General features: G+C 35.1%; 3 protein-coding genes across 5 annotated transcripts; all 3 read right to left on the bottom strand.

Moving 5' to 3' along the window:
* Nucleotides 1-23,708: 23,708 nt before the first annotated feature.
* On the bottom strand, nt 23,709-26,000 carry LOC128193902 (uncharacterized). Its single transcript, XM_052868093.1, has 2 exons — nt 25,507-26,000; nt 23,709-25,374 (listed from the first exon to the last, which is right to left on the bottom strand). Exons 1-2 carry the CDS (start codon nt 25,998-26,000, stop codon nt 23,709-23,711), a joined length of 2,160 nt encoding a protein of 719 aa, XP_052724053.1.
* Nucleotides 26,001-49,574: 23,574 nt separating this feature from the next.
* LOC128193901 (uncharacterized) lies at nt 49,575-51,837 on the bottom strand. The gene is made up of 4 exons (XM_052868092.1): nt 51,292-51,837; nt 50,776-51,201; nt 50,630-50,688; nt 49,575-50,043 (listed from the first exon to the last, which is right to left on the bottom strand). The coding sequence occupies exons 1-4, from the start codon at nt 51,835-51,837 to the stop codon at nt 49,575-49,577; spliced, it is 1,500 nt and encodes a 499-aa protein (XP_052724052.1).
* Nucleotides 51,838-56,066: 4,229 nt separating this feature from the next.
* Nucleotides 56,067-63,400, bottom strand: LOC108346332 (uncharacterized). Of its 3 annotated transcripts, none has more exons than XM_017585394.2 (5): nt 63,242-63,400; nt 62,831-63,019; nt 61,569-61,638; nt 61,398-61,485; nt 56,067-56,286 (listed from the first exon to the last, which is right to left on the bottom strand). In XM_017585394.2, the coding sequence occupies exons 2-4, from the start codon at nt 63,011-63,013 to the stop codon at nt 61,436-61,438; spliced, it is 303 nt and encodes a 100-aa protein (XP_017440883.2). In that variant the 5' UTR covers nt 63,014-63,019; nt 63,242-63,400; the 3' UTR covers nt 56,067-56,286; nt 61,398-61,435. The 3 variants fall into 3 exon arrangements, with proteins under 3 accessions (XP_017440883.2, XP_052724720.1, XP_017440882.2); XM_052868760.1 differs by having other exon boundaries at nt 62,831-63,111; nt 63,242-63,396; XM_017585393.2 differs by having other exon boundaries at nt 62,831-63,090; nt 63,242-63,393.
* Between the last annotated feature and the right edge of the window lie 4,267 nt (nt 63,401-67,667).

Here is a 67,667-nt window from a genome sequence, read left to right as displayed (position 1 = left end):
AACAAGTATACTCGTACCTTTGTATATGTATTTTTACTATTTTAATATTAATTAACTATTTTTTTTGTAAAACATAATGAAACAATAGTGGAATAAAACCGAAAGAATTGTATAAAACATTTGGTAATTAAATATAAACAAAATTTCATGACAAGATAAACTGATTTTGAACCTTTGAATCTTTGCACGAAATTTTGTTGTCCTTCTCAAGTTTTGCAATTAAAAGGAGTGTAGTGTGCATCTCCAACGTATTGATGCAACAAGTGAAATTGAACCAAAATTGTTATAAAAGGTGAGTATTCAACATTTGGATCATCATCCACCCTTCATCAACTCATCATCCATCCACCGCTTTTCACTTTACCTTTTCATTATGTTCTGTGTTGTTTTTCACATGGAAGGTTAATTTTCTTGGGTTATTTTGTTTTTAATTTCATAGATTATTATGATGTTATCTGCAAGTAATAATGAATTGTTCTTTTATTTTAGGTTTAATAGGTTCGGAAGTCCCTATATTTGCGGGTTCGTTTCAATTGGGTCCTTCAATTTTGGAAGTGATCAATTGAGTCCCCACCACCAGCCTAATTTAATATTTTTAATAATTTCTAATTATATTTTCATTTATTAATATATTTAACAATTAAAAATGTTAAAAATTCATCTATACAGCTCAAACGGTACCACCTGGATGCCATCTATATTTAACGAAAATGCTATTATTGAATCAAATTGACCAAAATTAGGGACCCAATTGATCACTTCCAAAATTATAGGACCCAATTGAAACGAACCCGCAAATATAGGGACCTCCGAACCTATTAAACCTTTATTTTATTCAAAAAGAGTCTATTTTTTTAATTTCTATCTTAAAATGCTTGTTTTAATTTCTATCTTTTGTTTAAGTAAAATAGTAAATCTTCACATGTAGACGCTTGGAGTATCACGAGTGAAGTCAGGAGAAATGATAACAGTTACTTTCGCCCATAGGCAGCAGTTCCTGAATCGACGCACGCATATTCACGTATATAAGCCGCAAAAATTGATCCTTCCACTCTGGCTTTATTTTTGAAGGAACATTTAGACTCTCCCATGAATCTTTCAAACAGATACATCCACCTATATTGCACTGGACCACCAAGCCATGTTTCATATGCAAGATGAATTGGAAGATGTTCCATGGAATCAAAGAATGTAAGAGGGAATATTCTTTCCAATTTGCAAAGAATAATTGGAATATTTTCCTCCAACTTTCTCAGGGAATCTGCCTTGAGCGTCGTGGCGCACAAATCCTTGAAGAAATGACTGATTTCTATAAGTCGATTTAACATGTGCATGGGTAAACAACTAAATGCAACAGGGATTAGAGTCTCCATAAAGACATGGCAATCATGACTCTTCAACCCTTGAATATTGCCTTTATCAATATTAGCACATCGGGCCATGTTTAAAGAATATCCATCTAGCATTCTAAGCTCCTTTATTCATCGACAAACTATTTTGGCTTCGTCTTTTGATAGGGTGTAATTTGCCTTTGGCTTCAGCAACCTGCCATTATCTTTGACCTTCAACTCTTAGTCTCTTCGTGCACAATACAAAGGTAAATCTTTCCTTGCCTTTTTATTATCTTTCGTCTTGGCACTGACATTCATGACTGTGTTGAAGATGTTGTCAAAGAAATTATTTTCTATATGCATGACCTCCAGGTTATGTCTCAACAAGTTATCCTTCCAATACGGAAGATCCCAAAAAATGCTTCTCTTGGTCTAGTTATGCCACTCTTTGTAGCCTTCAATCCTATTGATACCATATTCAATGAATTTTGGAAAATGTTTCACTCTTCTCCAGACTTGAGATGGATTAAGCCTAGGAAGTGGCATATCTATTTCAAGTTGTCCTTTGCGAAAAGCCTTTTTGTTCCTCCTAAACATGTGATCAATGGGAAAGAACCTTCTATGGTAGTGAAACCAACAACTTTTCCGACCATAAGTCAATAAGAATGACTTTGGGTGTTCCATGCAATGCGGACAGGCTAATAGACCATGCATGCTCGAACCAGATAACATGTCATACGCTAGAAAGTCATTAATAGTCCACATCAAAGCTACCCTCATAAGAAAATTTTTCTTCTTTGAAACATCATACGTCCAAATACCACTCCACAACTTCTTCAAGTCATCATTCAAAGACTCTAAATAAACATCAATTGCTGATTTAGGATTAGATGGTCCTGGTATTATACACGTTAAAAATATGTAAGGCTTTGACATACACATCTCAGGTGGAAGATTGTATGGGGTAGCAATCACCGGCCAACATGAATATGGTGATGCAGATGCTTGAATGTACGGAGTAAACCCATCCGAACATAGACCAAGTCGCACGTTACGAGCATTAGTGGCAAAGGATGGATGTTCACGGTTGAAGTGCTTCCAAGCTTCACCGTTAGAAGGATGACGCAACACTCCTTCAGTTTTTTTACCATCATATCATGTCATGTGTTCTACTGTTTGCATTAAAGCGAACATTCTTCGTAATCTTGAAATGATCGACAAGTAGAACATGGACTTGAATGGAATTGGTTTTTTTTTCCTCCGTCTTGGATGCAATGTTTGAAATCGAGGATAGCCACAAAACTTGCATTCCATTAACGATGCATCATTTTTGCCATTATCCTTGTCATAGAAAAGCATACATCCATTCACACAACAATCAATATTCTTCGCTTCCAATCCCAGCTTTGAAACACATTTTTTGGCTTCATAATAATTCTTCGGCAAAGAATTGTTTGGTGGTGTCAGATCTAACACCAATTTTGTAAAGAAGTCCAAAGCTTGATTGTGAATGTTCCAATTAGATTTACCAACCATTAGTCTAATGCACACTGACAATTTTGACATAGATGAACCTTCAAATACAGGTTGGTTTGTCTCAATCAAGAGATTGTAAAACCTCTGAGTGCATTTGATAACTCTCCAATTTTGCATATTTTTATGTGCTTAGGAGTCTAGGATAGTGTATTTTTGTCTTTAATTCTTTAGAATTAGGATAGTTTTAGGTTTTTAGATGTAATTTTTAGTTTTTGTTAATTAGTTGGAAAATATTTTTTTTTTAGAAAATCTTTAATAAAAATCTTTCTTTATAATTGTTAGATTTCTTTTTCTTTTCTTTAATTTGGTATTGATTTTTTTCCTTTGATGCAGATATGAAAAAGAGTGGGTTGTTGCCACTACATTGGGCCGTTGAAATTGGACAGATTTAATTGGGCCGATGTCAACATTGAACCTCTGATTGCAACTCTGTTGGGCCGCTATTACTACAAGTGAGAATTTGGGTCGCTGACTTGAGCGGACTGGAAGCAAATTGGTATGCTGCTACTGCAATGCACAAGCTGGGTCCTGGATTCTTATTTGAGCCGCTACAGAGGTTGATTTAATTTCACAAATTAAGCCCTGGAACACTGCTGCTGCTTGGTTAGACTTTGGGCAAGTGAAACTGGACCGAAGTCCACAATTGGGCTCAAGTGATGTGGTGCATTCTGGAGAAGCAGTTGCCTGATACCACATGATGGAAGAAGGATCCAGCTGATTCTGGTGCAAGATGGAATCAACGGAACTTCTCCTAGGAACTTCGAGAATCTGAACTGGAAAGGAGAATGAACATCATTTTGTTGTAGTGGAAGAAGATGAATTATGATGCTTATGACCGGAGGAAGCATAAACTCTGGAACCCACTCTTCAAAAAGTGTTCGATGACTGGATTGAAGGAGAGTGGATGAATCAAACAATGATGCGGTGAAGAAAACAGATGAATCAGTGATGGAGAAAATGGAATGAGGGAAGTGGTTTAGGTGCTGAAATATGATACGGATGGTGTATAGGAATGCTAGAAATGGAAACCTAGCTAGGGAGAGAGGCTAGAGGAAATTCTCAGGCTCTCTCTCGGTGACCTTCAATAAGAAGAAAGTTCTGGACAGAATCAACAAAAAACAATTCTTCATTCAAATCAAAGGTGAAGTTTACAAGCAATGGAGCAAGCTATTTAAAGGAGAAACAAAGCTCCTAGTTCATGCCTATTTAGCTAACGTTAACTATGATGCAATGAAGCAAGTGCTAGCTGTGCAAGGGTCAATAAATGTGAAGCTCCACGTGGACAATACATAATCAACTTGGTGAAGAAACGTGAATGGCTACGTGGGCAACAAGCTAGAACCACGTGGACAACAAGTTTGGTGCAATTTCAGCCACTGAGCACAAACTCCATTCCACTGGCACTAGGCTTCTTTCTTCTTCAACAAAGCTGCTAGAATATGGCTCACATTGGGCTTCCTAGAGTAGCTTGCTAGACAATTGTATAATGCATCCAAGTGAAGATTAATCTTGATTCTCCATTCTTGATGTTTCCTTGCTTCTTGATTTATCAAGCTTCTTGGCTAGTTGATCCATGATCTCTTAGTTTTATTAGACCCTACAAAACACATATAAACATATTAAAGAGAATCCTTCTAAGACTTAGAGAAAGAAAATCAAGAAAGAGCTTCTAAAAGTCCTTCTCCAACTTCCCTTTCTTAGCCTTAGCTTAAGTTGGTACTCCTTTGGAATGGAATGCCCTAAATGGGTTTCCATCACTAGGGCTCTTGGGCGAAGCAGAAAAAGAAGAGCGAAGCAAGTTGAAGCTAGAGTGTGTCTCGTCTTGCCCAGGCCTGACCGGAGCTGACCGGCGGGAAAGTGGAAGATGACCGGAGCTGCCACGTGGAGAGGATCAAACGGTTGGAAAGAAGATGAAGGTTGGCCATCGATTATAAAGCACGAAGCCTCTAGAGCATGGTTTTCCTCCCATTTTTTTCTTTCGTTTTCCAACCTTATAAAAAGGGGTTTTGTCATGTAAATACATTTTTACAACACACACACTTTTCAGATACTTTCAGACTCTAGAGTTTACATTCTTTAGTTTAGTTTTTTATGCTTTCTATAGAGTAGGTTTCCGTTCTTCTAGCGTTTAACCGAAAACTCACGGTGGTGACAACTCGTGGTGGCTTCGATTGCGTCTCGTTCGGCACCTTTTTCTTGTATTCTTAATTTCTCATTAATAAAATGTCTTTTTCATTGATGTGTTTCTTTTGTGTTTGTTTTGTGATTCTGAGTTTGATTTTGTTTAGTTTTTATGTAGTGTTTCTTGTTTTACATTGAGAAAAATGATTTGGATTCCTTATCTTTGCATTCTATAATTTCTGTTGGAATTAAATGACTCTGTATTGTGCATTCTTTTTCGAGATGTCTTCTCGAGTCAGAGATGAGTCCAATGCATAAAATTGATTCAAATTTGTGTTCCTTTTATTAGATTTAGATTTGCATTGATTGAGAATGAGTAGGAATTACCACTGTTAAGTTCTGAAAATGAACTTTAAGACCCTATGATGGGCTTGCTTTTGTCAGAATGTCTTTCTGAGTGTAATTGAAACTTTATCCTCAATCATTTGCACATTTAAATTTTGTTTGTGAATTTTAGATTGATGAATAGGCAAATGAACATTGGTTGAAAAAATTAGTGGAAAGAGTCAATTCAAAGTTCTGAAATATGAACTAGAATACCATGGATTGGGATTCAACTTCACAGGATGTCTTCCTGAGAACTCTGAGCACTCTTTTATTCACTCCAATGTACATTAACCTATGAAATCAATTATGCTTTTGAATTTGTTATTTTGTTTTTGGTTAGTTAGAATTTAGGTACTGATTTTGTTTTCTTTCAATTCTGAATTCTGCTCTTATTTTCTTTTTGATGATATATAGAATAGGATAAAGTGATTTGTGTTGCTGATTTGGTTTCATGGCAAGTTGATTTCTATTTTAGCCAATGTTTTTGTTTTGATTCCTTGTTTTTGGTATTACTGTGAATAATGATTAGATACATTAGCTTATATGGTGCAATTTTTCATTCTTTGGTCCTGTCATGTGTATATACCATTGCTTTTCATTTATTGTTCATGGTTTACATCTCTTGCATTGTGAACTGTTAGCATTCATAGGTTAGATTTAATTTTTGGTACTGCTTTATTCTGATTGATTTCATTTCTTATTTCTTGAGAGTTTAGCATAGTTCAATGTATTTCAGTTTCATATTGTAGTGTAGCATATGCATACTGTTCATTTGTAGGTTTAGTTGCATCTTTTAGATTTTGCATTTATAGTTTTTAGGTTCTGTTATTATGCAGTAGCAATGTTTAGTAGTTTAGATTCTTTCTTTTAAAGTAGTTCCTTAGTCTAGTTTAGGTTTCATATTAGAGTTTTATTTTCTTTAATTCTTTACTGATAATTTCTTTGTTTTCATTTCTTTTCCCCACATGTTAGTTAGTAGTTAGAAAATAAATATAAGAATTGACCAAACACTTTGAGCTTAATTGTACCGAGTCCGAGGATTGATACCTAGGTTGTCCCTTTACTACATTAGTGGGGAAACTTAGTTTGTTTTGATTTTGCGCGACCAAAAATCAGTTTAAAAACATTCATTTGGAGACTCTTCATCAGAACTATCGTCTGCTTCTTGTTCAGCATGTCGACGAAGAGTATTTTCGACCATCTCTTGCATATAGGTAAATTGATCTATCTCAAATATATGTATAATAGTATTCAAACCTGATGCAAACCGCTTTTCCTGAGCATTGGAGGTAGAAGGATTTTCTTCACCATGAAATGTCCAAACCGTGTAATTTGGCATGAACCCTTTTTGGTATAGGTGAACTTTGACGACATCATTTTTCAAAATCCTTTTACATTCACACTTGATGCATGGGCATCGAATCCCTCCATGAAGAGCATAATATTGATATCGTCAAGCCGTCGATGACAAAATCTTCCTTCAAACCTCTCCTTCCGCTATAATAATGGTCGTACATCCATGCACAGTGGTTGGCAAAATGGGCCATGTTCTATGACAAGCCAAACAAAGAAAAACTTAGCCAAAACAACAACATTCCATGTGACATAAGTAATAAACCTATTACTACTTAAGTCAAACATGGAAGGAAATTTGAACACTATGTCATAAACATACAATAAGGGCATGCAAAGACAAGTCCTCAATATTGAAATGCCTTAGACATCCTAAGGGATTGTGTATTAAATTTGGGGAAGACAACTTATCATTACTGAAGTTCTCTTTTATAGAGTACTTCCACATATTTTGTAGGTTCTAAGTGTTTATAGTACTTTTACCATTCTCATTCCATTGAGAATGTATGTAGTTGTTAAGACTCTGACAAGTGTACTGAATCGTATCAAGTAATAATAAAATGGTAAGACTAAGTATCGTTTCCCAAAGGACTCACGGCACTAAACATTTATGTGATTACTCAACTAATTAAGACTTAAGAAGAACAATTTTTGGGGTTTTGAATGCAAATGCAATAAAAATAAACATGAATGCAATTTGATCAATTGAGGCTAAACACTAGAATGGATGGATGAAGTAAATAATATGAGATGAATATGTTGTTGGAGTTTAAATTTCACCAAGTTTCCTCTCATGCATGTATGAATTCGTCTTCTTCATTAATGTCAATGTCACTTTCTAAATTACTTAAAACCTGATTCTTCGGCGAAGAAATTTTATCCTTAATTATAGATCATAATGTCTTTCATCATCCCTAATAATTAGTTCTTACGAACAGAAGCTTAAGACAACCTGATCCTTAATGCTTACTCATACCCCATTCTTGAGCAATACTGCTTCTGGGAATAATTCTCCAGAACCTGAATTGTAAGATACCTTTTGGTACTCATGCAAATCATACATCATGCTATTGAATGAGTTAAACAAAGCAAGCATTGAGTGAAGAAGAATTACCCTAACAATTAATGAAAGAAGCATAAATAATTAAGAATCAATTCAAAATACATGAGAATTCAAGAGGTTACATCTTTCCCCAACAACAAATAAGGTTTAGTTCCCCATCATCATGGAGAAACTAGATGAACAATGAAAGAATGAAAGAGATCGAAAAACCCTAGAAAGAGAAGAGGAGAGTTGTCACATCCCCAAATCTACCCCCAAGGGGTGAAAAGTGTGTTTCTGTGCTCAAGCCATCAAAAGTTCTTTCTAGTTTCTCACAACCCCAAACTTCAACCATTCTTCATTACCATATAAACATACTCTACTCAACTCAAGGTAAGAATTTCAAAAAGGGTTTTTCCACTTTCAACTTTAAGCTCAAGGTTCAAAGGGTAAAGAGAAACATTGTTCTTTGTTGGGTTCACCTATTGGCATTGGCTCTAAGGGAGAAGAAAAACATGGCCTTGATCATATGTAACAAGCAAGCAAGTGGTTCAATCATAGAAAATTAGGCAAAATCAATCATGCTTCCAAAGCAATAGCATTCAATCAATCAAAGACTCTTGAGTCCAACCTCTCATAGGTTAAATCAAGTTCCACAATTTGATAAACATCCTGCCCAGCATATTAATCACAATTGAAATCATGCATCTGTTTCAAACAATTATGAGCAACCACCATGTGCTTAAGAGCTAAAGAATCATTATCTCAACATGCATCATAGAACAATAGAACAAACACAAGAATATTACTCATCACAAAACAGTTTATCACCAAACCATTGCAGCAACTATTCATTCAACCAAGTACATAAGTAACTAAAATTAAAAACAAAATAAAATAACCAAAGTTCAAACAATCATCAAGTAAAACAAATCCTGATCTCATAGCATCTATAGTAGATGTTATCACTCATCGTCAGCCTCTGCTATAACAACGTCCATCAGTAGATACTGTCATCTGAATCTTCATCATCATAGCATCCATCAGTAGATGCTTTCAGTAACATCCATCAGTAGATGTCTAATCACATAGCATCCATCCGTAGATGATAATCTTTCTCATCCTCATTGGCATCCATCAATAGATACTGATCTTTCTCATCTTCATCGGCGTCCATTAGTAGATGCCTAATCACATAGCATCCATCAGTAGATGTTATCATTCATCGTCCTTTTCATAGCAGCATCCATCAGTAGATGTTATCATCTGAGTATAGTTTAAACCACGAGTCCTTGGCAACAGCGCCAAAAACTTGTTAAGACTCTGGCAAGTATACTGAATCGTATCAAGTAATAATAAAATGGTAACACCAAGTATCATTTCCCAAAGGATTCACGACACTAAACAGTTATGTGATTACTCAACTAATTAAGACTTAAGAAGAACAATTTTTGGGGTTTTGAATGCAAATGTAATAAAAATAAACATGAATGCAATTTCATCAATTGAGGCTAAACACTAGAATGGATGGATGAAGTTGATAATATGAGATGAATATGTTGTTGGAGTTTAGATTTCACCACGTTTCCTCTCAGGCAGGTATGAATTCGTCTTCTTCATTAATGTCAATGTCACTTTCTAAATTACTTAAAACCTGATTCCTCGGTGAAGAAAGTCTATCCTTAATTATAGATCATAATGTCTTTCATCATCCCTAATATTTAATTCTTACGAATAGAAGCTTAAGACAACCAGAATTGATACCCTCATTCCTGAGCAATACTGCTTCTAGGAATAATTCTTTAGAACCTGAATTGTAAGATACCTTCCGGTACTCGTGCAAATCATACATCATGCTAATGAACGAGTTAAACAAAGCAAGCATTGAGTGAAGAAGAATTACCCTAATATTAATGAAAGAAGCATAAATAATTAAGAATCAATTCAAAATACATGCGAGTTCAAGAGGTTACATCTTTCCCTAACAACAAATAAGGTTTAATTCCCCATCATCATGGAGAAATTAGATGAACAACGAAAGAATGAAAGAGATAGAAAAACCCTAGAAAGAGAAGAGGAGAGTTGTCACATCCCCAAATCTATCCTCAAGGAAAAGGAGACCTGTTACATCCCCAAATCTACCCCCAAGGGGTAAAGAGTGTGTTTCTATGCTCAAGCCAGCAAAAGATATCATCCTTAGGATGTCCAAGTCCTTAAATAGAACCAAATAATAACAGAAAACAGGTCCAAGCACACTTTGCTGGCGCTCAGCGCCCTAAGTGAGGCGCCTAGGCATGGTACAGGTCAAAATTGGTGCTCAGCGCCCCTGGAAGGGCGCCCAGGCGTGGTGCTGGAAGAAAAATGGCGCTCAAGGGCGCTCAGCCCAGGCGGTAGCATTCCAAAACACACTTTTTTTACTGTTTTTTTTGTTTTTCTGGCGGATTCAGGTCTATACAACTCTATATATTGTTGGAGATTCTTCCAAGCACATTATTAGCTACAAAATAAAGGGAATTTAGTGATAAAATCATAAAGTATAACCTCTACTCACTTATTCAGAAAACTAAAGCAGAAACATGAGTTCAAGCAAGCTTCTAAGTCAAAAAGGATGTGTTTAGTATCAAAATTATATCACAGATAACGGTATTTTCAACCGTTATCAGCAGGACCATAGTATTTTAAATGACTACTTAACTTAATCAAGTTTTAGCCTAATAAGTGAACATACAATATACATGAACATACAATATATTCATCAACATACAATAAATGAATATACAACATACAACATATTCTCACCTTTTAAGTAACATTTTAGAACCTAAATACTCAAACTTTGAGTTTTAGGTTATTCTTTGCATTTCACTACTTTCCTACCTTGATTTCACTACTTTAGACTTGTTAGGATGTTTACATTACTTAAAATTAGTCTACTTTAGGTCAATTGGCGATTTCTCACCTTTTAAGTACACTTTTTAGACCCTAAATACTCAAACTTTGAGTTTTAGGTTATTCTTTGCATTTCACTACTTTCCTACCTTGATTTCGCTACTTTAGACTTGTTAGGATGTTTACATTACTTAAAATTAGTCTACTTTAGGTCAAATGACGATTTCTCACCTTTTAAGTACACTTTTTAGAACCTAAATACTCAAACTTTGAGTTTTAGGTTAATTTTTTCATTTCACTACTTTCCTACCTTGATTTCACTATCTTAGACTTGTTAGGATGTTTACATTACTTAAAATTAGTTTACTTTAGGTCAATTGGCAATTTCTCAACTTTTAAGCACACTTTTTAGAACCTAAATACTTAAACTTTGAGTTTAAGGTTATTCTTTGCAATTCACTACTTTCCTATCTTGATTTCACTACTTTGGACTTGTTAGTATGTTTACATTACTTAAAATTAGTCTACTTTAGGTAAATTGGCAATTTCTCACCTTTTAAGTACACTTTTTAGAACCTAAATACTTAAACTTTGAGTTTTTGGTTATTCTTTGCATTTCATTACTTTCCTACCTTGATTTCACTGCTTTAGACTTGTTAGGATGTTTACATTACTTAAAATTAGTCTACTTTAGGTCAATTGACGATTTCTCACCTTTTAAGTACACTTTTTAGAACCTGAATACTCAAACTTTGAGTTTTAGGTTATTCTTTGCATTTCACTACTTTCCTACCTTGATTTCACTACTTTAGACTTGTTAGGATGTTTAAATTACTTAAAATTAGTCTACTTTAGGTCAATTGGCAATTTCTCACCTTTTAAGTACACTTTTTAGAACCTCAATACTCAAACTTTGGGTTTGAGGTAATTCTTTGTTTTTGACAAGTTTCCTACCTTCATTACACTAGTTTAGACTTGTTAGGATGTGTAGAATACACACTCTTAGGTTACTTTAGGTTAATTGCCAAATTCTCACCTATTTAGTACACTTTTTTAGGTTTTAAATAGTCCAATTTTAAGTTTTAGGTACTTGATCTAATTTGACATCTTTCTTACATTCATTTAGTTTAAACTTGTTACGATATGAAGATTAGACTTTCTTAGGCTAATTTAGGTGAATTTCGAATATTTGTTCCAACTAATAGTCTCAAGGTAAGAAAGAAACAGAGAGAGATAGATTAATCAAATCCATCAAGTATGAGCATTCTACATTACAGACCAATATTTGTACCAACTAATAGTCTCAAGGTAGGAAAAGAAATATTTAACCTTATAAATATATCAGACAATGAAGCACAAGCTGCTACCCTCACTAGATGTGAATCTGCTTGTGATTATTTCAAACAAAGATCAAGGAGCTTGTCACAATTGACCATACAAAAATACAAAATTCATTTGAGAGATTTGTACAAAGATGAATGCAAACAAGAACATCTTGTTTGTTAATTTAGAATTGTGCACTTCCTTTTAACACTTTTACCAAGCTTTTGCTACCAAATTGAAATTAAATTTGATGCAGTAATCACAGCAAACATTCAATATCAAAATTCTGCAACTATACTGAAAAAAATGTTGAAAAATTGGTGGTTTGAATGACAATTTTGCACAAACACGTTTGGACACTTAATGTTGAGAAGAATCAAACTTATTTGTAATCAACTAAAATTACTATAGGACAGCAGATTAAACTTGAACAACTAGGAATGAAATTAAAGATGTACAGCAGTGAGTTCTATACTAAACAGAATTAAAATTCAGAAAAACTCAAGTAAAATTAATGCAGATCGGTCCTACTGCTCAAGCAATGATTTCTGGGCATTTTGCAAGATAGTGCAACCAACTTTCTTGTTTTGGAAAAGTTATTGTGCATATGGTAGGCACACTTTAGAGTTGCAGCAATGCAAACACAGCCAAATGACAAACTCACACGGTGCAGTTTCAACATTCAACTTAAATCAGAATTATAAACAGTTTCAATTTCTGCATTAAATGGTACTGCACTATGATGGAATTCAAGGACTGTCATACTCTTCATTGTTACACGGCTGGACCTTTCTTAATTCATCAAGGAATCACATAACGAAATTTTGCACTAAGAGGAGAAGAATAAAAGAGGACAAAGTCACTCTAGGCTGCCAAGGATCGGAAATATCTTGTTGAAATTAACTGGATCAGGTTGGCTTTAATAACCATCAATTACACATCAGATTTGAATAGGATTCAGTGAATAAAACTGTCCATGGTGACAATCTAAGTTCAACGTAAATCCATCATGTATGCAGGTCTACGGTATTATAAGATAGAAGAGAAACAAGGCTTGGTACATATGATTAACTTTTTGGTCAATAATTCAGGAAGGTTCAGGAAACCTCCTCAATTGTACATTACTACATAAAGAGAAATCTGTTTCGTGAAAAATAATGATAAAGGTGGGTCTATAATGCTTGATCTTTGGTTAACCTACCATTTAAGAATATTACTTTTTTTCTGCATCCTTTTCATCACTTTTTATGGGGATTTGATGCTCATTATATTGTTAACCTGACATTAATTATAAGTGTTGCACAATGTCTGGCATGAATTATTAAGGTAAAGACGTACTCGGGTACTTTGCACAATGGGTTCAGAATCTAATATCTTCCTAGATTGTGCAAATGGGTTCGTTGCATACTTACAAAAGGAAAAAGTAAAACCCACATTCTTTGTTTCGTGAAAACTCTCAAAACTTATCCTCTCCTTACTGATTATTGACTGAGATTTATGAAGGCGACACTCAATCAGTTTAGGATTACCGAACAGGATTGACCTTATATATTAGCCATCTTCACATGACACGTGCCACATTCAAGGTTTCATTGGATGCAAGAACAATTTGAGGTTTTCTCTTCCCCAAAATCTCTTTAATATATAAAAACATTTGTCTAGGATTTAACAAGGTCAATAATTTTATGTTCCTTAAATGCATATCCCTATCTGTTACGTACCTGAAGTCGATACGTAACTAAATCACCCTCTCACACACTCACAACAAGCAATATATTAATGAAAGAATAGAATGGAACGAATAAATCTCTTTTACTGATGGTAATTTCTAGGTAAACACAAGTAAACAATAACTGAGAGCATAACCTTCTTCAGTCAAGCAATAATTGGGAGCATAACCTCCGTCAATTATCTTGGAGCATAACCTCCTTTACAAAACTCAATAATCAAAAGCATGCCTTCAACCCTAGGCTTCCCCTTTATTAATACTAATTAATTCCCTCCTGAAAAGGTAATGAATAATAGAAATTACTCCCATTTATTATAATTATCTGATACGAATAATCCTATTTATTATAATTATTTGATACGAATATCTTTATCCTTATTTACTATATTTAACTTATACATAATAATATCCTGAGATACGACCTTATACTCTAATTAATTTCCCGCCCATCCTAATTGTTGTGTCAGTTAGGATGCTTCCCCGCTGCTCCCAACCATTCGGCCCTCCTACTTTTTCCTTTCTATCGTTCGGTGCTGCTCCCAACCGTTCGGCCCTCTTGCTCCCTCCTTTCTACTGTTCGGTCAGCTTGCTCCCTTCCTTCTCCCGTTCGGCCTGGTCGCTCCCTGCTTCCCACTGTTCGGCCTGGTAGCTCCCCCTTATCCACCGTTCGGTCTGACCATTCCCCCTTGTCCACCGTCTAGCCTTACCTCTACATGTCTGCCATCGTTCGACCTTTAAGGTCAATACCGTACAGCCTCACTTCCCTCCTACCTTTCCTCTCCTTCTCATTACCTCCCACCTTATACCCTAACACTATCCTTGCGATCTCTCTCTCTCTATCTATCTATTTATCTATCTATCTATCTATCTATCTATCTATCTATTTATCTATATATATATATATATATATATATATATATATATATATATATATATATATATATATATATATATATATATATCACCTCGATTTCATGCAATTAATGGACATATTGGATCTCATTGGATTAAGGGAGATATATGAGGAAATAAAACTAATTAAGATGAGAAGAAAGGAAAAGAAAAGAAAATCCATTTGGAGTATCCCAATATTGTAATGTAAGGCTCTATCAATTATACTTTTATGTTCTAATTTTTGCTCCATGTGCACAAGGTGAATGAAAGAATATAATAATAGAAGTAGCAGCCTGCCTTTGTATATGAGTAGAAGAGAAAAATTATTACAAAGTTAGAATAACTGAGAGGAAGGAAGAAAGGTGAATGAATGCAAGAGTTTGCTTTTAAAAGGAATCAATATCAATGTAGAATAGGCTCATGCTTGCTCTTTCATTTTCCAACAACGCAACATATAAATATGTAACAAAATGAAAATAAAAAAATAAAAACAGAATCATCATAGAATTAGAAGTTAGTAATATTTTCACAACAAACTTGTGCATATTTTCAACAGTTTATAAAACAAACTCATTTCAGAAGCCATGGCAATGGATCAAAAAGCTCCAATACCTTATTCGTCCAAGCCAACTGTGGCACCAAACCTTCACCTTGCTGAACGGACCAGGGAGTCCTTCCTCAGCATTATTGCCTCCTCTTTGTACGTCGACGAACGACGAAGCCTTCAAACAGTCGTGGCACCACGATTGAACTCCAATGCATACCAACAACGTCATGATTCAAACAAAAGCGATTCCACAAGACAGTGATCGGATTAGGGGAAAACGCAGAAACGCAAAACGTAGAAACAAAAGGAACGAATCACATGAATTGTAAATGAATATACCCACCACGTCGCCACAGGGATCACTATAAAGCACTCCTCCAACGCTTTTGTGCCCACGATTGATGCAAATGGCAAGGGTTTTGTGCAAAGGGGAAGGGTTTGGTGTTTTCGTTGTCACTTGGGCAGAGGAGAGGAAGATTAGGTCTTAGGGTTTGGTGTTCTTGTTGGAGAGGATTGGAAGATTACGTTTTGAAGGAGAAGAGGGGAAGGGTTTTGGACGAGACGACAAAGAATAGGGCTGGTGGGATATGATTTGCAGAGGGAATAGCTTGATTTTGGACAAAATTCTTCGAAGACATTACCAAGGGCCCCTAAGCCGTCGGTATTTTATTTCACCACTGCATTACTGAGGGCTCCTAGGTCGTGGGTAATTATCCGCCTGAAAAACGCGTTATTTCTGTAGTGATGATCTGTTGATTGTTCTGATTAACAAATAAAAAAATAAAAACTTTTAAAACTAATCAGAAAAAATAATAATAATGAAGTCAATAAGCGGATTGAATTAGAGATTTTGGGTGTGATTTTACTGTATTTTCATTTGTTCCCCATTGCTCCTCTATTCTTTTTGGTTTGTAGCTTCTCATCCATATTTTATCCTCCCTTGTCCTTGGCCCCATTACAACTATGAAAAGACCTTTTGATTTGAACATGCATATGTTTTGAGTGTTGATATTAGATACTTGTCAAGTCTGTTTGTGTTTGCTTTCTTGAGTGCATTGAATTGACATTGTTTACCCTAGACACTTGAGAGAAACAGTAATAGAGCATCTGTGAGATTCTATTATTTTTTATTCACCTCTAGAGTTGATTGATTATTTTTCCATGTTTTGAATTGCTTGGATGATTTCCATGAGCATCTGCTTGGATGATTATTTGTATGTTGGATGTTGTCTACTCCTTTTCTTTTTTTCAAGATTCATTGAGGATTGTATAAATCTGTTTGGCGTCTTGTGTGTCTTTTTATTTTTGTTTCCTAAGGTTGTGTCACTCTCTTGATGTCTTTTGAATTGTTCCTTGTTATGCGTCATGATTTTGCCAAGGAGTGCAAAAGACTAAGTGTGGTCTATTTTGATGAATCACTATTTTATACAATTCACTTAATTTTCCGCTCCGAATTGTGTTAGTGAATTGTGTTTAATTCTCCATTATTGTCTCATTTTCACTATTTGGGCTTAATTAGATTCTTAATTCTTATTTTAATTAATTTGAATTATTTGGGCCTAATTATTCTAATTATTATTTGCAGAACAATTTTGGAATCATATTTTGAGACTAAAAGAGTGTTGCCACGTCAATTACCAATTTCCACATCAATATCAAATTTTAATTTCAATTTTTAGTTTAGCTTTGGGCTCATTTTTTGCCATATTTTGTGGAAGCTCATGTGAAGGGCCAAACGGTAAATGGGGTCTTTAAAGACCCAAAATCATATTTGAGAACTCTCTTTCCCCGCATTTCACGTTTTCTCTAGGTTTTCTTAGGAGCTTGGTTCTTTTGAACCTCCCCCCCCCCCCCTCTCCTTTTGAAGGCTTTTAGGTTTGCTTTCGATTTCTCTTCTCTTCACTAGTGGAAAAATGACTTTTTATAACGTACAAAAATGACATTTTATAACGTAGTTACTGGGGATATAGTTCTGGGCGATATAGTAAGTCTGCACATTTTATAACGTAGCAAAAATTTACGTTATAATATGTTCAACATATTATAACGTAGTTTCTGAAGTACGTTATAATATGTGCAGTTTATTATAACAAATTCTGCATTTGTCCGTTATAATAGGTGGAAGATATTATAACGTAGAAAATTTTGTACGTTATAATATGTTATATATTATTACGTATATATTATTGTACGTTATAATATGTGATCAACATACCATATCATGCATTGCTTAGTACGTTATAATAAATGTTTTTAAAAAAAAATTGATTATTAAATTTGACATCCAATGAAATTATAATAATATTCCTGTATTATCATCTCATCCAATCCATTTATAATAAATATAGCTTTAAATAAACAAATTTATTGAAACTAACAAAATAGAATTCATTTCAAATATTAAATAGTCTAATATTTAATACATCATTTATACATGAAACTATATATTAAATCCAAAATATTACATTAATGTACATACACTATTTAAGTGTAGCCAAGTTTCTACTAACACTTAAAATAAAAGAAGCCCAGTTCCTTCTAATTTCTTCCATGTCTGCAGCTTGCATAGGAGATGAATCATTAAAGATCTACAAATAAAATAATAGAGTTAAAACAATATTGTAATGAATAGTTGGATAAGTATTTAGTTAGTATTTTAATACCTTATTCCATGATTCAATAATGTTTGTACAAATAATGGTATGCATGTGTTTCATTACATCACACTCATAGCTGCCCAATTGACGTCGACACTGCAAATTAAATACAAATAATGAAGACTCATTCAAATCAAAGACACAAAATATCAGATTTTACTCTAGCTAGCCTTTGCACCATGTAGCTCTGTATATTTTGCTAAACCAAATTTCACAAAACCAACAACAGAACCAATTGCTCATAAAAATAACAATCACAAAACACAAAACAAAGAAGGTGAACTTCTCTTACATTAGGTGTGATTATTTGCATCTTCTTCCTAGAAATAGATGGAACACCCCGCAACCTTGAATGAGCTTCCAAAGACCTATACAAAAGTTTGACATCCATCACATCATAATAATAATAATATAGGAAGGAATCAAAATAAAAAGGAAAACTTACGCCTCTAATATATTTTTGATGGACAATGTGTTAGCTTTCTTATGCAAGGAACATAAGAGAACTACAAGAGAACGATCAGGAACAATAACTAGCAATTGCCAATGACCCCTACAAGTTAGAATAATATTAATTAAAAGAAACTTTTAAACTTCTCATGAAAAATTAAAAAATTATGTACTTACTTATGCAAGTAAGGTGCTAAATAGACCTCTTTACCAGCTTTTTCAAACATTTCTATCAAGTACTTTTGCACCTCCTCTGATTTATTTCCTACAGTTTGAATTATAACAGGATCAAGAAATCCATAGATAGTAGCATTCCTTCTCTCGATGCAGAGGTGATGCAAATACCTTCAATATCAACAAATAATGTTCAAATAAATACACGAATGCAATATGATAGTATTTCCATGGTTTGTGAAGGTTTACTTACAAATTCCAAAGTTGTAGAACTGTTGTAGAGAGGAGATCATTACCAATGACAATTTCACAAATATCCCTATGACATACATATAAAGTGGTGGTAGTAGTCTTGCATGTGAGTTCAGAAGGCATATCTATCTCAATAGTTTTATTCCCCATTGTGACTACCGCTGCACCAAGTTGTTGGAGAGGAGACAATTGTGGTTGAGGAGGTGTAACAATGTTTGTATTCTTAGAAACGTCCTATATTTGACCACAAAATAAGTCCAATATTATATGCATCCAAATACAACAAATACATAAGTAATTAAGGCAAATATGAATATAAATTCTTACTAAAATTGGCTTTGCCAATCTGGCTGGCCAAATGATAAAATTTCCTGGAGCTTGCCCCACTGTTTGAACCTCTTCACTAGGCAAAGGAACACGAGCAGAAGAATCTTTAATATCTACAACCACCACTCGCAACATATCATCTTTAATAGCCTCGTGGTGGATGGTGCTTCCCAAATTATATATTTTACCTAAGATACAAAAAAGATGACAATTGTTGAGTAAAATGGTATAAATGACTTACTTAGCACATATATAGAGAGGCAACAAGTATAGAGAGGTTGCAAGTATAGATTTCAATGTGGATACAGATTTCAATGATTCAGCAATTTACCTAGAGCCACCAAATGCCAGTGGGGATCATCAACATACAATTCACAATCAACAGGGACATCAACACCATCCCCTGATTCCTCAGGAAGAGGACAACTCCCCTTTGTGCTAGCAGCATGGGAAGCCCCCTTTGGTGGACCTTGAATAGTCAATCCTAAGGATGCTATCTCTGATTTGATTTTTGACAATAACTCATCTCTCAATTCTGGGAACAATTCTTTCTTAAACTCATTTCTTAACACCTTTTTATCGGATTCACTAAGTTGTGCTAAAGTAACCTTTCGAGTAGGACCACCAAAGAATTGCTTGAGTCCTACCCCTCGTCCAACACCACAGATATATCCTGGATGCTCCGAACGTCCAATGGCAACCGCTAATATGTCATCTCGGCCTTCTTGAGTGAATGACCCTTGAGACCTTTTCTCCACTAAGTCATCCTGAAAAAATAGTGTTTTAGTTCATCTATTACAGAATATATGCCAAAAAAGATATCTAAAGACATTAAAATTAAAATTAGGCTTATTATGAGTTTCTAACAATCTTCTCCGCTACAAGTCGAGTTTCTTCAGAAGTGTATTCTCCTGATGGCTTAGTGCGAGCTCTCTTCCATTTCTCATGACGTGGAGGTGGAGAAATCTTACTCAAATCTGACCCATCATCGGTAGCTAAGGAAGAGGCCTCACGGATCATAATCTCCTCTAACCTATCGTATCCCCCACGAGACAATCTGTGTGGGTGGAGATTATTTTTTTGAAGGTCTTGTGCAACTTTTCTCTTTTCCTATTTCAAACATGTGACATAAACAATTAATAACAAATTATGAAACAAAAAAAATGAATATCAAATTATAAATAAAACATTAAATTTACCTGAAAGACATGTTCTAATCGTTTGTCCCAAAAAGCCTGCCACGTTTCCTCATCAAGGAACTGATATATCTCACAAGGATTCTTGTGACTTAACTTACCATAAATATACCGACTAGTAAGGTCAGTCTTAAAACCCCTCCACCGCTGCCCAGCATATGATATCCATTTACTTCTCAATAAGTTGTTGTTTGGGACGTCATATGTTAGCTAAATAATAAGTACATGAATGTTATATTTACAAATTTTTTAATAATTGTGGAAGTTAAGTTAAGACTTTCATACCATGATAGTTTGCCATATTTGGTTCTTCACTTCTTCAGGAACATGGTCCCATTTGTCAATAAGAATACTAACCTTACTTCTACCAAGTAAGGCCACAAAGCTAGTGAATCTTGCACGGTTGTCTCCAATAACTTTTCCTGTACTCATATCAAATTGAATGGGCAATTTCTGATCAGCATTACGACTAACAGTCAAGTCTTTTAGCCTAGTCGCACGTCTACACTTGGGTTGGGTAGACGATTGACTTTGGTCCTTACTTTGTGGTGGTGTAGGTGTAGATGGATCAGCCATAAACCTGTTTTAACAAAAAATTGAAAATAAAATTTAATTGAATACACCAAAACTGACATAGATAAAAGTAGTAAAAGAATATTACGAGGTATATGACAAATTTAATGAATCTGTGAGTTTGAATATTCCTGATGTATATCCTCCAAAAAACCTTTTATATATTCCATTAGTGTGAGTTTCACAACTAATTTTTTTTTCTTCACAGGTTAGAATTGCAATGGTGGGAAAATATACAAATCTTTCAGATGCATATCTTTTTGTACTGAAGGTACGAAAAATTTGCCAGTGATCTTTGCAATATCTGCAAAATGTGCTCATATAAAGGCAAACTAACTCTTAAATTAAAGTATAAATTTTGTCCTTTTCAACCCGTACACTAGATTTTATTAGAGTTCAATCACTGTTTTATCAATTTTGGTCCTGATTCTATTATCTGTAGCATAGATGCACTCATACCACTTGTGATGACTAATCTGCAGTAATGTAATCAGCAATGGGTGTCTATATCACCCTACGATTCTGATGCATGGAAACCTGGATTTGGTATACTAAGGCAAAGCAACAGAACCTTAAGAAAATAAGGAAAAGTAAGAAAAATGGCTAAAACGAAGCATTGGTTTTTCAGAATTTATAGGGAGTTATAACATCACTAGTGATAAATTATGACTTACAAACGCAAAATATATTGAATTGCTTTTTCATGTTATTTTTTCATGTTACTTAGCATTTCTAATTCATTCCCTTCTCCACACAAAGTAGCTTGCCCTCGAAAGTAACTTCACAGTATTGGTCTCTCACATACCCAATTAGTTATTTATTGCATTCTTAGTTACTTCATTGACAGAAGATCCAGCAGAAGATATCATGTTCCAGAGCAGAATTTGAATATAGATCAATGGCTTTAGACACTTGTAAACTTGTATGAATTAAACAACTCCTTCAAGAATTATAAATTTGTGATTTAAGAAGGTGAAATTGTACTATAGGCAGCCCTTAATATCACCTCCAATCCAGTATGTATATATAAAACACTTTCAAAAGAGGAAGATTTTTCAAATAATCTTGGCTTCACAACCAAATTATTCCCCCTTTTGAGTTGTTGAAGCCATTTAGTTAACATTAGCACTCCATCTAGGATCTCAAACAACAAAAGAAACAAACAAACATAGTGAAGTAAGAAAAGAGTAGACAAACAACCTAAAGTCCAGATTATTGACTAGATCAGCACAGATTAATAGACAAGCATCAACCCTCTTACTTTCTCTCTTTTGGAAATAATATTATCAAGTAAATAATGGTGAGTTTCGTTCCCAATCTGAAAGTGAAAGACCATAAATGTGTCCTATATTATATGAGCAGTGAAGTTGTAGAAGTTGTAGAAAAACGTTGACAAAAGAGCATTGAACTCACCTATTAAAAACTGGTGTTAAATTTCAAAAAGGTCACAGATTTCTTGCAACAACAATGGCAGCATCAACAAGGTACACGTTTCTTCAAGTCTCGTAATGGCAGCATCAACAATGGCAGCATCTCAAATAGTAAGACCTGGATTTGTGAGAGAAGATGTGAAAGGTTCAATCCTTTACTAGGTGACCTGGATTTGTGAATAAAGTTGAATATATTGAAGCACAAATAGAAATTCTGATTTTATCTATATCTCAGGTTTGAACATAATACTTGTTAATTTGGAAGGCCTATCATACTCAAAATAAAGAAATTTAGCAATTTTTTAATGATGTTGGGATAAAGATTAAGCAAACTACTGAGGAAGATATAACTAAATCTTGATCCAGAAAATGACAACTGATAAAGCCTTTAACCACATTATATACAATTAATCATGAAAAATTAATAAAGCTATGGGGTAATTATATACAATGAATCATTTATAAATTGGTGACAACATAAACAGTAAAAAGAAATAGAAAGTTGGATAATTCCTTGTTTCCAACAGAGAAAGAAGTAACAAAATTGACAAAAGCTGGTGAGACAACAAAGCAAGGGAAAGAAAGCAAAAACCTTCTCCACTATGTTGGAATATTCTCCCATAACCCTTCATGATGGTCATCACGTGTGGCATGGACATCATCAACTTCGGTATCAACATCCAATGTTGGTATATTTGTGGAGAAAGATGGTGTCTCATAAATATCAAGTGTTGAACCGTCATTTGGATGACTACCATGTGTAGTTCTTCCTTGGAGCACAATTGACCATCTTTTGTTAGAAGGATCATTGACATAAAAAACTTGTTTTGCTTGAGATGCCATGATGAATGGCTCATCAGTATATTTGGCCTTATGTAAATCAACTAAGGTAAAACCCAAATCATCAGTTTTAACACCATTATTACTATCAACCCATTTACATTTAAAAACAGGAACTCTAAAACTTGTATAATCAATCATCCATATATCTTCAATTACACCAAAGTAACACATTGAAGCCATAATAGGATGTTTATCCTTTGAGCTAGAAAAATGCATTGATTCAGCCACAACCATAACTCCACTATTTTGCATAGTACTTTTATCATCTTCAGATTTTGTATAAAATGAACAATTATTAATATCATATCCACTCCAACATATGACATCAAAGTTTGGCTCACATGCTAACCATTTCAATGTATCACAACTTGTATTATCAATTTGAACTTTTTCTTTGAACCACCTTAAGAAAGTCTTGTTATGCTCATTAATCAACCACTTCTCAGGCATCCGTGGATTATCTCTCTTTACAATGTCTTTGTGAGCACTTAGGTAGGGTTGGACAATGTTAGTGTTATTCAAGATATAAAAATGTGCTTGGATAACTTCATGTCGTGCCAATGTCACCACTTTTGCACTTCGAGTACCTTTACCAGCAATTCTTCCATGGTGGCGAGTTTTAGGTACCCCTATAGCTTCAATTTCTGATATGTATTATGTACAAAACTCAATAGCTTCCTCTGCAATATATCTTTCAACAATTGATGCTTCAGGACGATATTGGTTCTTGACGTACCTTTTCAATATCTTCATGTATCGCTCAATTGGGTACATCCATCGCAAGAACACAGGTCCACAAAGTCTAATTTCCCTTACTAAATGTACAATCAAGTGAACCATGATATCAAAAAATGATGGAGGGAAATACATTTCCAACTCACATAATATAACTTTAGCCTCATTCTCCAAATAGTCCAACCATGCAGGCTCAAAAACTTTACTACAAATGGCATTAAAAAAGAAGCATAATCTAGTTAATGCATATCTAATATTCTTAGGCAATATTCCTCGAATCGCCACTGGTAGGAGTTGTTGCATTAAAACATGACAATCATGAGATTTTAACCCAAGTAATTTTAAATCCTTCATAGATACAAGTCGTTTCACATTGGAAGAGTAACCATACGGAACTTTCACACCATGTAAAAACTCACAGAAACTTCTCTTTTCTTGTTTAGATAATGTGTGACATGCTGGAGGCAAGTATGTTCGTTTGCCATGAGATTGTGGAGCTAATTGTTCTCTTATTCCCATTTCAACCAAGTCCAAGCGACTCTTCATACCATCTTTTGTCTTGCCTTGAATATTAAGGAGTGTTCCAATAATACTATCACACACATTTTTCTCTACATGCATGACATCTATACAATGTCTCACATCAAGCATCCTCCAATATGGGAGATCAAAGAAGATTGATCTTTTCTTCCATATGTTTGTAGTTGTGGCTTGCTTTTTTGTCTTGCCAAGCACAACATTTATGTCCTTTACACGTTCATATACTTCTAATCCACTTAAAGGCGTTGGAGCTATTTCATTTTCTTGACATCCATTAAATGCTTTTTTTAATTTACGAAAAGGATGGTTTGCACTAAGAAATCTTCGATGTCCAATGTAAACCGTTTTCTTTCCATGCTTAAGTTGATGGTGACATGTGCCTTCTTCACATATAGGGCATGCTTTATGACCCTTTGTGCTATACCCACTCAAATTACCATATGCTGGAAAGTCATTGATTGTACAAAATAACATGGCATGCAACTTAAAAGTGGAGCCTGCGTACCCGTCGAACACATCAACGCCTTCCTCCCACAACATTTTCAAATCTTCAACTAGCGGGCTTAAATAAACATCAATGTCGTTTCCTGGTTGTCGTGGACCAGAAACCATTAAAGATAACATGACGTATTTACGTTTCATGCACAACCAAGGCGGTAAGTTGTAGATCACTAACATGACAGGCCATGAGCTATGTCTACTACTCAAGTTACCGTACGGGTTCATTCCATCTGTAGCAAGTCCAAGTCTAAGGTTTCTTGGATCATTTCCAAAATATGGAAACATTGAATTTATTGTCTGCCATTGACTACAATCAGCTGGATGTCTTATTTGACCATCTCTTTTACGTTCATCTACATGCCATCTAATGAGTTTTGCATCTTTGACATTAGCAAATAATCTTTTAAACCTTGGAATTATGGGAAGATACCACAACACCTTTGCTGGAACACCCTTCCTCACATCATCTTCGAAGTCACCATCTTTTTGCTTGTATCTTGATAACCCACAATGTGGACAGTGATGTAACTTTTCATATTCCTTCCTGTACAACACACAATCGTTCGGACAAGCATGAATCTTTTTATACTCCATACCCATTGGACATAATATCTTCTTCGCATCATAATTAGATGTTGGCATCGTATTACCTTCAGGAAGAATGTCACTCACTAACTCAAGCAATTCGGTGAAACTCTTATCACTCCACCCATTTCTTGCCTTCACATTAAATAGTTTTAATATTGCCGACAATTTAGTGTACTTAATGCACCCTGAATACAAAGGCATTTTTGCATCACTACACAAAGTTTGATACATATGTGATCGTGCAAAGACATCATCTCCAACATCACGAATCATTTGCTCCAAACCATCTTCCATAACCAAATCCACTTCTTCTGCTTCAGTTTGAGACACATGTGCTATTGGCACTTCTACTAATTCACCATGCCATGTCCACTTGGTGTAGCTCCTTAGGAACCCATCACACAAAACATGCTCTCGTATTACTGCAATGGGTAGTCTCCGCTCGTTCAAGCAATTCACACATGGACAATAAAATCTTCCATTATTATTTGCTACATTCCTCGTAGCAAACTCAATAAATTGTTCCACTCCTCTCTCATATTCTTCGGTTGTTCGTTTAGATTTTATCCAACTTCGGTCCATACTAACGTTCTGTGCCAATGAACTGAAACCAAGAAAGTGGTGATACTTTAACGTTTATTTAACAACGTTAGGCTTTGTAGACCGCTACAACTCAAAAACACTATAAATGTTATTTAATAACGTTTATGAAAACCTCTAAGATTATTTTTTTGTGTTGTGTTCATTCTCAATGACCCTCATACTACTCTTATTCCTAAAAGACAATAAATTAAAGACAATATATAGGAATGCTATCATACGCACATAATCATACATACCACCTACCTCCTATTATTCACACATCAATCATTAACCATCACCACATATTTTATCTTCTAAATGTTAAAATATATTTTATTCTTTAAATTTGAATAAAAGCATGTTTTTAGCTTTTAAATACTATATTCTAAATTTCGAAAATACTAAAAGATTTATTTTATTTTCTAAAAAGATATTTTAAAATTTGTTCCATTACTTTGAAGAATGATCAAATTGTATCGAACAAGTTTAACATCATAACCGTTATGAGTCTTAAAAAATAAAAATAATAATAGATTATCACACATTTATATTTAATAAGAGTAAAAAAATTATAAAGAGTGAATTTTTGTAATTATTTTTTTTAAAAAAAGTGAAATATATAAAAATTTAAATAAATAAAAAAGAATTATGTGGGTAAAAGTATATTTTTACATAATAAAGAAGCTTATCATAACCAAGTTTATGCTCAAAGCAAAATCCAAGACTACCATACTTGAAGCCGACTTTTCATATAATAAATATTAGTTATAACTAAATAATATGCAATCACTTTAGCTATCTTCATGAAAATAAAAGTATTCTTGGCGTATAAAAAATCATTCTACATGTGAAGGTTCTCCTGCTCCTGTAAAAGGAACTCTTCCATACACAATCTTATGCCACATTTATATATTAATAATCAAAGGCATATGACTTAGTATTATGCTTTGATGTAAAGGCAGCAAGAAAAATATACTTGAAGACTACTACTACTACTCAGTGTGCCCTGCAATAACACTCCCAACAGACTTTACTTCAAAGTATCATCACACAACCTATATATATATAGACTCCTCTGTTTTCCCATTCTTCTTCAAAGGAACAAATTCAAAGGAAAGCTCTGTGCAATTTGTTCCATTACTTTTGTGCATATTATAGGCACCATTGGTGTTAAACTAAACCACTGTCACATCTCACCTAACTTATCAAACACATTAGTTATTAAATTAATCACAGAGAATTTTGTGAAAGCACACACATACGAAAAGAAGTTTTCCTGATAAATTTAATCTAAAGGGAACAAAAGAAATCTCTAGAGTCATATATGAATAAAAAAAGGCTAAAATAAACTGAAATAAAAATCTTACATTAATGTCCCCTCAACTATGAAGAATAAATAGCTAAGTAGGAAAAGAAAGAAAGAACTTATACTCCAACAACAGTAGAAAACCTTTTTTATTTTTATTTCAAAGTAATATTTCCCACTTCCTTTCATTTCTTCATAAAAGTAGAAATCTTTTTATTTATTTCTCAAACTTTTCTTTTATTAATTTTTTTTTGTATCTTGGTTTTTTTCAATAATTATATTTTCTTCGATTTTTCTTGATACAAACTGCTCACATCCTTCTCCAGAGACAACCTTTCTTGAACAAATTATTATGTCAAATTGTTCTAAGGTTTAAGAAAATCGTGAAGACAAAGCTCATCAAATAAAAATACGTACAAATTATTATAACACTAAATGGAGAGTGTATAAAATTTAATCAAAATTCATCTGTTTCCTTGTTAATATTATATAGATTCATATAGGAACAAAGATACAGAAAAGTAATGTATGAAGATAAAGTTGGATGAGGAGTTTGTGGGGGATGGGGGTTGTACCCTGGGGAGAAGGGGATTTAGGAAGAAAGAGACAGGCCAATCGTGCAGCGGTAGTTGAGAGAAATAGTCCATAGAAAAAATCAATATGGAGTGAGCAAATTGATTTAAGCATGGGCAGTTGAGAGAAAGAGTAGCAGAGATAATGGAAGAATACAGTTCAACATTACTATGCCCAATACACACGAGACTTAAAACACGATTTTTTGTTCTTCAAGAATCAATGAAAACTAAATTAACAGGATAAAAAGAGGGGAAAAGTGTTACAGAGAAGAATGTGAACTATAATTACCTTCAAAATTCTCCAATCCCCGCTGTGGATAAGGCTCCCTCCTCCACCTCTCTCGTGTTAACGTCGCTAATTTCTCCACCAAACGAAACACAATCCCCACCAATCTAAGAAATTAGTGAAATTAATAGAAGAAAAACATAACAAATTAGGGAAAAACATAAAACCTACTTGGTTAGACTTCAGAGAATTCGAGGAAGAGGCAGCGGAGCTACGTGAGCAGAAAGAGGCAGCGGAGCTGCGTGAGCGGAAAGAGGCAGCGGAGCTGCGTGAGCGGAAAGAGGCAGCGGAGCTGTGTGAGCGGAAAGAGGCAGCGGAGCTGCGTGAGCGGAAAGAGGCAGCGGAGCGTGAGAGGAATGAGAGTGAGAGGAAAGAGAGGAATCAGACGAACGCAATGAGACTGAGAGAAAACGTAAAGAGAGAAATGAGACGAAGAGGAAGAGAGGAATGAGAGTGAGAGGGAACGTGAAAAGAGGAATGAGAGTGAGAGGGAGCGTGAAAAGAGGAACGAGAGTGAGAGGGATCCTGAGATACTATAACTGATTTCTAAGAGTCCGTTATAATACATCAATAATAGGTTTTCAACTTATTTACAAGTTTGCCACCGCTTTTCATATTATAACTGATTTTCAGAACTACGTTATAATATGTCTTAAACTTATTTACAAATTTGCCACCGCGTCTCATATTATAACTGATTTAAAAAACTACGTTATAATATCTCCCTATTATGATGGATAATTTTTGTCCGTTATAATAGGTTTGTTATAAAATGTAATTTTTCTACTAGTGCTTGTATCGAATTAATTTTGTTTTTGAATGACAATTTTAATTTCGTTGCTTGCTTGTAACTTTGTTTCCAAATTCGTTTTCATACTTTAATTTCCTTTCTAATTTGAACTTGTATTTGATGGAAGCTCAATTCATGTTTGGTTGGTCTTAGTGAAATTGCAACGTTTTCCTTGAGATTATTCGTCTATCATGGTGATTTTGTTGTTTTAACCTTACTCCAGATTTAATTATGTTCTATGCTTGCAATTGGGTACACGCTTAGTTGCTTAATTGTATTTAATCTTCGCTTAGTCGATTAAACCGCATTTGCTTAATCTATGACAGCATGGAAATGATTAAATTGGAGCATTGCGTTTGCTTAATTCACTTTTATGAAAGCATGATTAGTCTTTGCTTAGTTGGTTAATTCATGTTTGATTAGGGGTTAGAGTATTGTGTAATTGTTGTTAATCTATGATTGGAAGCATTGTAATTGAGCTAGTGGCCAACCGTTTTGAATCTGTGTTTTGCATTCGAGTTCAATTTGGTTCATTTTCATTGACAAAACTCTCCAAAACACCTCCCACCAAGTGTTCGATCTAATTCCTGAACCAATATCATGGCATAATACTTGTGGACATGCAAGTATGAGATTAATATCTAAGTTGCAACACCGTGACCTTGTGAGAGGCTTGCTAAAAGTATCATTAAAAATTACAATCTTTTGTAGTGCTTGCATGAAAAGAAAATAGATTAAAGAGTCTTTTGAATGAAAAAAAATTATTTCAATTGGAAAACCTCTTGAGTTGCTTCATATAGATTTATTTGACCAACGAGAACTACATCTATGAGTAGTAAATGTTATAGACTTGTAGTAGTTGATGACTTTTTAAGATGGACATGGGGTCCTATTCTTAACCCACAAGGATGAGGCATTTGAAGTCTTTTGTAAACTCTATAAAAGGATAGAAAATGTAAAGAGTTTTAAAATTATCGTTATTCGAAATAATCATGGAGGAGAATTTGATAATGAACATTTTCAAAACTTTTGTGAAAACTCTGGCATAAACACAACTTTTCAACTCCAAGGACTCCACATCAAAATGAGGTCATTGAAAGGCAAAACAAATCATTACAAGAAATTGCCATAACCATGTTAAACGATTTCAACTCTCCTAAACACTTTTAGGCATAATTAAAAAAAACAGTCAATAAATTAATGACATGGAGTTTCATTTTCTTAAAATAAAAAGTGGATAAAATTTTGTAAAACTTTTAATTAATGTGGAAGATCATGAAGAAGAAATTACCATTAATTACCATTTCTCCGAAAATTTTCTTCAATTATTTTTTAGAAAAGTAAAATTTTACATCTATAATTGGTTCACTAAGCCACATCATTTGAAAAATCCACACTAGTGTGTCATGTCACTATTTTTTTTAAACTCTTATAGGTTTATTTAAATAGCATAATTAATTTTATATAATTAATTAAAGATAAATATAAATAAATTTAATCTTGTTAAAAATATTTAATATCAATTTTAATAAAAATATTAATAAAAATTGATATACAAATTAAATTTTGGAGAGAAACAAAATTACTTATGTAACATCCCTAAATTTTGGGATGTCCCGATTACGAGTGAAATTTAAAATTTTTAAAATCATAATACCATTGTAGAAAACCATTTATATAATATTGAATTTAGTATAATAAAAACGAAATAAAGTAAATTCAATTATATTATCTCTAACATTTATAACACAAAACTTTAAATAACACAAGTTTTTTTCCTACTCTCGTGTCTCTATCAAGCATTTGGAGCATCTGCAACATTTGCTCCTGTATAACCAAAGGTTATAAGATCATTGCAAGACACACACAACCACAAACATACACAACCACAAACACACACAAATATGGGTAAGCTACCATAGCACAACCAATAACAGTAGAATCTATATATAGGAAGTAAAGACAACTTAATAAGAAATCAATCATCTGTAGTGTTATCCTACTAACATAATCATTTATACACCATGATCATTACCAACATCATCATTAACTATATCATGGTTATCATCAAAGTCATCCTTATCAACATCATCTCCAAACACATTGTCACTAAGAATCATCATCATATATACCTCTATTAGAAATAACCTCATCATGAATTATTCATCCTAAATAAAACCATGAGTCTCTGCAATACCATAACTTTACAGTAACAAGAATCAATCATACTAAGATACATTCAAACATTTACTCGTTTAAATTATCAGTCAAAGTTTATCATATTCCTAAACACAACCAATATTCTCATATTATACTTAACTTTATTCATTCATCAGTATCTAAAGCTTATTCAAAACTCAATATCCTCAATATGAACTTCTCACATATTCCATTCAACAATAAATAAATAAAACAAATTGTCGCAATCGGGATCGCGATGGGACGGCGAGCCGAAAACAAAACGGGTTTGAGAAAAGATTTTGGGAGTCGCCAACATAATTTATTATGGAAAAACTATGAAAATCCATAAAATAAGACATGGTCTATGAAAACTAGATTTTAGGTTCGGAAATCGGTTACGCGTAAGGAAGGTGTTAGCACCCTATCGCGCCTGCCCAAAGGTAGTACCTTTAGTTAAATGTATAAAGTTGATGTGGTTTTTCAAAATGTTTAATTTTCCCTAAAAAAATAATATAAAGAAACTATTAAGAAACAAAAAATATTTTTTTGTTTTATGAACCCGACAAGGATTGATCTTGCTCCTACGTATATCCATTTATGATGGACAATCATGGATCACGTAGTTCTTTATCTACAAAAAGGCTTGTGAGTTTGTTTGAAAATTATTATAGATTATTTTGGATTTGTGAAAAGTTAACTCGATTAGGATTGACATTGTTTTTTTTTTTTATTTTGAAGAAATTCTTTTATTTTGAAAATGATGGGGAAAAAAGGAATAAAATCGGCCATATGATGACTACTACTTATAAAATTTATTTTATGACTTATTATTATTTTTTTATAGGAAAATACGTGATAAGAAATATTTCTTTATTTATTTTGAAGTTGTTTATTTATTATTTATTTTTAAATAAAATAAATATATATCACGTTATGCGGGAGATATAACCAATACCAAAAGAAACGAGAGAATATATTCTTTTTATGAAAAAACATTATTGGTGTGTAGTAAAAAACAATACCTTTAGAAAGACCTTCAACGAAAAGAAAAAAAAAAGAAGGGTACAGAGATGACATACCTTTTCAGCTTTCAATACTCCCCTAGTTCTTCCTTGATAGTTTCGGTTGCTGATAACAGTAATTCTTACCATTATCTGTGATGCAATTTTCATACCAAATCGACTCTCTTGAAGCTTGAAACATGTTTAATCCTCTCTTTTATCTAACTTTGTGAATAAGTTTAGCTTAGGTTATACATAGGAGTTTTCATCACTAATTCCTCAAGTTGTAGGCAATTTGCGTGCTTTGGAGGAGTATTTTAACTACCAAGAGTGAGAGCTGAGGAAAAGCTACAAAAGCAAGTGTTTTGAAGGAGCATGGAAGATTTCTCGCACCCGGGCGCTCCAAAAGGGGGTTGAGCCCCAGTTTTTGCGCATACCTCACGCTTGGGCTCCCTAGACAAGGGGCTGGGCGCTAGTCTTCACGCAACTCCAGCACAGACCTCGCGCCTAGGCGCCCCAGAAGAAGGGGGCTGGGCGCGACTTTTGCTGACATGGAACCCTAGACCTATTTAAGGCTTCCGTGCAATGAGGGTGGTATCTTCTTGGCGGCTAAAGATCGAAACACCATTCTTGGACCTCTAGGAGCTGGTTTTGAGCAGTGGGAACTCTCCATTCTTCCTCCTTGGGTCTCCATCTCTTCCATTTTCTTCCATTGTAAGCTCAAGCTCTCCATAACTATGGAGAGCTAAGTTCATTTTGTTGGGGAATGATGTAACTACGAAACTTTCTTGTAAATGCACTTGTGTTTCATGAATTAAGCTTCTTTCATTTATTGTGAGTGTTTATTTCCTTCTCTTAAAGCTTGTTGTGACTTGATCAACCATAGCATGAATCTTAGGTTTGCTTGATATTGGGAAGTATTGTGTGAACCTTGAACTGGAATAAATACCTAAAGTAAATTGTGTCTAGGGATAGAGCTTGGCCCTTTAGTTGTCTTAAACCACTATTCTTAATGCAGATGAACTTTTTAGGTTACCAAGGGATTGGAATTTAATGAGTGAGTCTAGACTCTCTCTACCAAGGGATTGGGTTTGATTAATGTAGCAGGTTGACATGAGCAATTAAATGAAGTAGTAGTAATGTGCATTTCCATGAGAGTGGAGTAGGTACAATCATTCTCCAACATCTCCATTCCATATTGTATCATATTTAATCAATAAACTTTCAAGTGTTTTTAACTCCAAGAAGTTCAATCTATCACTTATATATGATGTTAAATTTCATTGCACTAAAATCATATTAAGAGGGAACATTGTTTAGTCTAAATTAGTTAGATAAGTATACGATTGTAAAGTGTCATACGAGTTCCTTGGGATACGATATCTGGTCTTACCAGTTTATTACTTAGAACGATTTGGTACGCTTGTCAAAGAGTTAACAAGTTTTTAGCGCCGCTACTGGGGAACTTGGCGTTAACACTTTATTCTTGTGAAATTTTTAACCAATTTAGGCTTTATTCTTATATTCTTTTTATTGTGAATAATTTTTGTCTTTATTATTTTTGAGGCTAACTTGGTGCTCTAGTACTGTTGTCTTTAGTGGATGTAGGGAAAAATCCGTACTAGAAGCACATCATCATCTGAACCTCTTCTCTTAAATCCTGAAGTTGAAAAGACCGCCCAAAGAAACAATAGCAGAAGAAGAAGAGAGAGAATAGGGCCTCAAGAGAAATTTCTCCCATACCTGTGATTCCGGAGCAACCCATCTTTCCTACAACTGATCAGGAAATGGGGGATATGGCTGACAATTTGCATGGTAACGGTGATAGACAAGCTAGGCGCACCTTGGAGGACTACTCCACTTTCTTAGGACCTCTCCACTTTAATAGCATTGCTCGGCCACGGGTCAATGCCATGAACAAGGAAATGAAGCATGCTCTCATCCATCTGGTGCAGAGTAATGAGTTTAATGGCCTATCACACGAGAATCAATATAATCATCTGGCCACTTTTCTGGAAATATGCAATACTGTGAAGATTCATGATGTGCCGGATGAAGCTGTAAGGCTCAACCTGTTTCCATTCTCCTTGGGAGGCAATGCTAAGGTGTGGCTGAATTCTTTCCCTTAAAATAGCTTCACTGCATGGGAGGATGTGGTGGCCAAATTCCTCAACAAATACTTCTCACAGTCCAAAGTCAACAAAGGGAAACAGGATATCTCATCTTTTCAGCAGGATGTTAGTGAGACTTTGAGCCAAGCTTGCGATAGATTCAAAGGGATATTGAGAAAGACACTCACTCATGGGTTTGATGAGCCTACAGTCCTAACTATGTTTTTGGGAGGATTGAGATCTCAAACCAAATTGATGTTGGATGCCTCGACCAGAGGAAATATCCGATGGAAGACACCAGAAGAAGCCCATGAGCTAATAGAAAACATGGCTGCAAATGACAATGAATTGCAGAATGAAAGGGCTCAACAAAAAGGTGTTTTTCAACTACAATCTCAGGAAGCCTTGTTAGCTCAAAACAAGATAATGGCTCAACAGCTTGAAGCTCTCATGAACAAACTCTCTCAGTTGCCAAAAGAGCTCCAAAATGTGTCACATGCCCAACATCAAGGGTGTGAGTTGTGTGGTGAAGAACATACAAATGGTCAGTGTGCTATGCAGGTCAATACCCAAGAAGATGTTAACTATATGGGCAATCAAAACCGACAAAGTCACTATAACCAAGGGTGGAGACCGCACCCAAGCATGGGCCAAGGACAAGCTGGACCCTCAAACAGACCACCACAACAACAATACCAACCACACCCTTCTCTATCAGACAGGACCTTTAAATTGGAGGACACTCTCCAACAATTCATGCAAGTGTCCATAACCAACCACAAAACTACCGAAGCCTCCATCAGAAATTTGGAGATTCAAGTTGGCCAACTTGCCAAGAAGCTAGAAGAGAAGTCTGAAAGGAATTTTGGAGCCAATACGAAGGCTAACCTAAAGGAAGAATGCAAGGTGATCACCACAAGAAGTGGTAAGGTGTTAATGAGTGGAGAGAAAAAGAACTTAAAAGAGGATGCTGAAAGAAAAGATGAAAATGAGAAAAAAATTGAGAATGAGAGAGAAGAAAAGAATGAGGGAAAAGAAAAAGATAGTGTCGGAGAAGAGAAAAAGAAAGATGAGGAGGATGAGAGAAGAAAAAGAAAAGAAAAAGAAGTTGAGAAGCCTCTTCCCTATCCACAAATATACTCAAGAAAGGAGAAGGAGAAGCAATTTGGGCGGTTTATGGATATCTTCAAGCAATTGGAGATAAAAATACCCTTCTCAGAAGCACTACAACAAATGCCGGCCTATGCAAAATTCATGAAGGAACTCCTCACTAAAAAGTGGAAATACATTGAGGAAGAGACCATTGAAGTACAAGGCAACTGCAATGCCATTATCCAGATGCTCATCCCTCCAAAATTCAAGGATCCGGATAGCTTCACCATCCCTTGCACTATAGGGAAGCTAGCTATTGGGAAAGCTTTGATTGACTTGGGTGCTAGCATCAATTTAATGCCTCTTTCCTTATTCAAGAAGATTGGAGAGCTAGAACTTAAGCCCACTCGGATGACTCTACAATTGGCTGACAGATCCATCAAGTATCCACATGGTGTGGTGGAGGATGTTCTTGTTAGAGTTGATAAATTTGTGTTCCCGGTGGATTTCGTTATCATGGAAATGGAGGCAGATGTGGATGTACCCCTCATTCTTGGAAGGTCGTTTATGAAGATGGCAAGAGTGCTTATTGATGTTGATGATGTAAGCTCAAGGTGAGGGTGCAAGATGAAGAGGTGAATTTTAATGTCTTTGAAGCCATGTCCCACTCCAATGATGAGGGAGAGTGTTTTCAAGTTAATGTGCTTGATGAAGCTTGCATGAAGGTGGAAAGGGAGATACATATTTCATCCCCTCTTATGAAGACCCTCATTGATGCTCATGAATCACTCAATGAGGAAGAAGAGAGAATTCTTGAAGAATGTTTGACGGATCTTGATGTACTCAAGGAGATTCCAACTCAAGAAATGAAGATATAAGACCTAAAGACTGATGCCATGGTTGAAGAGAAGAAGTTGGAGTTGAAGATGTTACCCTCTCACTTAAAGTATGTTTTTCTAGAAGAGGGTAACAGCAAACCAGTAATTATTAGTAGCTCCTTATCATCTGATGAAGAAAAGAAGCTGATAGAGGTCCTAAAAAGCAACAAAGGAGCTGTGGGATGGTCTATCTCTGATTTGAAGGGGATAAGTCCTACTTATTGCATGCATAGAATCTTTATGGAAGAGGATTTCAAACTTGTGGCCCAACCTCAAAGACGGCCCATCATGAAAGAGGAGGTGAGAAAAGAGGTGCTAAAGCTTCTTTAGGCCGGAATTATTTATCCAATTTCTGATAGCACTTGGGTGAGTCCGGTGCAAGTAGTGCCCAAGAAGGGTGGCATGACAGTAGTTTGTAATGAGAAAAATGAACTCATCCCTACGAGAACTGTCACCGGTTGGAGAATGTGCATCGACTATCGAGAGCTAAATAAGGCCACTAGGAAAGATCACTTTCTTCTCCCCTTCATGGATCAGATGCTAGAGAGATTGGCAGGACATGCCTTTTACTGCTTCTTGGATGGGTATTCTGGTTATAATCAGATAGTTGTGGATCCTAAAGATCAAGAGAAGACAGCTTTCACATGCCCCTTCGGTATATTTGCATACAGAAAGATGTCATTCAGGCTTTGTAATGCCCCAGCCAGTTTCCAAAGATGCATGCAAGCCATATTCTCAGACCTTGTGGAGAAATGTATAGAAGTTTTCATGGAGGACTTGTCAGTGTTTGGAAGTTCATTTGATCTATGCTTGGCAAATCTTGAGACTGTCTTGAAAAGATGCATCCAAACCAATCTCATTCTTAATTGGGAGAAATGCCACTTCATGGTGACCGAAGGCATTGTTTTGGGGCATAAGATATCATCCAAGGGGATTGAAGTGGACAAAGCTAAAGTGGAGGTTATTGAAAAGCTTCCTCCACCAACCAATGTTAAGGGCGTCCGAAGCTTTCTTGGTCATGCTAGCTTCTATAGAAGATTCATTCAAGACTTCTCCAAGATTGCAAAGCCCTTGAGCAATCTCCTTGTAAAGGACACACCCTTTGAAATGAATAAGGAATGCCTGAAGGCATTTGAAATCCTGAAGAATAAGTTGATTTCGGCCCCAATGATTATAACTCCCAATTGGGATCCGGATTTTGAACTGATTTGTGATGCAAGCGACTATGCCATAGGTGTTGTTCTCGGCCAAAGAAGAGAGAGAGTATTTCACTCCATTTACTATGCAAGCAAAGTCTTGAACGGTGCCCAACTCAACTATGCCACCACTGAGAAGGAATTCCTTGCCATAATTTATGCCTTGGAGAAATTTAGGCCCTACCTCATTGGGTCTAAGGTGATCATCTATACTGACCATGCTGCCATCAAATACTTGTTGACCAAACCTGATTTCAATCCAAGATTGATTAGATGGGTGTTATTGCTACAAGAGTTTGATGTGGAGATACATGACAAGAAGGGTAGTGAGAATGTCATTGCGGATCATCTATCCCGGCTCATTAATGAAGAAGTCACTTGCAAGGAAGAAGAGATCCGTGAATCCTTTTCAGTTGAGACTCTCCTGCATATTCAACAGAGGCCATAGTTTGCTGACATGGCTAATTTCAAGGCAGCAGGAGTCATACCTGAAGATCTATCATGGCATCAAAAGAAGAAATTTTTACATGATGCAAAACAATTCATCTGGGATGACCCCTTCTTGTTCAAGATTGGAGATGACGACCTTTTAAGGCGTTGTGTCACTGATGAAGAAGCAGCAGGCATTTTATGGCACTGTCATAACTCTCCATATGGGGGCCACTTTAATGGAGAAAGAACGGCATCAAAAGTTCTTCAATATGGATTTTTTTGGCCTACCCTGTTAAAGGATTCTCAACGTCATGCTAGAAACTGTGACAAATGCTAGAGAATGGGGAGTATTTCAAGAAGGCATGAAATGCCTTTGCAGGCCATTCAAGAGGTTGAAGTCTTTGATTGCTGGGGTATAGATTTTGTCGGACTCTTCCTTCTTCTTTCAACAATGAGTATATCCTGGTAGCTGTTGATTATGTGAGCAAATGGGTGGAGGCAGTAGCTTGCGCGAAGAATGATGCTTCAACAATCATAAAATTTTTGAAAAGGCAAATCTTTACCCGGTTTGGAGTTCCTAGGGCCTCATTAGTGATGGAGGATCCCATTTCTGCAATGTTCAGCTCGTCAAGGTGTTGAAGCATTATGAAGTGAAGCATAAGGTGGCCTTACCTTATCATCCTCAAACAAATGGCCAAGCTAAAGTCTCAAATCGAGAAATAAAGAAGATTATTTAGAAAACAGTCGCTTCCTCGAGAAAGGATTGGTCTCAAAAGCTGGATGATGCCCTTTGGGCATATAGAACTGCCATGAAGACTCCAGTGGGACTATCTCCTTTCCAATTGGTCTATGGGAAGGCTTGTCATCTACCGGTGGAAATGGAGCACCGGGCGTATTGGGCTTTAAAGTTCTTGAATTTTGACCCCTCCATGTCGGCTGAAAAGAGAAAGAGGCAACTGCTTGAACTTGAAGAAATGCGCCTTCATGCCTATGATGCATCCAAAAGCTACAAGGAGAAAGTCAAGTTTTATTATGACAGGAAGCTAGTTAAGAAGATCTTTCATCCTGGCCAGTAGGTGGTTTTGTTTAACTCTCGCTTCAAACTCTTCACTGGCAAACTGAAGTCAAAATGGTCAGGTCCATTCACCATCAAGGATGTTAAACAGCATGGAGCAATCGAGCTAATGGGCAACGGCTCAAACATTACTTGGGTGGTGAGGTGACACGCCTCAGCACCAGTGTTGAGTTGGTTGACCCCTGAGCATAACGGTGTCAAGCTAACGACGTTAAACAAGCGCTTACTGGGAGGCAACCCAGCTTTCTAACCCTCCTTCTGTTTGATTTTGTTGTTGAGTCTGATTTGAGTATCTTGATTTTGCTTTAAAATGTCTTAGTAATTTGGTTATTGTGAAGCATGTTATTGTGTTTTGTAGCTTATGTGAGGTTAATAGTGTGTTAGTGTCATGTTGAGTGTTGTGGTAATTTGTTGTGAATAGGAATGATATAAAATGTTTTGGTGTATAATAGTTTGTTTAGGCATGTCTTATCATGTTTTGCTAAATTTAGGTATATTTTAATTATTACAAAGAAAAGCATTGAGTTGGAGAATTATGAAAGCTTTGGAAGTGTGCACTTAGATTTCATTCTTGAATTAAATTTCACTCATTAGGGATTTGAGCAAGTTTGTATAGTGACAACAAAGTGTTCTGGGCTGGTTTGAGAGCCAAGAAGTGTCAAATTCAGAAAATCATAGAGTGAGTTGTCCAATTCTGCACTTGCTAAAGTCTGCATAACTCACACCCAGCCCCCTCTAACCAGGGGCGCCCAGGCGCGAGTTATGCTGGTGTTCTGCTAAGGTCGCGCCCAGCGCCCTCCACCAAGGGGCGCCCGGCGCCAACTCTGCAGGCCAAAACTGACTTGGGCCTAGTGCACAGTAGCAGTCCATTCCCCCTTTTCTAACCCTAAGCCAGGCGCCCATAGCGCCTCACTCTCCCAGCGCGTCTCTCTCTCGCAGCCATCTCTATCACCGCCAATCAAACACCCCACCGCGTCTCTCTCTCAACTTCTCTCTCGCAGCTACTCCCCCTCTCGCCATTATGTTGCTATAACTCCACAAAGCCACCCAAATCAGAACCCTATCAACTTCATCTCTCACACTCACCCATTCTCACCCACTCAATCCACTCTATCACGGTCATCCACGTTCTACATCACTCACTCTGCACACTCACGGCCACACTCTAAAGCCCCAATCGCATAAACCAACTTTGCTTCTCCGAATCAAAAATGGCCTCTGGATCTAGATCCAAGAGGATTAAAACCACAACTGCTAATACTAAAAAGGGGCAAACAAGAAAGCAAAAGCTGCCACCCCCCACTTTTCTTTCCAAGAAACACCAGAATAACTTTGATACGACCCAAAACCGCAGGCTACTTATGGAAAGGGTGGTTGATCAATTACCTCTTGAGGCCCCACAGTTTGTAGAAGACGTTTGGCAGCGGCATTAGAGCATACTCACTATCTTTCCCGAACTGGCTAACATTGCAATCGTTAGGGAATTTTACGCCAATGCTCGCATTTATTCTGATGAGGAAGAGCCCTTCATGAGTTATGTTAGGGGGAGGCAAGTCCCTTTTGACGTTGATACTATCAACTCTTTCCTCAACACTTAGTGGCCAGGGAGCAGTATTTCATGTCAGTATGTCGAAGCCTTTAAGACGGATTTTGCGGGAATTGACTTCCAGGAGGTTGAGCGCACCTTATGTGTTCCAGGGGGCCACTTTCAGCGCAACAGACAAGGACAGCCACCTCACATTAAGGTTCTTTGCTCACCCCTATCTGCAAATACTGGGTGGCATTCATACACGCCAACATATCTCCGTGCTCGCATGTTTCTGACCTCACCACTAGCAGAGCCATCATTCTTTCCTTTATCCTCCAGGGCCAGCCGATTAATATAGGTCAGATCATTGCCCATGAAATCAATGATTGTGCTCAGTCTACAATTTCCAAAGCTCCTCTCGGGCACCCATCATTGATTTCCCATCTTTGTGAGCTTGCTGGGGTCGACACTTCTACTCCACCTTTTGAGAGGACACGCAAAATGATTGATCGATCTTATTACTTGCAATATTGCTTGATCAATGAGGAGGGTCAACCCATTCCTGCCCCCCAGCCTCCTCGGCCCCATAGGCGTAACCATTCGGACCAGCCTGTTCAGCCTCATCCACCTGGCCCACACGATCCTTACACCATGTTTGATATCAGGATGGCCTTGCTTGATGCTAAGTTGGAGGTCGTTAACCGGATTGGTCTGGCTCACACAGACATGATGAGGCATGTGTATGCCTCCTCCCACCCAGGCTTCATGACTCCTGAAGATTATGCTGCTAGAGTAGCTTGGCCTGAGGACCAAGCCCACTCGAGCGAAGGAGGTGGCACATCTTCCGGAGCATAGGCAATGGAGGAGGACGAATCTGATGATGGTAAGGAGGAGGACGAATCTGATGATGGGGAGGAGGAGGATGAGTCTAATGATGATGGGAGCGGAGATAGTGATTCTTGAGGCTGAGGGATCAGACATTACAGACTGTGGAAACTATTTAAATTTCTATCATGCTTTAATTTTAGTTTTTAATTTCTAGTTAATGTTGTTTTAATTTTGAACTTGGCTGAATGAATAATCTGATGAAAATGCTTTGATATCGAGTGTTGCATGTGATTTTGGAAATCTTTTATGCTTGCTCTTTCTTTGTGATATATTGAGAGAATAGGATTGAGATGTGAAGTTAGATTGTGGTTGCTCTCGATTAGGTGAAATTATGCTTGGCTTTTCTTGTGACCAATGTGCATGGCATTGTGTTTGAAAACAAATGTGGAACCCGAAGCAACCTAGTGAGATGTTGTGCCCCATAATTCTTGTTGAACGATATCACTTTAGAAGCACAATTGATTGTGCCTGATTTTCTCTGTGTGAATCATTTGCTTGCATGTTACACATGATCAAGGTCGTCTTGTTATTTCATCTTGTCTAAAGTTTTGAACCCAAAAGCTATTGTAACCATGTGAATCCCATCTGTGAACCTTAAGATCAATGTGAAAATTTTGTGACTCCCTTACCTTGAGTTAAGTTGAGCATTTAATTTTGGTACAGGAAAATGGTTTAAGTTCGGGGTGATTGAGGTTACAAGAGAAAAATGAAAATGAAAATGAAAAGAAAAAGAAGAAAAAGGAACAAGGTCAAGAAAAAGAATCAATAGATGACTAAGTAGAAAAAGAATTGAGAATTGGTTACAATTGTTTGAAGTATAAAAGAGGATTATGTTATCTTGTGCTAATTTGAATGCTCTCTTAACTAAATGTGCTTTGTATGTAGAAAAACCAAAACTCTTTCTTAGCCCAGCCAAAATACAAGCCTTGAAAGTCCTTCTAACGCAAACGTATAGGTGAATGTGTTCATTGTAGTAGAAATGAAAGGTAAAGTTGAATTGTGTGATATTGTGATGATTGAGTGAGATACACACATCCTTATACACCTTTGAAAGTGAGAGAAACAGTTTCTTTGCAGAGGAAAGCTTCCATGTAAGTGAGGAGAACACTTTTGCCATGCTTGTTGGTCCCTCATAGAACCTAGCAAGTGTCTTGTAATTCTTGCATTGTGAGCACCATGGTTGATGTTTTTTATGTCAAAAATTCATTTTCTCAAAAATCAATTTTACCATGATGAGCAAGCATGATTGAATTCTACTCTTCTTGAGTGTTAAATCATTGGAGTTGAATTGTTTGTTTGAGTCATTCCACTCTTTTTGCTTGAGGACAAGCAAAGTTTCAAGTTTGGGGTTGTTGATAACGGTAATTCTTACCATTATCCGTGATGCAATTTTCTTACCAAATCGACTCTCTTGAAGCTTGAAACATGTTTAATCCTCTCTTTTATCTAACTTTGTGAATAATTTTATCTTAGGCTATACATAGGAGTTTTCATCACTAATTCCTCAAGTTGTAGGCAATTTGCGTGCTTTGGAGGAGTATTTTAACTACCAAGAGTGAGAGCTGAGGAAAAGCTACAAAAGCAAGTGTTTTAAAGGAGAATGGAAGATTTCTCGCGCCCGGGAGCCCCAGAAGGGGGGCTGAGCCCCAATTTCTGCACATACCTCGCGCCCGGGCGCCCTAGAAGGGGGGCTGAGCCCTAGTTTTTGCGCATACCTCGCGCCTGGGCGCCCCAGACAGGGGGCTGGGTGCCAGTCTTCACGCAACTCCAGCACAAACCTCACGCCTGGGCGCCCTAGAGGAAAGGGGCTGGGCGCGACTTTTGCTGACATGGAACCCTAGACCTATTTAAGGCTTCCGTGTAATGAGGGTGGTATCTTCTTGGCGGCTAAAGCTCGAAACACAATTCTTGGACCTTTAGGAGCTAGTTTTGAGTAGTGGGAACTCTCCATTCCTCCTCCTTGGGTATCCATCTCTTCCATTTTCTTCCATTGTAAGCTCAAGCTCTCCATAACTATCGAGAGCTAAGTTCATTTTGTTGGGGAATGATGTAACTACGAAACTTTCTTGTAAATGCACTTGTGTTTCATGAATTAAGCTTCTTTCATTTATTGTGAGTGTTTATTTCCTTCTCTTAAAGCTTGTTGTGAGTTGATCAACCATAGCATGAATCTTAGGTTTGCTTGATATTGGGAAGTATTGTGTGAACCTTGAACTGGAATAAATACCTAAAGTAAATTGTGTCTAGGGATAGAGCTTGGCCCTTTAGTTGTCTTAAACCACTATTCTTAATGCAGATGAACTTTTTAGGTTACCAAGGGAATTGAATTTAATGAGTGAGTTTAGACTTTCTCTACCAAGGGATTGGGTTTGAGTAATGTAGCAGGTTGACATGAGCAATTAAATGAAGTAGTAGTAATGTGCATTTGCAAGAGAGTGTAGTAGGTACAATCATTCTCCAACATCTCCATTCCATATTGTATCATATTTAATCAATAAACTTTCAAGTGTTTTTAACTCCAAGAAGTTCAATCTATCACTTATATATGATGTTAAATTTCATTGCACTAAAATCATATTAAGAGGGAACATTGTTTAGTCTAAATTAGGTAGATAAGTATACGATTGTAAAGTGTCATACGAGTTCCTTGGGATACGATATCCGGTCTTACCGGTTTATTACTTAGAACGATTTGGTACGCTTGCCAAAGAGTTAACAGTTGGCAGAGTCCCTTTAGCGTGAGAAGTTACTTTTCTCTATACTCTCACGTACTCTTTCTATCTCTATTATTTCATAGTGTCTCTCTCCCTCCTCTTCTTTTTCTATCATAGGGTGCGTATTTATACACACATTGTAATTTTATGATAATCTTGCCCTTCATTGTGAATTAATTGACAACGAAAAAAATAGGAAAAGAAAATGTCTTGATTCCAAGAAAAAGAAATCAAATAATATTCAAGACATTGATTATAATTATTGTCAGAAAATTTGTTCATTTTTAAAATCATATTTTTCTCTTTAAAAACAACTGACGCTGCAAATTATATTAATATACTATTTTAATTAATGCTTATAATTATTAGCCTAATATTGATTCAAATTATTACCATATTAAACTAATATTTCAAAAATATTGTGTCGTGTATTAAAGTTATTATTTTATCCTTTTACCCACCATTAATTATTATCCTTTTATTTTTGTTTTTTACATTTACTTACCCAGACGAAATTGGGTGTTGACAGCTGCCCCTATTTATTTAGATTTTGCTAGATAACATGAACTTTAGACTTTTTTGTGTTATCATAGTAAAAGCTAAATAAAGATAAAGACAGTAATTTCGTTCGGGTCTAAAGAGATGGAAAAAGATTACCTCGAATCGTACTTGGTAGAGAGTGTAGCAACCTTGTGGATTTTGCTGAAGAGTCGTGACACTTGTGGAAGGTGTGTCAAACCCTATGAACTTCGCAAGAACCTCGTGACCCTGGAGAGGCGCGAAAACCTCGTAAACCTCGAGAGGCGCAAAAAACCTCGTAAACCTCGAGAGGCGCGAAACCCTCGTAAACTTAGAGAGGCGCGAAAATCTCGTAAACCTAGAGAGGCGCAAAAACCTCGTAAACCTGGAGAGGCGCACAAACCTCGTAAACCTAGAGAGGCGCAAAAACCTCGTAAACCTAAAGAGGCGCGAAAACCTCGTAAACCTAGATAGGCACAAAAACCTCGTAAACCTGGAGAGGCAAAAAAAACCTCGTAAACATGGAGAGGCGCAAAAACCTCGTGAACCTCGTAAATTTCCTCGTTAATTTCTTAGAGATGTTGAAATTTCCTAGCATTGCAGTAATGTATATATTTTGAATTGATCCTCTTATAGTTCTGGACTTTCCCCTTTGAATTTATTGACACTTTTTATATAGGCGGGAATTCGCGTGAGACCTTGTTCATCCCTTTCTTTTTTTTTTTAAATTCTGAACTTTTTCACCGATGTACTTGTTGAATCGATTTCCATTGAATTCACGAATTCATGTTGAATGTTGGCGATGCATGGTATGCCATGCTTTTCCTATGATGATTCATGCACCATGCTTAATGCATGAATGTATGGGGGTTAAAATCATGTGAGACCCAAATATTTCAAAGTGTCTCTCTCCCTCCTCCTCTTTTTCTATCACATGGTGCGTATTTATACACACATTGTAATATTATGATAATCTTGCCCTTAATTTTAAATTAATTGACAACAAACAAAATAGGGAAAGAAAATGTCTTGGTTCCAAAAAAAGAAATCAAATAATATTCAAGACATTGATTATAATTATTGTTAGAAAATTTGTTCATTTTTAGAATCATATTTTCCTCTTTAAAAACAATTAATGCAGCAAATTATATTAATATACTATTTTAATTATTGCTTATAATTATTGGCCTAATATTGATTCAAGTTATTATCATATAAACTAATATTTCAAAAATATTGTGTCATGTATTAAAGTTATTATTTTATCTTTTTTACCTACCATTAATTATTATCCTTTTTTTTACCTTTACTTAGCCGGACCAAATTGAGTATTGACACAAATGAATAATTATCATTAAATATCCAAAAATAATAAATAATTTATTGCTTTAATTAATCATTAAAATCTAATTCCCAATTAGTTTAAAATCCCATTAATTTTCTTTTTGAATCAAATTAATTTCTCTTTCAAATTTTAATTTAAATTAATTTGATTGTCCTTTAATTGCTAACTAAATAATAATAAATTTTTTCCCATAATTATAATAATTATTATTATAATTTAATGTTTTTATCTCTCCCTTTACAATTTATATTTTCATTAATTAATGATCATAATTAACTAATTTAATTCCCATTACTTTAATTTTAGAGCCATGATTTATTTTAAATTCTCTTGTCTTGTTCTTGGGTGTTGCTCCCTCCACCACCACCCCTTCTCCTTCCACCTCCCCAACCCTCTACAAATTGTTTTTAATTACAGAAGTAACATTTTTTTTACTTTTAACCCTATTTACTTACTTTATTATGAAACCCTAAATTTCTACCTATTTTTACTCACCCATTTTCACTCATGCAGCCCCACTCCCCACTCTCCCAAGTCTCACTTTCTTTCTTTCCAGATTCCCACTCCTCCAACTCTCATCAGATCCGTTTCTTCTCATCTCCCAACTCTTACTTCTCTTCTTCATATCTGTTTGGTTCTTTTACATATTCATGTCTCCATATCCGTTTGGTTTCGTGGTTCGGTGGTGTGGCTTTTCGTGGTGCGATGATGCGGAGTGTTTGCGGTGCAACGATTCCAAACGATAATATGACTAACATCATAAAAAATAATTTTATTGACATTGATAAAAAATTCTAAATGACATCAATGGAAACATATATTATCAATGTTGGTAAAAAAATGATTGCAAAATAAATCTGGAAATTAACCATAATCGATTGTTAACATTAGAGAAATATTCATTATTGTTAGTAAAATGTGTTAAAGTATTTGTATCTTAATTTCAAAACGATAACGGAATAAAAAAAATGAAAAATGTATACATGAATTAATTAAAAAAATTTAAAAGTTCAAAATTCTTACTATTTAATTATAATTTAAAAGTTTCTAAATTTAAATGATCAAATTCCTCTCTTAAAGTTTTAAATTTTTAATATTTTAATTTTTTATTTAAATGATTATATAAATTGTTTCAACCTTTTTATAAAATTAACTATCCTCCACAATATTTTTTCTGACATATTGCAACATATATTTCTTCCTCATGTATCAACATTTTTTATGTGAGATTGCTTAACTCTTCGTACGTTGGTGTGGGTAAGATAAACAATTAGAAAGTTCAAAAGATACAATAATGGAAAGAAGCATAAAAAACAGAGAGAGACAGAAGAAAATGAAACATAGAAACATGGGTACACCATTAAAATGGTTATGTTGTTTGGGTGATGAGATCGAAGAGAGAAAGAAACAACATAACTGTCAATAAAAAATGTTTGTTGGTTAAGCATAAACCAGACCGTCGCATTCATGTAGGAGATTGAAGTGGATAGAAGTTAAAAAATATTAATCCTAAAAGTAAAATTGTACTGAAGGGTAAAACAAGAATAGAAATGTGGAGGGAGGGATAAAACATGAATGGGGCGGTGGAGGGAGCAACACCCCTTGTTCTTTATTATCATAAATTTTATCTCTACCACTACAAAATATTCACTGCGAGCCACCACGAACGTCGTCGGCTTGCATTCTCCTCCCTATAGCCAGAATGTAACCCTAAGGAGAAAAGAGGGCAGAAAGATTCCCTGATGTTCATCAAGAAAAGGAAAGGGAAAAAGTCCCCCTAGGCACGCGATGTAGGACTCCAATTAGAGTTCCTAGTTCGAGAAAGAACCTGGGCTTTCTTTGGTTTATTCAGATACCAGCTTCTTGGAATAAAAGAATAATTTGCGCTTAGCAAACAACTCATTTGGTCTCTGTTGAAGGATTCAACTTTAAAACTAACCCTATTTCTAATTAACTCCTAAAAATACCCAAAATCCAAATTTTGATTTTTAACTCCAATTAAATGAAACCCTACCTTTATTACGTTATCTGTCATCATAAAGAGAACTTGTTCCCTAAAATATTCCTCTAACTTCACAATTCAAATCTTCCTTTTTATTTAAAGACTAAACCCTTTCTGAAGTCCCTATTTATGTGGGGTTTTCCCAATTAGATCCTTGTCTTATAGGTTTCGCCAATTTGGTCCTTGATATTGAAATTTTGATTGAAATCGACCCCTGCAGTTAAATCCAGTTAACGGGGTTTAGTTTTGGATGCCCTGTGCGGTTGACGTGGCCTTTTTTTGAGATGTGGCTTGAACTGAGTATTATACGTGGCATTTTTTATTTCCAGGGACCTTTTACATGGCATTTTTTAAAACAAACATTTTTAAAATTGGGGTTTTTCCCTTTTAAAAGCTGGAATCACTCATTTTCTAAAACATTGTAAAAATTAGGGTTTGTTGTTGAAGATTGGAAAGCAGATCAAGGTTCAAAAGAGGAAAGTGAGAAAACGCAAGACGCAACAATGTCTACGGGGCATTCGTTTTCATCTTGCAGTTGCAGCGACTGTCGAAAGCAATTTCACTCCGTCAGCTCGCATGGAGATGGAGGTTGGAACAGGAAGGACGCATCACTAATTTGTCGTTGTGGAGAGAAGTCTGTGTTGAGGACTGCAAAAACCAGTAACAATTGAGGCAAACAATTATGGGGTTGTCGTAGGTATAAGGTTGGAAGTGAAAATGTTGGATGCAACTACTTCAGATGGTGCAGTGATTGGGGACTTGACGAAGTGTTAGTTGTGAGGTGTTGAAAGCAAATGATGAGAGGTTGGTGAAGAGTTTTGAAATTGAAAGTGATAAGAAGATAGTTGTTGTGCAGAAAGCCGTGATGGGTCTTGAAAGGTGGACAAAATTTTTGGTTGGGGTTGTTAGTATTGTATGTGTAATGAACATCATTGTACTTGCAATGTTGATGGGAAGGGCATCACAATCTGTTTCTATGTGTAGGTGTAATGAAGGTCAGTTTAATGTATTTTTGTTGAATGTAATGAAGATGTATTAGTTGCAATGTGGTTCTTTTTGGTACTGTAATGAAGATGTATTAGTTGCAGATTGCTGTAACTTTTAATGAAATCAAGATGTTCAATGATTAGTGAAATGAAGATTTGCATTGAACATTATTCTTGATTGTACTTTTAATGATTAATGATTAATGATTAATTTTATTTGTAATGATTAATGAAATCACATGTCACGTAAGCCTATAATGAACCAATGTAACATAGTATCACTACTGATGCAGTTTATTCATGTTTGACATATCTGATGTAGTTTATTGAGGTTTGACATATCACATTTGTAAGAAATAAAACTTTTGAATCAAATCTGCATAAAATGTGCACATCATCGGCCATTGATATCCCATAATAACAACAATAACATATCACATATCCCATAATAACTTTGTCATACAATAATAACATTCATTGTTGATACAAATACCAATATATAGAATACTGAAAGATAAAATATTGTTCATAAAAGAGTGTTGTAATGTATTACATCAAACTTTGATCTATCTATTACATTTGCTTTCATAAAACTTAAAACATTGTTCAACTCTGTTGTGGTTCTTCTCCATGTGCTTTAGCATCAGCCAATGAAGTGGGTTCTTCTCACTATGCCTGCACAACAAGTTCTTGGTTTGTCTTGGGACAACGTGTTCTATTGTGACCTACTTTCCTACACTTGCTACATCTCTTCACCAATCCACCCTTGCTCATTCTGGTGCTTTTTTTCTTCAACTCCCACTGCTCTAACCTCCTTTTCTTCTTAGGACGACTAGGAAACTTTCTTTTTGATGGAGGCATGACATTTGGATATTCGGTTACCTCCCACAGGTTGTTTCCATTAATAGGATAGATAATAGAGGAGTACATTTCTTCATACGTTGAGGTGAGAAAGCATACAGGTATGTAATCCTCTCCATCTAGGTTGAGAAATCTCATTGCTGCCAATGCATGAACACAAGGTATTTCACTAATGCTCCATTTTTTGCAGGAGCATGAATATTCATCTATGTTCACCACAAACTTGTCCCCACTTTGGGACACATGTCTAACTTCAAATAGCTTTTGTACAGACCAACTTTCAACATTAGACAACATTAGTAATTACAATGTTCATACAGCTACTTTATAAATAAAGAAAGAAATCAAGAATATTGTACCTAGGAATCCAATACTTTGACAGCAGTGCCTCCTTTTGTAGTCTACTAAGTATTTTTGGACAAATTGATGACTTAAATGACCTTACCCTTGACCTACTAGTGGCCCATCTTTTCATGATGTAAAGTTTGATTTCCTCCAACATTGTTATTATTGGTTTTGTCCTCGTGTGAACCAAAACACTATTAAACGCTTCTGACATATTATTTACCAAGGTATCACATTGAGCTGTGGTTATGAACCTTGATCTAGACCAAAACCTTCAATATAGATGTATTTCATACAATGAGTCTCTAAAATAATCAGAAAGTATAAAAAAATCTAAAGTCAGACTGCTTGACCCTGGAGGAATAACTATCAAGTGGCGAAACGCGTCTTCGTTGACCTCTCTTATACTTCTCATCTCATTCTCCCATTTCTATGGGTGGGTTGTTGTTGCTGCCCTCCACATAAGCTTCTTAAGATTCTTTCTAGGGAATTTCTTCCTAATATTTGCATATAAATGCCTTACACAAAATCTGTGTGCAACTCCAGAAAGTAGATCTTGTACAGCTGGTAACAGTCCCTGTCAATGAGTAAACAATAAGTTAGATGATATTTATTTGAAGTAGTGGTTATAACAGAAAAGACAAAAAAATATAATGCAATTTACCTTCTGTTGATCTGATATCAGTGTAAGTGAAGAACACAAGTCAGGTCCACCTAGGTCTTCAATGAGTAGCTCCATAAACCATGTCCAAGTCTCATTGTTCTCGACCTCTACTATGGCATATGCGAGTGGCATCATTTGATCATTTGCATCTCGAGCAACAGCAGTTAACAACTCACCACGATGTCTACCTTTCAAAAAGGCTCCATCTAGGCCAATGATTGGCCTGCATGAGTCAAAGTTATCTTTGCATCCCTTGAAGCATGCGTAGAACCTCAAAAATATTGGGTATCCATCATTTTCCTCAACTTTGACCTTGATAGTGGACCATGGGTTTCTAGCTAATAGCTCGTAAGCGTAATCATAAATTCTACTATATTGCATAGTGAAGGACCCTTCCACTTCGTCTGAAGCATAGGCTTTCGCCCTCTAAGCCATATTTTTAGATATTGCTATGTTCCATTTCCTACTTATTTTATCTCTAATGTCAACTCCCTTGACATTAGGATTCTCTCTTACTGTTTTTTCCAATTTCTTACTTAGCCATTTTGCATTGAATACGCCCAACTTGTGCTCCCTACTGCATGTGTGCTTGTCCACCATAGTCCTCAATTGCCATGTATCTACTGCCTCCATGTAACAAAAATAAGCCATCCAAGGACATTCTCCTTTTTCTCCCACACACTTAAGCCTGATTCTTTTCTTATCATTTTTAATAAATTTGAGATTTTTTCCGTTCTCTAGTGCATACGTTTTGATTGCATCCAAGATGTCTTTTTTGTGCCCAAAATATGTTCCCACCTCCCAGTTGAAATCAACCATATTTTTTGGCATAGTGAATGTAATAAAATTTCCATATCCCTCTTCAACATCACTTTCTTCATCACTGATGTCAGGAGAAGTTAACTCCTCAGATTCCCATTCATCATTGAATAAACTGGTATCCCTAATATCATCTTCTTCCAAATCTGACTCAGGAAGAGCACTACCATCAACCTCCATATTACCATAATTGTCACTTTCTCTGAAGTCACACTGGATATTTATCTCTACTAACCCATCCATACTATTTACCTCACCATTATCATCTGATGTACTTCATTCACGGACTTCTACTTCTATGTCCTCCAACTCTTCTACTTCTGTTCTATTACCCTCATCGTCATTTACTATTGTCCTCTCATCATGTGCTTCATCAACTTCCATTGTCTCACCCTCAACATCATTTACTTCTGTCCTCTCATCATGTGCTTCATCAACTACTATTGTCTCCTCAACATCATTTGCTTTTGTACTATGATCATGTGCTTCATGAACTTCTATTGTCTCCTGAACATCATTTGCTTTTGTCCTATCATCATGTGATTCATTATCTTCTATTCTCTTACCCTCAACATCATGTCCTTCATCAACTTCTACTATGTCACCCTCAACATCACCTTCATCATCTTCTATTCTGTCAACCTCACCAACATCAACTTCTATTCTCTCACCCTCACCAACATCAACTTCTATTATATCACCCTCACGAACATGAACTTTCATTTTGTCAACCTCACCAACATCATCTTCTATTATGTTATCCTCACCAGCATCAACTTCTATTCTCTGACCTTGACCAACATCAACTTCTATTCTCTCACCAACCACCTACCTCATCATCTGTGGCCTCACCAAACTGTGAAGTTACACCACCATCATCTTCTTCTGTCCTTTCATCCAACACTGCACACTCACCACCCTCACGCATCTCAGGTGCAACTTCCTCACCTCCTTCATCAACATTATATTCAATCATGTGAATGACTTCAGGTTCAGACACAGTGTGCACAACATATAAATGAACCTGACCATTTAACCTATCTAAATTGACCATATGCATGGCTCCTACATCATCACACAAGGCTTCTAGCTTATCATTCAATATAGGACCACATCCAACAGAAAACCACAAATCCTTAAATCCATCATACCCAAGCCCTTTTACTACACTCACTACAACAAAGTAACTCCACAAGTCAGGGTCAAAATACATAGTATCACTTTCCCCTTCATACTTGAGACACCCTTCGTTCACCAACTTCCCCCCATGGTGAATAACAACCTCTATATCATCCTCCATCACAGACAACACAATAAAGAATATTCTACACCTATAAATAAATGTAAAACGACAAAAAACACCAAATATTAAAACATTCATCAAATGATAATGACAGCAGACAAGGAACTTTAACTATGGGGACATGCGGGACCACAACCGCAATATGCATACAATCTATTTTCGGACAACCCCAACCCCACATTCAAAAAAGCATGGCCAGATATCAACAAAAAGCACCGAATATTAAATTCATATCTATCTATAGTACAAAGACTAACCTTCCATGAAAATCCACACCAACCGCTGCCATACACGTTGAAGGACTTTGCGATTCACGTCCAACCTCCAGATAGCAACCTCCAATGCCCTAATTTACCAAATTCCCTCTCCACTAAGGACTTCGCGTGTGCTTTCGATACACTCCACTTCAGATTTCCTCTTCCCAATTTTTATCCCAATTTCAATGAACCCTAATTTTAAAAATGTTTGTTTTAAAAATTGCCACGTAAAAGGGTCCCTAGAAATAAAAAACCACGTATAATGCTCAGTTCAAGCCACGTCTCAAAAAAAGGCCACGTCAACTGCACAAGGCATCTAAAACTAAACCCCGTTAATTGAATTTAACGACAGGGACCGATTTCAATCAATTTTTCAATATCAAGGACCAAATTGGCGAAAGCTGTAAGACGGGGATCTAACTGGAAAAACCCCACATAAATAGGGACTTTCGAAGGGGTTTAACCTTATTTAAACAATTTCCCAAGGCTTTACTTTCTTTCACGATAAAGTTTTCATGATACAGAGGCTACAAATAAATAATCTAAACAAGCGCAAGTATCTAATCACTTATCAAAGTATTGAAAATCATTATAATAATTACATAAATATAATCAAACATAAGACCATCACAATTATCATCACACATCATGAAATTAGCTTTCATACTTCAAAAGAAAATCAAAGATATCTCCAAATTCATCATACAGTACAACAATAAAATAAAGGTAATCTTCTCATACCTTAGTCAATTATAAAACTTCATGATAAAAATCGATTCAGATTCTTGCTATCTTCTCAAAAATAATTTTCTCCTCTTCAATCTATGTGTCTCACCGTGCTCTCTTTTCCTTTCTAAGGTTTTACGTAGCTATCTCTCCATGCTCCCCTTTTTCCTAAACTCATTTTTATCTTTTAAAATTAAATTATATTATAACTAAAAGAAATCAACTAGTGTTCTCTATAATATCTCAACTGGTTTTAAAACATAACATTCTATTTTTTTTTCTAATCTTCAACTTCTATTATTTAAAGTACGTTTCTTTATTTTTTTTATACTCTTATTTATAAACTTCAAATTTCTCGGGTCTTACAGTTTATTTTTTTAAAAAACAATTAAGACTAAATTGAGACAAAGTAAAATACACGGAACAAATTTGGACTAAAGCAATGTACATAGCCTAACAATGACACCCGACACTATTAGTGCCACATCACACTATCATTGTCACATGGCACAATGTTAGCTTGACACGTGGTAATTTTATTTTATTTTTAAATTAAAAAAATAAAAATAATTAAAAAAATATTTAAAAAACTCAAAAAAATCATAAACTAACACGTGATATCTCTTTAACGATGTTAGTATGGAACTAATAACAAGAACCTAATTGCTTCAATTTTTAAAAAACCGAAACTCAATTGGAATAAAAAAAAATGAAGAAACTATTTTAAAAAAGTATCGTAAATAGGAACCATATGTATTAAACCTATAGATATATATTACAAACTAACATTTATGGATAGGATTGATGATTAATTTTTAGCAAAACAAGATCGTTAGTCACTTTTAGGGAAAAAATAAACTAAATTTTCGATGAATGTTTTCAATAACCTGGTAACTTACAAAAACTCACAAAAACTCTAATTACAGTTTATAGTTATTTTCCTTTTATTTCTAAATGATACGCTAGATAAATTATAACATTTTATTATATTAAAAATGGTTTGCGCTCAATTTTAAAACTTGATTCTTCCATTTATGTAAGAATAAATTTTATAATAATTTATATATTTTATTAATATAATTTTCACAATTATAAATTTTTATTTTATTATATTTGGGTTGAAGATGATAATGGATAGGGGTGGCGCAATAGACCAATCGGACCGTTTAAGCTTGACCCGACTTTGATTCGTCAAAAATAAATCGGGTTGAGCTAATCCACAACTTTAAAATGGATTGACTTTTAAAACATAGGTTGCTCAAGTTGTTGGACTGACAAATGATCGGCTTTTAGGCTAAAAGGGTTAAAACAAATTGTGGTTTAGACTCTTTCAGATATTGAACAAACTGTATTAAATTTCGACCAAGATTTATCAGATTTTATTTAAGTTGTATTAGATCTTAATCTAACAGATTTTATTTAAGTTGTATTAGATCTTAATCAAACTAGATTAGATCTCGATCGAGCTATGTAAAATCTCAGATAGCTACGTAAAATCTCAGATAGGATGACCTAACTGACCCACAAAATTGGCCATAGTCGGGCAAACGATGGAAAAATGTTTAATGCTCTCTTTGTTACGCTTATTAATTTTACAGTTTATTTATATTTTTTTCCTTTAAGCCTTGCATATCTTCGGTATTACGTTAGAGTATTCTTTATACTCGCTTCTGAATAAAACTCCGATAATAACAGGTGTATTGTTCCAGATGTTCATATGTAGGTTTTATATATTTATTCAATAATATGAATCGTATACTTTTTCTTATCAGCATATGAACCATATACTTGGATTTGTAACAATTGTTTAGCTAAAAATATATAGGATTAAATGTTTTTTTTCAGTATAAAACTTTATCACATAGTAAATATTTTACATACCGTTTATTGAAAATATTTTAAACTATTTTCATAAAATACAAAAATAAATATTTTAAGTTACACTATTTTCACAGAATATATTTAACTTAATTTACTATTTTCATAAAATATACATTTAATTTAGAGATGAAACACAATTTTTAAAAATAATTTAAAAAAGAAAAATATATTTATTCTAAAAATATAGTATATAGGTAGAGAGCAAACTCGAATTATAAATGATCGAAACTTAACTTCGTAAACTCAAACTCACAATAATGGGGACGTGTTTTAACCTTCGAAAAATAAAGACAAATTTAACTTAAGTAAATAGCAAACTAATTAAGTAATTAACGTGCTCGTCACGAAACCCAAAAAGTTTTCACATTTGTTCTCCAAACTAAGACAATTAACCCATTTTTCTATCCCTCTAGAAAAACAAAATTAGAGTAGCAAATCATACACAAATCAAAAACCACATGTGAAGCTGCAAGTTACATGAACATCAACCATGGATGTGCATAATAAGTACGGTGCATGGCAGACCTACAAAACAAAATAGTACAACAAATTAAACACGAAATAAAGTCATGAAGAATGGTCACGTGGTTTCATCAGTTAATAGCATTTGGTACTTTTGAAAGGGTGAGAATGTGATAAGAACATGTTCATGTTGCTTGAAAATATGTTCTGTTCTTGTTTTCTTATTCAACAAATAATTGCTACATTTTTTCACTCAGACATATTTACTTTAACTCCCACAACCAAAAAGTTGCTTTCACCATTTTTATGCAATCTCAGAACAGTACCTTGTACAAAAATCAGGCCCAGGGAACTTTCACTTTTCATCTTTTGAGAAAGCTTGGTATAAATCAAAGTGAATGAATAATGAAACATTGTTGCAAGAGATCAAACCCTTAAATGAATGGTCGTATCTTAAAAGAGATTAATCTTTAGCTTCTGATGAGAAGATATCGTGGCACTAAAAAAATGAATGTATAGCACAACAATGCAGTGGTCAACGACCACACAGTATCAGCTAATACCATTCACAGCATTATGAACGAATGGAGTCAATATTTTACTATAAAGTTTCATGTTTGGACACTTCAATGTGATAGAACTGCTTTCTGCAGTTTTCAGTTTTCTTGCATCTGAGGGTTCACCGAAAGAAGATCAATCATTATGGTTACCTATCTATACTCTTGCATTGCTACTTCCCAGCACAGATCTCAGTAAGGTGCCAAATTGTTTCAGAGTAATAAAAAATATTTTAATCACAAACATACCATATTGTGATTCAATACAATCCTTCCAATTTCACTAAATAAGGCTGTCTTATATTATAACTTCAATTGGAATCTCAAATCTATTGCAAAATTTCAAACTATTCTAGAATTTCTTTCCCATACCAGCCCAACTTCTTCTGGCTTATCCCAGAAAAGCTAATGAGCATAAAGAAGGCATTGTGATGCCTTTAGCAAGGTAAATGGAGCTAACTAGCAGGTTGGAAGCACATGTCCTAAAAGCAACAACAAACAAACAAGACACCAAAATTATATTTTCTTGTTATCCCTGATTACCACCAATTAGGCAGCTAACCAGGAACCGTAAAAAAAGTTTGTGTAACAATCCAACCATTTCAGTTTAGGGACGAGTTTGAAAAACTTCACCATAAAGATTTCTAGAAGAAAAAATTAAATAATTTTTTCAAATAAACCAAAATTAGCTTATGCACAAGTTGAGAAAATAAGAAATTCGAGAAAGTACATGAGATAGGTTCTACAAATTAGCTTATGCACAAGTTAACTTTAACTATCAAAGAAACTCAATTTATTTCCTTCTTATTTTTCTCTCCTAGAAGTCTGTATGGAGAAATTTGTACAAACAGACCCTATATGGTGCAAATCAAAGCAATATATATCATGGTGAAAGAGGTGTATTGGAGAGTATACCCACGAAGTTGAGGTTGCAGACTTGTGCACATCCAAATAAAATGAATAAAATAAGCAAGAGAAAATTGGAATTCATAACCTTTCTCTGGTTTATCTCGCTTTTTAGGCTATCCTAATTGATTCAAATCAAATGGGATCACATGAGCCAGACTATCCAAAAGTTATTATACTATCACTTGTAATAAAACCACAATGAAAATTTATCCTAAGAATACTGAGCACAATACAATTGAATCAGAAATTATTGAAAATTAGGCTAGCACCTTGCCTTATTAATTGCTCACCATCTATCTTTTTTCTTATTATAGATCAACTTATTAAGCTCTCACTTTACAAGTATTTCACTAGATAAGGGGAAGATAACAACATAGAAGAGATTGTATCCCAAACTATTGAAATTTTATCTCAAATTTTCCATATAGTAACCACGCTAGTTTGCTATCAGACTATAGTGGTTTTGGGGTTGGCCACTCCATGCCACTACTTGAGATATATATCTATGAACTTGAGATAGAAATTTATTCAACATTGATTACATGCCAAATTACAGATGAAAATAAAAATAAAAACCGTCAATCGCTTATGCTGCTTCCCCTTAGTGTCTGAAAACCCTATATTCTATAAATGTATACTGCTACAAATATTAAATCTTGTAAACAGTAAATATGCTTATTAGACATTTCGGGTGATATTCATTTACAAGCACTTTTACGAGCAGCATAAATTATTTAAATTGTATCTCAAATTTTGAATACAGTGGCCACACTACTTTCTATCTGCCTATAGTGGCCTTGGGGTTGGTCACTCCCTGCCACTATGTCAGAACCATTAAAAACACACTAAAAACCCCATTTGAGCTGGAAATCAGAAAGTGAAAGACAGGTGTGAGCAGTCGAGTGACCGTTCGGTTTTGGAGGGTAGAAGTAAAACTTAGTTTTTCAAAATTCACGCCACTCTCTGCATGCAACCATCTTCTTCAATCTTCTGAAACTCCATTTTTCTCCTCCTTCTCTCTAAAAAGCTCTTACTTCAATCTACAAAATCTCACTCTTTTTTTCTTCCGATCATCAAACAGACCACACCTGAGCATTTCCGGCGTCGAGGACGTTCGTTTGAACCAATCAGTTCCGGGTTCTAAGTTGGTAAGTTCTCTCTTCATTCAGCCGGTTGGTTTCCTGGTACATGCAAACCTAGTTTATGGGTTGCATGAGTCAATCATCTTGTTCTGAGAGTTTCTGGATTTCTGTTTGGTTTAGTTTCTTAAAGCGTGACTGTAGAACGCTAAGGTCTCTGATAAAGGCGAACCTGTATTCTGAACTGTGAACGTTCGGTCACGCTTAGAGGTAAGGGAAGCTTATATAATTTGATTAAGATTCTTGTTTTGAATGGATGTACGTTCGTTGATTTCTGAATGAATATGAAGTATGATTGTTGATATGTTTTGACTGTATGAAGTGTGAATATTTACTATGATATGGATGTATGAATGTATGAAGATAGATGTTGAGAAATGTATTGATAAGATTATGAATTCTAAGTCTAGAGTTTTATGTGAAAATTTATGTTCGTCACTGAAAATCTTTGACCGTTGGGTTTTCCTTTGGACTCGGTTGGAACTGGATTCTTTCATTTGAAAAGAATTCCAGTTGAGGACCGAGCGTCTTCGTTCTGTAATATCTGTATATAAGCGTTCAACCAAGGATATTCGTTCTTTGGTGTTTGATGGTAAACTTAAGTATATCTATATGTATTTGTATATTTCGTTCGTTCGTGAACACTATTTAAATGGTATCTTATCATATTTATCAAGTCTTTCTTCTATAAGTTTAGTAGTGCTCGATCTTACACCAAGCGCTCGTACTAAGTAGTACTCGGTCTTACACCAAGCGCTCGTACTAAGTAAGTGCTCGGTCTTACATCAGGCGCTCGTTCTCGTTTCCGTAATCTATCTTTATAATAAGAGCGTTCGTCCAAACTCCATAGAGTTCGCTCTCTACAGTGCTCAATCTTCAACTGACATTCGGTTTCCTTGAGGTTTAGCTCATTAAGAAGCTAAGTATTTATTGGCAATCGGTTTCTTCATATGATTCCGTCAAGTACTATTATTTGGTGTCCTACAGTACCTGTCTCAATTGGTTTTGGCCTAAAGTCCTAATACTCGGCCTAGACTTTACGGTGTTCGGTTTGAACTCTCAAAAGTCAGTTCATTAAATTGGCTCACTTGGTAAACAACATTCGATTATATTAGTCTCTGAGAAGTATTATTATATTCGGTCATTTTCACAACTAGTGAGTAACTCTCTCAATTTGATTATGTTTGAGTTGGAGACATCTCGGTCTCACTCCAAGTGTTCGGTCTTGTTCTGGATTAAAAACTAACGGTATTTGGTATCCTGAGGGATCATTATTCAAATTGGTTCAGTTGAGGTTTTAATAATGAAAGATGATAGAATACGATATGGATGAAATGACTTTGGTTATGGAAGAGTGTTCCGGGGAGGAATATCTCATGATTTGATATTGGAATGGTAAAGTATGAATGTGGGCACGCTAAGCTGGCAGTTCATCCTGATATTCCGTGATTACTCGTTTCTCACGTAGAGAAGGGTAAGTCATGTGTGGGAATGGCAGGAGATCCTCGTCCTTATGGTTAATTTGGACGAAACGAACTAACCTCGGGTGGCAGCTGTTGAGGGTATCTCAGTTACTACATCACTCGGATGCACGAACGTCGTAGCTACACATAATTCATACAGTCCGATCAGTCAGAGTCTAGTATTAGGCTTTGCATGAAAGAGTTAATGAGTTATCTTGTTTAAATTGATTGAGTGAGATATATGTTGATAATTGAATTAAATTACATAAGCTTACCCTATTTTCTGTTTTGTCCGTTTTGTACGTTCGGTGGTTGTCCTTCTGTTGCAATGATCATCCGTGTGGATGTGAGCAGAAGGAGAAGCTTTGCTGGAAGAGGCATTGGAAGAAGAAAGTTTGGTCGAGGTAGAAGTTAAGACCGAACAGTAGAGCCGTTCGGTCAGTAGTTAGTTTCTTTGTGTGATAATCGTTCGGTCATCTATTGTTTTCTTCTTTTGTATGACCGTTCGGTACGTCTTCTGTAAACCGTTCGGTCTAGATTGCATATTTGTACAGTTTTAATTTCTCCGCTATCTTGTAAGGTCGTTCGGCCATAAGCGTACGTCTCATCTTTTGTAAGACTGATCTGGAATATTATTAATATATGATTATTCCATTATATAGTTTTTATACTGTATTTTTGGGATGTTACACACTACTTGAGATAGATATCTATGAACTAAAGTCTGAGAACAAAATAAAACTATTAAGAAAATAGGATGTCTCAAGAGAGTCATGTTATTTACTGTACAATCACTTTAATTAGTGTTAACTAGTATGATTAGTCGTGGTATTTAAGTCTTATTCCTGGAAAGTATTTAACTAGCTGCATATATACTGAACTGTACTATACAGCCTTGTAATTCATCCATTATTTAGATTCCTATGTCAAATTAATTTTGAATTCTTATATAAGTAAACTCCAAATACATTGTTATCAAAGCAGTAAGAACAAGCTGATAACAACTTAATGAGTTCAAACTTCGAGCTGTTCATTAAAATAGCCAATAATGAAGCGGAAACAGTGCATGTCACTATGACATCCATGAGAGACTGGTAGAAACTAACCTTTCACATTTTTAGCCATGAAGGAAAATTATGTTTGCTTAAGAATCCTCCTTCAATTCATCGGAATCAGAGTCACTAGCATTATAACCTAGAAGGATGCACCAAAATAAGTATGGTCAAGCCATTATATTACAGAAGAAAAAAATGAAGCTACTGACAATAACAAAGTACCTGGGTGCTTATCACCTACTTTCCAAACCGAAGATCTAGTCCTTGATGCTTTGGTCAACCAAACTCTTCCCTTAATTGCCAACAGAGGAAATCAGTTGGAAACCAAAAGTCCACAGAAATCCACAGATTGTTAATTAATCTATAATTAAAGATAGACCTTCCTCTTTACAGTCAACTTACTGCCCATAGAATTTCTACATTTCATACTGTTAAACATTTATACGCACTTCTATTATTTGTTTATGTTTCTAAAATAATTCAAGTTGCTACTCAAATTCATAATAGATCTTTTTATCATTTCATTCTAGATGTATGTACAGAGGCGTCTATAAACATGTTCAACCATCAGAAATCACATCAAATGCGTCTCCTCATCAGCCCACAATGTTGCCGTACATATTCACTGAATGACAGTAACAAATACTTTATAATTTAAGGGTGTTTCCCTCATGGATTTGGGAGAGAGTATGTGGGTGTATGAATTTGTGGTGTTTCGAGTTTCTAAGAGATTTTGATTAACGTGATAGATAAAAAATAGTCATAATAAACGGAATAAAAAGATTATTAAATTACTCTTAATGGTAAAAATAATATGAAATTATTTTTGGATGAGTTAAAAGTATTAAATTAAAAATAAAACTGTTATTTAATAAATTGTAATAAAAAAATTAATAAAAAGAATAAATAATTAATACAGTTTATTTTGTATGAGAAAAAATTAAATATTTACTTATTATTCATTACTGATGTTAAAGAATTCATGATCCCTCTGAAAACTTGGCTTGACAATTTAGGTAATTTTTTTCAGGAATTTCACAAAAATTTGCGAATTAAACTGTATAACAAAAAGAGAAAAGCTCGAGTTCTTCATTGTTACTGCAATTTATTAGTACCAGAAATCCCTATTAGTATCAGAAATCCCGCAAATTGGTCTGCGCATTCACTCTCAAATCGTGGCATTGGAACCCGAATGAAGCTTACAATCCGTTTGGCATTGGATCACGAATGAAGCTTACAATCCGTAGCTCCAAATCAGCGGATTTGATAAATCCACTCATGTGAACACAAAAAATATGTTCAAGAGTTTTCGTTGCTAGAATTTCTCAAAAGTAGTGATAATAATAAGCATGGTTGAATTGTTTGATTACTAGTTAACTTTAGACCACCAAAGTCTAACACCACCCCAAGTCCCAACAAGCCCTAACCAGTGAAACCAGAAGGAAACTTCATAGAAATAGACAGCAAGAAGAAGAACCACCCACCTTCTGAGCATCTCTGGGAACCCCGTAGCCACTGTAGTACATCTGACCCACCAACACTTGCATGTTTATGTCCCCTGTCTTAGCCTCTTTCAGAGCATCTCTAAACCACCGCTTCACACAATCTGCCACCACCTCCGACAGTGGTACGCGACCACTCCTTTCTCCCACAACGGAACTCTCCATAACCCCCTTTCAAAATCAAGTGCAAAACGTCGTCTCAGTGTTCAAGTTTTAGTTTTTGGTGTTCTTTTTGGGAGACCCTAAAAAAAGAATTGGATTTTCTGGAATCAGAGTTGAAAAAGCTTTAGTCTTCGCCGTATATTCTTGGAGAAAAATCATGGGTGTATATAAGATTGAACTAAAATACCAAAATTACACCAGAATAACAACATGGGGTTTCGAAGTGCTCACCTTTTTTCTCCCTTTTATTTGGGGTTGTTTCTAGTCTTCTGCGATACTATTTGAAGATCATTTTTTGTTTCAATTATAAGAGGGTTTGTTTCAAACTCGGAAAAATTATAAATTCAGAAAATGAGAAATAAGAATAATGAAAAGGTTTAGAGTAAGAAAGGAGGAAAAGCAAAGCTGTGTTATTTGTTTGTCAAACAACGTTTCCATGTGTTTACGTGGGCCTCTAAGTTTTAAACAACTCGATTTAGATTACAGTTGGCAATTCTTTATTTATTTAAAGGTTTAATTAATTATTTCATTTATGCAAACCTCCAGTTTTAAATTCTAAACTTAAAAATATTCCATTAAGTTTTAGCATATATTAATTTTTAGTTTTTTCAGTTCATTCCGTAAATATTAAAAAAAATTAAAATAATATGTTAAGAGTTAAACAAATTAGAAATAGAATTATTATTTCTAAAATCGAATTGTATTTTATTTTATTTTTAGAATATCTTTATTTGAATTTTTATTTTTAATAACAAAATTTAATAAAATATTATTTTCTTTTAAATATGATTACCAAAGTTTGACATTCCAATTAGGTTAACATCCAAATTCATTATTCATTTATCTGTTTAAAAAAATAATAAAAGAAAGAATAAAAATATTTGTATTGTATGAGCGTTTGGTCACCGGACGATCCATGCAGTCAAGACTTCAATAAGAGCAATCATAGTGACCACCTCGAGATCGAACAATTGTAACATACAACTGATTGATCATCCTTAAAAACGGGACTTGTTAATGATTAACTTACAACAAAAACATGATTAGTGTCAATTAGATCATGATTAGCTATCAATAATCTGAAATTTATTCTAAAATATATAAATACAACTTTGAGGTAAAGACATAAATGATGACATTTAATATGCATTAATTGCTAGAACTGTAGAATCACTACTGACTTTGGCATCGAAGTATTTTATCCGAGTAACCTTCTTGCACAACAAGGACAAAAAGTGACATGAAGACGGACATTCGAACCTTAAGCAGTTTGAAAGATAGCGAAGCGTTGACATCGACCCCACACCCGAAACATTTTGGGGTCCACCATGAGGCCAGAAGAGTTAGTAAACAACCAAATGGTGACCATTAGGAATATGATCATAGCAACACATAAGAGTCGGACGTTCAGCAAGATCCTCTAGATTTTATAAAGGAGATGCGTTGTCAGATGCAGGAGATGCAATAGAGACACAACTAGGAGCTGGCAACCCTGAGGGCCGAGAGCACAACTGTTCGTCAGGAGCACATCGCCCAATATTCCATGTCGGGCAGGCTTAGTCAACCCCACCTCAACAAGGAGGCTGAAGAACTGTGTAAGACGATCCTAGAAGGAAGTACAACGGCTAGCAAGGACCCATCTCCGTAGACGAACCATACAACCGATCTACTACCTTTCACCCTGGCCATTATGGAGACACTCGTACCTGAACAATTGGTACTGCATGCCTCCAAAGCATATGAAGCAGTTTTGAAGATATTTCTTAAGCTTATATCTTAGAGCGTATGTATGTATCAGAGCAACTATAATATTTTTCGTAGTAACTATCATTTATGCAAATCATATGTATCAAAGCAAAGGATATTACTTAAAATCAGAGCATTTGTGTATCAAAGCGCAAAGTATATGTGTATCAGAGCATTTGAATTAAATTAACTTTGCAATACATACAAATATCAACGTAAATCAACAACACATAACAAATATGAGCAAATATTCATATGTATTGAACTTGATGAAAATGAAAATACAAAAATACATATGGTGGATGTACTCCCCCTAAATGTAATCTCCCCCTAATTTAAACAACCTATCAGTGTTTAGCATTACATATTCTTCCCCTTATTTGATAAATATAAAAAAGGTAAGGGTATATGCAGAACATCATTGCCCAAAGGAAGAAAGGGATGGTGGAGAGACTTGGGTTAGACAATGGTAAGGTGAGGTGGTGTTTGGGATGATTGGGATGGGCATGCCTTGTGGCTTCTTGATAATTCCTGAATGTGCTCTATCGAATAATGGGAGGATTTCCTCCTGATGTTTATGAGCAAAGATTATTCCTTTGTTCCTTGAAGCAAAGCGGTAATTCCTCTTCTAGCTCAACTAGTGAAACTTGAATAGGCGTTGAAGCCCTTCATTGGCCTTTCTCCACTACTTACATAGGTGCATGAGATATTTTGTATTGTCTCTTGGAAGTGATGTTATTGGTACCAAAGGACTTTCTTTGAACTGCCTTTCCTTAGGCAAGTCCAGCGTTTAATAGGGCCTTTATTAACCATTTTCTTGTTCATCATATCCCATTGTCCAAAGAGTTCCTTTAGGTTAACCTAGTGCTCAAGGTGATGTCTTTTTTGTTTGGTTTTGGTAGGGTTAGTATGGGAGGCTTTTCTTAGAGAGGCATAGACATCATTCATAAAGATACTAACATCCTATTTGGCATCCATGAAGGTACGTTACAAGGTTTTTCTGAGGGTGTTTGGAAACTTAAGGTTTCAGAATAAGCACGGTTTAAGAGAGAGAGAGAGAAAAAAAATAGATGCATTGCCTTAAAACAGTTACTCAATAAGTGTTATGCATAAAAGGTTTTTCTAGTAATCAAATCTTTCTTCTACCAAGGGTTTGGTTAAGATATCAAAAGTTAATCTTCAGTATTCACATACTACAAATCAATGATTTTTTTTTAGACATAATAAAAAATAAAGTGGTGTTTTTTTTCAATATGTTTAGCTCTTGAATGCAAAATGGGATTTTTAGATAAACTAATAGTTGTTTTGGTATCACACAAGATAGGAATCATACTCTCATAGAAGTCATAATCTTCAAGTTGAATCTTCATCCAAAGGAGTTGTGAGCAATAACTAGCAGCTGATATGTACTCCGCTTTAGTCGGTGATAGAGTTATGGTTCCTTGCTTCTTGCTCATCTATGAAACAATATTTCCTCCTAAAAAGTGGCATCCTCCACATGTACTTTTTTTCTTTCAATTTTGTCTTCATCACAATCTGCATCACAATATCCCTACAATCTATTTGTTTCTCTCCTTTCGAAACAAAGACCAAGATTAATTGTTCTAATGAGATAACGAAATTTGTCTTTAATAGTAGTCATATAGGTTTCCCTAAGGTTGGATTGAAATCTAGCACACAAGCAAACACTAAACATAATATAGGCCTAGACAATGTAAGATTGATAACGTTGTCGTTGACATGATCAAATTAATACTACTAATTATAACAACTTCAGTATTGCTAAGATAATAGTCAACAAAATAGAAAGGAAAAATTCAACCATAAGTCATCTCCCGACGAACACGAAATTGATTCTTAACAAATTAGTTCTTATAAAAATTATACAAAATGGTTAGTAAAATAATAAAGAAAATAAAGATAAAGAAAAGATTAAAGAACAAAGTAACAAAAAATAGAAAAAAAAAGAAATTTATAAAGAGATTTAAAAAGATAAAAATAATGATAAAGAGAATAGGTTGATTTCACTAATTTTTCAAAATAGGATTTATCATTGATTATCTAAAGATTATTTTTCAATTAATTATTGTCTTAGATTTTGAAATTAATCAATGTAAATTCTCAATTAATTTGTTGGTGTTCTCACTATTAATCAAAGTAAATTTTCAATTAAAAGCAAGAATTTTGTAGATTAATCATAGTAAATTTAACCAAAGTACATTCTTAATTAAATATTATTATGCCTAATCATGTCTACTCTTTTACCTCTTATATCAAAGAAAAAGTTAATCAACAAAAGTATATTCTTGATAATTCTTGTTAAAGTTTCCACCTCTAATCAAAGTACATTCTAAATTATTGGAGAAAGCTCATTCAATCACATGAAAGTTTCTAACTTTAATCAAAGTAAATTCTCAACTAAAATTAAAAATCTTTTCACTCACATGATTGATATGTTATGTAGATTTAACACCATGCTTACTTCTTAAATGTAAAAATCATTATTTTTTTCTTCATTAAGAAGCAAAAAAACATAGATTAAAAAAATAACAACAAGAATAAAAAGAACAAACAAATTTATTCATTTAACCTCATAATCCAATTAAGAAATTACAACAGAATTAACTCTAAAGGCTTAACACTCCATGGAATGTAGAAATAACGAAAACAAAAGAAAAAAGGATGAAGAACATGAGAGAAGAGAGAGGACGAAATTTGAACCCCCAAAGGGTCCCTAAACTCTCCTAATGTGTTTTCTTAAGTCTCTTTATATAGAAATTGGATTGAGCTTTGTTTTTGACTTTTCTATTGTTGTAATCTTCTTTTTGATAATGTAATCTCCTCCAATTATCTTCTAAATGACCTAATATCTTTAAAATGTATTTGATTTTTGTGGAGATCTAAAAATATT

The sequence above is a fragment of the Vigna angularis genome, chromosome 9 (assembly GCF_016808095.1).
Source record: "Vigna angularis cultivar LongXiaoDou No.4 chromosome 9, ASM1680809v1, whole genome shotgun sequence".
Lineage (NCBI taxonomy): Eukaryota > Viridiplantae > Streptophyta > Magnoliopsida > Fabales > Fabaceae > Vigna > Vigna angularis.
This window is presented reverse-complemented; position numbering and strand designations above follow the sequence as displayed.

Bases quoted from the DNA above. Each gene is read 5' to 3' on its own strand.
- LOC128193902 (XM_052868093.1), bottom strand. From the start codon at position 26,000: ATGGACCGAAGTTGGATAAAATCTAAACGAACAACCGAAGAATATGAG. The intron at 25,375-25,506 runs GTTAGTGAGTGA...TGTGTTGTACAG, and splicing joins AGTTTCACCGAATTGCTTGA to GAAGGAATATGAAAAGTTAC.
- LOC128193901 (XM_052868092.1), bottom strand. From the start codon at position 51,837: ATGGATGGGTTAGTAGAGATAAATATCCAGTGTGACTTCAGAGAAAGT. The intron at 51,202-51,291 runs GTAAGAGAGAAT...AATATGGCTTAG, and splicing joins GTAAGAAATTGGAAAAAACA to AGGGCGAAAGCCTATGCTTC. The intron at 50,044-50,629 runs GCATTTATATGC...TAATGTTGAAAG, and splicing joins GCACACAGATTTTGTGTAAG to TTGGTCTGTACAAAAGCTAT.
- LOC108346332 (XM_017585394.2), bottom strand. From the start codon at position 63,013: ATGGAGAGTTCCGTTGTGGGAGAAAGGAGTGGTCGCGTACCACTGTCG. The intron at 61,639-62,830 runs GTGGGTGGTTCT...TTGGCAATTAAG, and splicing joins TTCCCAGAGATGCTCAGAAG to GGAAGAGTTTGGTTGACCAA. The intron at 61,486-61,568 runs GTACTTTGTTAT...GCATCCTTCTAG, and splicing joins AGTAGGTGATAAGCACCCAG to GTTATAATGCTAGTGACTCT.